The following is a 72,089-nucleotide window of genomic DNA, read 5'->3' as shown; positions in this document are numbered from 1 at the left end:
CCCCATGTAGGGCTCTCTGCTGAATATGGAGCCTGCTTGGGATTCTCTCTCCCTCTACCCTTGCCCCTTCCTCACCCTTATCCCCATTCTTGCAGGCACTCACATGCTCTTTCTCTCTATCTCCCTCTGAAGAAGAAGAAGAAGAAGAAGAAGAAGAAGAAGAAGAAGAAGAAGAAGAGGAAGGAGGAGGAGGAGGAGGAGGAGGAGGAGGAGGAGAAGAAAGAAAGAAAGAAAGAAAGAAAGAAAGAAAGAAAGAAAGAAAGAAAGAAAGAAAGAGAACAAGCAATAAAATAAAACAAATCTCTGGCAAGACTAACCAAGGAACTAAAAACAAAAAGAAAGCCTCCAAACATATTACTAGAAATTCTTAGGGGAAAAAAAAAAAACACAGAGATTCAGTAGATATTTACAAATCAAAAGGAAGTGCTACTGAAAACTTTATGCCAGTCAACTGAATATTGAGAGGACATGAAAAAAGATAAGTGGCCAAAACTGTCTAAGGAAGAAACACAATACTGAAATAGAACCATAGTCAGTAAAATCATCAAGCCCTGACAGTTCTACAGTTAAGTTTGATCAAACTTTCAAGAAGCAGATAATTCGGGCAGCGCTGGTGGCCCAGCGGTTTGGCGCCTCTTCTGCCCAGGGTGTGATCCTGGAGACCAAGGATCGAGTCCCATGTCGGGCTCCTTGCATGGAGCCTGCTTCTTCCTCTGCCTGTGTCTCTGACTCTTTCTGTCATGAATAAATAAATAAATCTTAAAAAGAAAAAAAAAGAAGAAGCAGATAATTCCTACCTTACCAAAATGTCCCAAAGAGAGTGCATGGTTGGCTCAATCGGTTAAGCATCTGCCTTTGGCTCAGGTCATGATCCCAGGGTCCTGGGATCAAGTCCTACAGAGGGCTCCCTGCTCAGCAGGGAATCTGCTTCTCCTTCCACCCCTCCCACCTGCTTAGGCATGCTCTCTCTCTCTCTCATGGTCTCTCAAATTAATTAAATCTTTTTTAAAAAAGTCTCAAAGAATAGAAAAAGGGGAAGAACTTTCAAATCATTTAATGAAGCTGTATAACCTTGATACAACAGAACAAGGAGATTTCAAGGAAGAAAAATTTGATCTCTCTCTTTTGAACAAAGACTTAAAGAGTAAATAAACTATTGGCTAAGTGAATAAAGAAAAGTATGAAAAACTTAGGTGATAAATAAGTAGTTCATTCCAGTACACAAGAATGTTCTAATAGTCAAAAATCCTTTAGCTACTTCACCAAATAAGTTATTCAAATGGCCAGTAAGCATATAAAAAGGTGCTTATATTAGTCATCAGAAAAATACAAAGTAAAATCACAATAAGATATCACTTCATATTCAGGAGAAAGACTAAAATTAAAGACTAACAATACCATGTGTTGACAAGGATGTGAAGCAACTGGAATTCTCATTTGTGTGGATGAAAGTGAAAAGTGTTAAAACTACTTTGAAAGGATGTTTGGCACTTTCTTATAAAATTAAATATATTTCATAGGCTAGCATTATGTCTCATGTCACAACTACATAATTAACATAATTTATTATAAAAATCTAAATATTAATTTTTAATATATCATAGTTTAGAGAAAAATATAAATTGTTGCAATATAATAAATAACCAACTGATGAATATTATCAGGATATGTAAAGAAAAAAATACAAGAGTAATCTAATAGAAATAGAGGAAAAGTCAATTCTATAAAAGGAAAAGCAAATGGCCAATAAATATATTTACTATTAGGAAAATGTAAATTAAAACAACAAACTTCCCAAATAATCAAATTGTCAATTGCACAAGTGGGACTAGCCCATTCCAGGTAGAAGAAACAGCATGTGAAAAAGCATCTAACACTATGAGAACACATTTATACCTCCACTTATGTTTCTGTCTAAAGAGAGCAGCAAAAATTTTACATGCAACTAAACATCAAGTCTGAACAAAGAAATACCTTTCTCTGCATTCCTAGGATAAAGCCAAGTGGAAGTCTAGTGGCTCAGCTAACAGAGGCTCTGCAATCACAGGCATTCCTAGGGTTCTGGAGGTCTGTCTCATGGGTTACAGCTACCTCTTTCTATATTAATGAATGAGTTCCAAGCCATTCATCCATTTATCCTGTTGGATGAAAGGACTCCAGGGGTTGTGCCTGAATCAGACACAACCAGCACATGGGATTACTTCTTGCCTTCATCTTGCAAAGGCTGCCCCCCTTCCTGGCCTAGTTCCAGGAACATCCGACCTCAGGAGGAACCTCATGCCATGTCCTGTGCTGACCTTCCCTGGCATTAGCAGTATATTATAGCTAAGGCTGTCTTACCTCAGAAGTCCAAAACACAGACAAAAATGACTTATGAAGAAAGTAGAAAGTATCCAGGGGAAAGTAAAATTATATCTCCCCAATGTGTTGCCAAACTAAAAAAAATCCTTTCATTATCTACCTGTTCATCATGATATCATCTCTATTTATTTAGTAATTGCAGGTTTTCTAAACTTCACTGAAAGTTTTCTAGTTAAAAAAAAAATACAGGTAATCATGGAAATGGAAATGTTTTAACCCAAGAAATAAAGATTTAGGCCCCATGTGTAATTTCTGGCGTCACTTGCATACAGTGAGATAAGGACAAAAACATCAGAGGCCTAAATAAAATTCTGTGATGGAAGGAAGGAGAGCAGGGTCAGTTCTGTATGGCCAAGGGGAAGGAAGGAACACCCAGCACCAGCCCCACAGGCAGCAACTGGCTCCTCTGCCTGCAGAGCCCAACCGTGGGCAAAGTTGATGGTATGAATGGAAAGAACAGCATATAATGTGGATTAACACAGGAACTCACCCACCCAACTAATTATCTCTTGCTTGGAAGTTAAGAGTCAGAGGGTCAGGGGCAAAACTGAGATTCATCCATCAGTAAGACTCTCTCTCTCACTCTTATTTTAGAAGTAAATAGCAACAGCAGGAGAAATATAAAAGGGATGGGTTTTGAAGGCCAAGTTGAAGAGCAGAAAGAAAATGAGGTAAGGCAGCTGTTGCAAGCAGGCTCATTAAGGTAATGTGTTTATGAAGTATAAAAGCTGCTGGAGGATTTTCTCTTCAGGCCCCTTCAAGCAGAAGGCTGGTGGGGAGTTGAGTACATTTAGGGGGCTCCTGAGGAACGCTGAGAATATGTGAGTCCAGAGAGCCCATCACTTCACCAAACCAGAATCAGCCCAGATGAATCACATGAAGTGAGGCCATGTTCCTTAGCCCCTTTTTCCATTACCGTCCATCTAAGCAGCCATTTTAGGTATTTTTTCCCTAATTGCTGCCCCATTAGAGTTTAATACCACAGATAGGATACGTTTATGTAATACATACATCTCTGTACTGTATACATACAAAGAGTTAGACTTTTTCTTTTTTCTTTCTTTCTTTCTTTTTTCTTTTTTTTTTATTTATTTTTTATTTTTATTTTTATTTTTTTGGCTACCAATTACCGATTTTCATTCTCTTAGAAACAACACCATGCTTTCAGAGAATGTGTGGCCTAGTCCCAACTCTTTTCCTCCATCATGCTTTGGATAGAATTTTCTTATAACCACAATCAATAGACTAAATTAAATTATATTTTTATAGAACAAGTACAATAAGCAAAGTAGCCAGGAATAGATTTATTATTCTGATCTAATCGTTGCGATGTTTAATGACACTCACATGCATTTAGTGGCAGGTAACCAAATTGCAGAAATACAGGTGAAATGGAGAATCAATCAGCTTTAAAGCAGTTTTGCATTTATCACAAAAATCTCACACATGGCTATCTCACCCCACCTTGAAAATCACTCTTAGAGTCTATATTCTACATAGCCCTCCCAGCCAGATTTTATCATACATTCTGACCACAATTAGTAATGTGGAATTTAAAAAAAAAAAAAGGAATGTGGAATAAAAAGAAGTTTCATTTTTATAAAATTTTCCAAATTTAAATCATAATATAAAAATTAATATGATTTGGGGGTACCATATTTTCTCAAAATCTTGATATAGCATTCCCAGTGATGGGAGCAGGGTACTCATGTGAAAATCACTCTTCTGGAAAAATTGACTTAATGAACATAAGGCAAACATCTCAGAGTAAGCCCAAAAACAACTGGTTAAAGTCAACTACACAATAAATTGGTTCCCAAAGGATCCACTTGCTTGATTCAACTGTATCTTTCCAAATTAGTCTGCATGATAATAGTTGTAATAATAGTTACCATCATTCCAGTAACAGAGAAGTTATACGCTGTTGTCCCCATTTTACAGCTGTAGAAAATGAGGCTTATGGTGATTATACCTTGTCCAAGCCCACAGGGCTAAATAGAATGATTAAGTTGCAGTTCAAATCTAGTTCTACTTAACCACAAAGTCCACATTTAACCACAGCACAGTCTCTGCCTTTGTGTAGACAAAGCCTTGGCAGATAGAACTGTTAAATATTTCTGCTAAAATATAAGCTGTGTCACTCAACTTTGTGGATTTTTGAAAAATCTGAACAGCAGCTCCATCCTTCTAAAATCAAGCAGGTTGGAAAAGCCACTGAGAAGATTTGTTTTCGAATTTGAGACCCACTCCAAAAGGGTGTGCTCAGAGTTCAGCAGACAATGAAAAATCATCCCTAGCTCTACCCCCTAACAATTGGTACGCACAACTCCAGCTCTCTATCAACCTCCCAGCTCCAGCCAGCTAAGAGGACTCTACTTTGCATGCGACTGCACAGAGGCAATTTATTTTCTCATTGGAAATGGTGAAGCTGAGAAAGCAGAGCCGTGTCACACATGGGGGAGCCACCACTATAGGGAACAGAAGCTCCTTCCAGCTTGGCTTAGCTGCCATCTTTTAGGCTGCTGTGATAGCAGCGAGAATGGTGCATACCCAATCCCTGTCTCAAGCAGGATTGAGAGTGTCTCAAATCCCTGCCTTCTTAGAGAGAATAATGGCAAGGGTTCGTGGGGGAGAAAGGGAGGGGAACCTCTCCCTTGAAACTCTGACTATTGGGCTCCTTAAAGATGGATTAGCATTTCAGAGATTTATTCAGTTTCTTGGGTAGAGAAGCTGACTCACAGATACTATAAGTTTGGGTGTGATAGCTTAGAGCTAAATCTGTGTCCTTAAGCAGAATCTAAAACCAATAATTTTAAGAAGGCATAATGGAATGCTGTGATAACCCCAAAACTCCATAAATAATGAAGTCACACCCCTCTTATCCTAGAGTCAAACATCAAACACCCTCAGCCATCCAGAGCATCTGAAAACACCAAGTATCCCTAGCAGTCACCCTGCACAGACAAAAATTAAAAGCCAGAGAGAGCTTGAGAGGAAAGATTACTGAAAGAATGACATGACTGGTGAGTTTGCAAATGAAAGGCGCTCCTTCATGGGTAAACATTGGCTCTAAAAACCAAGTGCCAATAAGAGCAAAAAGAAGAAATGGGAAAGAAAATGAGAATATACAAAACCCAAATCCTAGACACATACTAAGAGTGACAGTGCCCAATAGAAGTGTGTGAGCCACAAACAGAAGCCCCATGTATAATTTTAAATTTCCTAATAGCTATGCTAAAAATAAAAAGAAACAGGTAAAATTCATTTTAATGCCTTACTTTACTTAGTCCAACACATCCAAGATATCATTCCAATATATAATCAATATCTTTATAGATTTTACATTCCTTTTTTTATACTAAAACTTCAAAATTCAGTATGTATTTTACACTCACAGGATGGCCCAATTCGGACTAGCCACACTGCAAATGTTCAGTAATGCTATGTGGCTAGTGTCTGATATACTGGAGGAAATTCTTAGCCATATGCTCAAGGGAATCAATATGGGTAATACAAGGACATTTCATTGCAGCATTGCATGTAAGTAATACAAAATTGTAAAGACTCTAAATGTCCATCAAAAGATGCTTGATTGCCTAATTTTACTATATTAAATAATGAAATACAAAGGAGTCATTAAAATGAACAAATTGAATCTAAATATATCACCATGACATTGCTCCAAAACATAATACTGAATGACAAAGCAGTCTGCAGAATCATGCATATTTACCTTTAGGTAAAGTTTTAGAAACACCCCTACATGATGGATATTAAGGACAGCAGTTGTTACAATGAGCACTGTGTGCTGTATGTAAGTGATGAATCACTGAATGCTATTCCAGAAACCAATACTGCACTGTATGTTAACTACCTAAAATTTAAATTTAAAAAAATTATTGAAGATAAAACAATAAAAAATAATTACCTTATGCTTTTAATAAAAAAAGAGAAATATCCCCCACAAAAGCAATATATTACTTTTTGAAAAAAACCCATATAATGCAGTGAAAATATAATATCAGAAGGAATGCGCACAGACTTTGAGAAAGTGTTTAGTTCTGGGAAAAGAAAAAGGAAGGAAAGAAGGAGAGAGAGAAAGGGGTTTTAAGACAGCTACAGAGTCCTCCACTGGATGTGTAATGTTTTATATATTTAAAAAATAATCTGGCACAAACATAACAAAATGTTAAATTGCTAAATTTCAGTGATAGGTGCAGAAACACTCTTAAATTAATTTCAGTTCTTTTCTGTAAGTTTCATATATTTTGTGAAAGAAGAAAAAAAGAAGGGGGGAGGGGACACATGATCACAACCCCCACAACAAAGAGACAAAATAGTTTGAGCAAACCAGCATAGGATTCAGGGTCACATTCTAACTGCCTCCTGCAGACAGCAGGACCCATTTGACCTTCACTGATGATGCCAAGTATTTGTTGCACTCCAGCCAAGTGCAAAGGGAGCTGGGCATTCAGAGACGCTGGTGAACCTAGTGAGAAAGAAAATACTCTCCCATTTTTTATACACTCTAACAAGGCAGAAAAGCATTTTTAAAAGGAATCTATGATAAAAGATTTACACAGAATTTTCAGCACATAAAAGGGTTAACTTAACCCTCAGCCCTCTGGAACTCAGGCTAAGCAGATCCCCTATTTGGTAATGTCTGACTGATGAATTAGGTGTTCACACAGCCACACAGCCACTCCCTGGCTTTATTGTACCACTCTGTACCTCCCTCATTCATAACTTTGCACTTGGCACATCTTCTCCTGGTCCACAATAGATGCCTATAAACCTCTTTTCTTCTCCTCCTTTTCTCTCCCTCTCTCCCTCTTCTCTCTCTCTCTCTCTCCCTCTCTCCTCCACCCTCTCTCATCCTCTCCCTCTTTCTCCCCCATTTGATTCTTCTTCCTCTCCTCCCCACTGAGCATGTTTGACTCTCAGCCCAGCAAGGATTCTGTGCATTTGGTGTACAGAAGAGTTCACTATCCTTCATCTCTTCCTGGTCATCTATTACAGATGCATCAAAACACTGACCCCACGAGGCCCCCACGTTTAGCACTTCTGCATCCATGAAGTCCCCATCTATCCCTAACCTTGTTTATTATCTCTGTGCCTGGTTCTTCTCTTGGATAAAAACGGCTTCCTCAGTCCCATGGAAACAGCATCAAATGTTAAATACTATCAGAGCTTTATTGTTTAGTGGGCTCTTTTTAAGCTTAAGCAATTATCACACTATACAACTTTTCCCGACACCCTCACCAAAAAGGAAAAAGGAAAAAAAAATACATAAATATGGTCAGTGAGGGACAAGCTTTCCCTCTAGAAACCAGTCTCCCAATCTGACAAATTAGTTTACATTCTCTCCTGAATCTATTTCAAGTTTTCTGAGTATCCAAGGAAGACCAGCCAGCAAAAGGTTTTCAGGGTCTTTTGGACTTTCTAAGGTATGATTATTTATAAGCTGAATTCCTCTGCTTTCATTGGGAGATGTGGCATCAGAGAAAGAGCTCCATTTCCTTAAAGGAGCAATTCTTACTTTATAATCCTGGTTTAAAATTTTTTTTCAAGCTAAATTCCTGTGTTATTTAATAAACATTCTAAATAGTTTATCATAAATCACAGAATTCTTTGAAATTCATTTATTTTAATGAATGTTAGCATTTTAGTTGTTCATAAATATAAACAACTGGGAAAGGAGAGGTAAACATTTCATTTTTCACCATCCAAACGGGCATTTTTAAATAATTCAAATAAGTCTTAAAATCCCTATGATTCTATTAAAGCATTCAACTCTGGCACGTTGCTTATACATGTTAGCACCACAGAAATAAAAGCAGAGAAGCCCTAGACATGCTTCAGTAATTCGAAAAGCATAAAACAAGTATGATCCTTTAAGTGGCTCCTGGACAATCTAAATATATTGAAATGGAATCTCATCTTTCCCCTAGAAGCAGCCCAGGACGAGACTGCAGGAAGAAATGTCCTATTCCTCTATTTCAACCCTTCCTGACCCACCACCTGGAGGGCCTGTCTTCACCTATAGCTTGGAGAAAGACAGACGTTGTCTTCAAAGAGGAGAAGCCTACTAACGCTTTCAGGGTCTGGAGGCAAAACACAAACTGTACTCTAGGATTTTTAAAAAAAAAAAAAAAAAAGTCCCTTTTTAAAATCTTTTAAAGCAGACGCTAGCTCAATAGTGGGTGATTTTGTTTTTGTTCTCTAATTTCATACTTTGCTACCAAGACTATAAATGAATCTGTAGCCCTCTGTCAGTGAGTTTCTCCTTTCTCTCTCTCCTTGCCCTCTTCAGATCCCTCTCCTTCCCTTTCATGCCCTATTTTCATAGCGCAGTCTGTTGAATTCCTGCCTCCAGAAAGTAGCAGCATACTTTTGTCTTTGGCGCCCTCTTATGGTCACTTCATTATTATAACAGTATGTTGCAGCATTTTAGGGAAGAGTAAATCCCCAACAAGGAACTTTGCCATTTTAAGGCTGAAAAGCCATAAACAAAATCACTTTAATCTGTTTGTACAGAATGCCAATAAACCACTCATCCGACTAGTCAAGGACAAAACCTCAAATCCAAATAGGCCCAAGGGATACTCCTTCCATTCTTAGGTAATGCTCCTTCTCCCCTGGCGCGCAAAGGATGTGAGAATTCCGTATTGTTAGCTGTTAGCCAAGTCCCATAGACTAATCCTAGCTTCACACCTCCACATTTTTCACTCATTCCTGTCCCTGACATTTTCTTCAACAGGACCAAAGCCTTTTCATTCACAGTAGTGATTCTTATCCCGGTGAAAATCCTATGTGATGAGTGAGTGTGCTCATCTCTCTGAGCCAATCATGGCAACTGGAGCACACTTTACCCTTTCCCAAACTTCCCCCAGCTTCTGCTTGTCCACCCAGCAGACTTCAACACACTTCTCAAGTTGCAGTTGAAAAGCCATCTTCTCTGACCTCCCAGGATGGGGTTGGCTGCACCTTATCTCACGGTTGCTTCAAAATTCATACATAGCTCCATGATGGTTATGAACCAATTGCACATTTCTCAAAGTGAGTTCTACAGAAATTACTTACCATTCTGTGAGGTTTTCCATGATAAAAGTGTTCTGTGAACAAATACGTTTGAGCAATGGGATATATACTATGCCCCCTTCTTCTGAATAGTATGCACAGAACTATGTTTTGGGAAACACTGCTTTTTTTTGTCATACTGGCACACCAGAGTCACCTCTAAGGAGCCATGTCTGACCCACCACCCACATCTGCATCCTGAGGGCATAACTGGAAAAACAGTTGGGAGTCTTTACTTGCCTACTGTGGCCTGTCCTCAGTAGAAGGCCAGCACCCTGTGGGGCATTCCTCCCTTCCCAGAGAGCTCAGACAGCCCTGCTTAGTCAGAATCATGAATCAGCACTAAGGCTACCACATGCTTCTGAGTGGCCTGTGGCTGATTTTCTTGCCAATCACCTGAACTCCTGACACTCTGCCTCCCCACCCCAGGGCTGTCTACCCAGGCATCAGAAACTTGTTCAACCCTGGGCCTTTGACACGAAACTTCCTGATTCTTCCATTTGCCTGGGTGGGGAATCCTACAGGCCTTGACCTACGGGAACTGTGTGACTCCAGTGATTCCCTCTGCCTGGCCACTGTCCCACCATCCCTGTCCTATCTCCTTCTGCAAGTCTTGCCCACTCACCCCCTATAGAAAACACACAGGAGAACAAAATGGCATTTAGTCAACTTTATTTTCCTGTATCTCCAGAATCTTCCCATTTCCTTCTGACCCCACCAGCACATATTCAGGCCGCTTCATCTCTCCCCTGAATGACTACAAGCTGGTTGCCTGCTTCCACACTTTCCACTATTCATTCAAAGTATTCTTTTTGAAAGGCAAGTCCAATCATGTCATTTCCCCTTCACAAAACTTTGCCATGACTTCCTGCTGCTATCAGGATCAAGACCCAATCTCTCCATGGTTGAAATCCTGCTGAACTCCTCAGCTTTGTTCCACCAGCTCTTGTCCCACATGGTACAGCCACTGTTTAGGTCCCTAAAATACCACTTTTCTCCCATGCCCAGCTGACACTACTCAGTCTGGAGCTCTCTTCCCTTCTAGGCATTCCACATGCCTCATCCCACCCATTCTTTACTCTTGCCTGAACCTCACCTCTCCTAATGACCTGACTCTTATGCTCCCTGGATTAGGGTCTGACTGCTCTCACCCCACACCTTCCCATTGCCCCTTGCACTCTGTTATAAAACTCATCTCATGTTAAGCAACAGCTTAATGTATTCTAATTTGTTAATCTCCATCTCCCCCACTCAGAACAGACACCAAGAGGGCAGAGGCCAGGTCTGTCTGGCTCACTGCTCCATCCCCAGAACCTAGCACAGAACCTGCCACATGAGAGTGGTCAATGGAAATTTGTTGATTTGTGAATTCTGGATCACACAATTTCCAGGTAGCCACAGAACATGCACTTTGCCCAAAACAGTAATTTTATGGCCTATTTCAGTGTGAAGCCTCCTTAGACATCCTGCAAAGAAAGCCATTTCTTTGTGCCAGGGGTGCCTGGGTGGCTCAGTCAGTTGAGCATCCAATTCTTGGTTTCGGCTCAGGCTGTAATCTCACGGATCATATCAGGCTATGCACTCAATGGGGAGTCTGCTTCAGGATTCTCTCCATCTCTCTCGACTCACTCTCTCTCTCAAATAAATAAATAAATCTTTTTCTTAAAATGTCCCAAATTTGAGTCAAGCCTAAAATTAACTGAATTCTACATCAACAAAATGATCTTTCTCTTCCATATTATCTAATACCCCTCCAGTCAAGGTCAAAGTTGTGACAAGAACATTTCTCATATCTAACATTTCAGAGTTTAAGTGCTTTTACATATATTATTGGACAATGTAAAATACATTATTCCTGCATAATTTTATATGCACAAATGCCAGCTACTGTTTTTAAGTGGATTTCTCTATAGATCTCAAAATGATTCCTCATGTATACCAATTCAGGTCAATCAGAAAGACCCTGGAGCTTTCAACACTAGGTGACAGAATGTGGTAGACGAATAACTTCAAAAGTTCAGGAAAAATTATTCTTAATCTCAAATTATTTCTACTTGACCAAACTACTGGTCGAGCAAGAAGGTACAATAAAGACATTTTCAGATATTTAAAGATTCAAGATTTATTTTCTCAAATACTGTTCTTAAAAATTACTAGAAATTTTGCTTTGGCAAAAGGAAGGAGTAAACCAAAAAGAGGATAACACAGAATCCAGAAAACAAAGGACACAGACTGGAAAGCAAGAGTACAGACTAGAGCCAGGAAGAGAGACAGAGGGCACTGAGTACAGTCGTACAGGTTGTGTCCACCCACAAGCACTCCACCCAGAAGATCAATGAGGCTGAAATCCTGTCCATGCTTGACTCTCCAAGTCAGCCATTCAGAGGAGAGCTGAGCACCCAAATTCTATATTAGCTTGTGGCATCCTTGACAGAGGCTGTGGGAGGAGAGGGGAAGAGAAGTGGAATTGACAGAACGTTTGGAAATCTTAAGGGTTTGGAAAAAATTATTGGTAAATTTGTTGGACCATTTGGATGACTTAAAACTACAGAAATTTATTTTCTCTCAGTTCTGGAGGCTAGACGTTTGAGATCAAGGTGTCAGTAGGGTTGGTTTCTTCTAAGGCCTCTCCTTGGCTTACTGATGGCTGCCTTCTCACTGTGTCCTCACATTGTCTTCCCTCTGTATCCTAATTTCTTTTTATATAGACACCAGTCATATTGGATTAGGACCTACCTTAATGACCTCATTTTTACTTAATCATCTCTCTAAAGGCCCTATCTCCAAACACAGCCATATTCTATGGTACTGAGGATGAGGGCTTCAATGTATGAATTTGGGGAGGGGGCGATAATTCAGCCCATAACAGTCACACAGTAAACTAAACAAATGAAAAAAAGTTAAACAGCTATTAATTCAAGAAAAATTAAGTTGTAGCAGAAACGATCATAGTAGACTATCTGGTCAATAGCAAACCGTATTTATATTGTCATTACAGTGTAAACACTAAGTTCTTTTTTTAATTATTGAAGCATACTTGACATATAATGTTAACACTGACTAAACCAAAGTTTGTACTATTTTTTTTTAATTTTTTTTATTTATTTATGATAGTCACAGAGAGAGAGAGAGAGAGGCAGAGACACAGGCAGAGGGAGAAGCACGCTCCATGCACCGGGAGCCTGATGTGGGATTCGATCCCGGGTCTCCAGGATCACGCCCTGGGCCAAAGGCAGGCGCCAAACCGCTGCGCCACCCAGGGATCCCCCAAAGTTTGTACTATTAAGAGAATGAGGGTTGACAAAAGTGTAGGAGACGGGAGAAAGTAGGGACTTACAAAATCCTCATTGGACACACAGGAAAGATGACAGATAACATTCCAAACAGGTTATTCAAGAAATAGATGAACAAGATTATTGAGAGATGTGGAGGTAAACACTCAAAGAAATAGCTCAAGTGGTTGAAAGTGGCTATATTTGGTGAGAAGGAATCAGGGTGAAGAGGGCTGGAGAAAGGAACTACTATATTTTATTACAAGCATTTTTACTATTTAATGTTTTAACTATGTGAAGATATGACTGTAGTTAAAAAATAATTTGAAGTTTAGCTTTTAAACAACTCAAATTTTAACACATTTGGGAGGTCGCTGAAACATAGACTCATGCTACTGTGTCAATTGATTTGTGTGTAAATTCGGAATAATCTCTTTCACTTCTGTTTAATTGAAACTCATTCTAAGTTGCAAAAGCTGCCATTTAAAATCTACTATTTGCAACTACTTATTTGTGTGAGTTGAAATTTTCTCAATATTTGCAGCCAAAACAAAATTCAGAAATGAATTGGATTTTGAGTTTGTAGACCCACACTGAGCACCCAGCAGCTGATTTCATATGTATGTGTTCATGAAGACTCATTGTTCTCATAAGTTTATAATAAGTAAATGTTTTATGTTTTCCTGATATAATTGTTTCCTAATGAAATGGTTTTTCTCTTCCTTTTTTTTTTTTTTTTTCCAGAAAATGATAGGGAAGACACTTAGGAAGGCTGATCTTACCTGGGAGCGCCTTTTCCCTTTATCCACTTCAGATTCCCAACACAGACTAAAATTTCCAAGCCTTTAATCACTGAAACAGAGACGCCAGCAAAGTGGGGGTGCAGGTGAGGACAGTCTCTGGAATCCACTGCCTAAGTCAAGGAAGGTCTGTAATCGTCCATCTCTCCTAGTTTTGGTAAATCATACAGCTTTGAGATTCCAATATTAATGCCCATTTTTACACAAATGATACAATGAATGATCCTTTCAGCTCCTTTATAACACTCACATGCAAATATAAAGGCAAAGTACTGACCAAGGGTCAGCTGGGGAAAAAATTCTTTATAGAATTATGCTCAAACAGTTCTTAAAATCTTAGTAGCAGAACCAGAAAATAACTTTATGCTGATGTGAAGGAAAGCATCTTTGAAACAGTTTCTAATCAAAGCTCCTGCCCAGCTGCAAGTTGATTTTTGAAGTTTCTTAGAATTCAGGATGGTCACCAAGCTATTGCTAAGTGTTTCTATAGTTACTTGTTTACTGAAGAAGTAGGATAGAGGATTACACATATCTGTGATCCTTCTCTTTCCTGTAAAGATGTGCAGGAACTAAGATATTAAATGTCCATGAGTTGAACATTAGACCCAAATTTTTTAGAAACAAAAGCTCAACTAATATGATATTTTGTTTATAGGCGAGAGCTAATTTTGAGGGGCTAGAGAGGATTTTTTTAACTGTGGTGCAGTTGGCATATTAAATTAGTTTCAAGTGTACAATTATATATAATATGAAATGCTCACCATGGTAAGTGTATTACAAAATTAACTATATTCCCTATGCTGTACTTTTCATCATTGTGGCTTATTTATTTTATAACTGGAAGTTTGTAACTCTTAATCCCCTCACCCATTTCCCCCATTTCCCCTCCCCTGCCACTTTGACAACCACTAGTTTGTTCTTTATGTTCTTTCTCTGTCTCTCTGTCTCTCTCTCCCTCTCTCTCTTTGGTTGTTAATTGTTTTGTTTTTTAGATTCCACATAAAAAGTGAAGTCATATATCTTTCTCTGTCTGGCTTATTTTACTTAGCATAACACCCTCTAGGTCAGTCCACATTGTGGTAAATCACAAGATATCATTCTTTTAATGAATTAGTAATATTCCAGCTACATCTTTATCTATTCAACCGTCAATGAATAAGTCTCACTTCCATATCTTGGCTATTGTAAATAATGCTGCAATAAACATAAGGTTGCATATATCTTTCTGAATTGGTGTTTTCTTTATCTTCAGGTAAAGACTCAGAAGTGGAATTACTGGATCATACTGGTAGTTCTATTTTCAATTTTCTGAGGAACCTCTATACTGTTTTCCGCAGTGGCTGCACCAGTTTGCATTCCCATCAATGGTGCATGAGGGACCCCTTTTCTCCATATCCTCGCCAACACTTGTTTGTTTTTGTTTTGCTTTTCTTTTTAACATTTTGTTTATTTACTTATATGAGAGAGAGAGTGTGTGAGCAGGAGGAAGAGCAAAGGGGGGGGAGGAAGAGGGAAAGAATCTCAAGCAGAATCTGTTCTGAGCGCAGAGCCCAATACAAGGCTCGATCTCATGACCCTGAGATCACAACCTAAGCCAAAACCAAGAGTCAGATTCTTAATCAACCGAGCCACTTAGGCACCCCTACACTTGTTATTTCTTGTCTTTTGGATACTAGCCCTTCTGACTAGTGACTTATGATGTGAAGTGATATCTCATTATGGCTTTGATTTGCATTTCCCTGATGATTAGTGATACTAAGAATTTTAATATCTTTGCTTCATATCATACAGGAATGAATATCTGCAGACTACAATTCCCACACTCATTTCCCAGCTGAATTCCAGTCATGTTCACCCAATAGGAAGCACTAGAAGAGACTGAAGAACACAGAAGCCAGTGTTCATTTTCTCTCTCTCTCTCTCTCTCTCTCTCTCTCTCTCTCTCTCTCTCTCCCTCTCTCCCCCTCCCTCCCTCATTCACTCCTTCCCTCCCTCTGCACCTGTTCCCCCCTCCAGATCACCACTTTTAGCAGTCTACCCAGCAGTGAGTGAGCCTCAGAGTAGCTAAGCCCAGGGATCAACTTCAAAGCAGGAGCCTCAGTAGTCTCCTGGTTCCAGATCACCCTATTTCCCCTTTTTTCCTCCAGCCATGCCTGTTTGAGTAGCCACAACTTCCCCTATCTGTTTTGTTTTTCCAGCCCTTCCAACACCCTTATTATCAATTCCTAGGTAATTTTCTCTTTTGAAATGTCTGAGAATTTTTTTCCTGTGTCAAGCCTGACTATTCAAGTACTCACATATTTCCATGTACATTTAGTTGTATAAATAACATTTGGTCATGAAATTTAGTTACATCTGTAAAGCATACCTTGCACCCCTGCCATTCTTACTAATACTCCAGGAACTTTCTTCCAAAATCAAGTTAGCTGCCACTCCATCAAAAGTTGTTGAAGTGGAAACTAAGGCAGTTTTTCCCAATGTTGTCCTATGATACAAATTGCTTAGGATATTTGTTTAAAAGCAGTTTCCCAAATCCTCTGTAAACCTCATGATTTAAATCTCCTGCTGTAGAAATCTGTACTTTTTATAAGCAAGGTGATTCTAATGCTCCAATAAGCTTGGGATAGTTTTGTGAGGACCACACATTCTATGGGTGATTCCTATGCCTATTTAAAGTTAAGACCCAATGTTGATGAAACTTATTGTGGTAATCATTTCACAATATATATAAGTCAAGTCATTATGCTGTATACTTGAAACTTATACAGTGCTGTATGTCAATTCTACCTAAATAAAACTGGAAAACAAGGGAGGAGATAAAAGCTCTGAATGTTAAAAAATGAATGGTAAATCAATAAAATAACTCGTAGAGAGAAAAATTAAAATTAAATAATTGATACCCTCTGCCCCAGATAGTCATCTTGGCTTAAGTGGGCAATTCAAGCCATCATCTCCCCACTGAATACTTACACAAATAAAAACCTAATGGTCACTGTCAGCCTTATTTTTTTAAGACAAAATTAATCTACCAAATGATGTAAGTAACAATAAAATTATCTAAGAATTTAAAAACTGGGATTATGTCATTGAAATGAATGGGCTTGGGAATTGGAAAGACTTGGATTTAAATACCGATGATTATCATTTAGTAAATATATGACATACAGCAAGCTATTTAACCTCTTAGAGCTGTAAGAGATTAACTAAGAAGAGTAAAATGATAAGAGTACCATTTACGTCACAGAACTGTTCTGAGGATTAAGTGAAAATATGTTTAAATTACCTAGCATGGTCTCTGGCCCATCAAAGGTATCCAATAAATATCTGCTCCTTTCCCAACCAATTAGAAGAGTGCTGGATTTGCAGTAGATTTCTGTTGTGTCAACCTACCTGAACTAGAACTACATTCCCCAGAATCCCCTTTCCTGCATAATCCTAAATTAACTTGAATTCAAGAGACATTTGGCTGAAGATTTAGAGGATGGGAGAGAAGAAGCTATATTGTGGTAAGTGAAAGAGGGCAATGTGATAGAGTATGGAATTGCTACCTTATATAGGATGGCCTAGGAAGACCACTTTAAGGAAGTAACATTTATCCCCTCATCCTGATGCCTCAAGGATGAGCTGACAGTCAAACTGGGAACAAAATGGCCCAGACAGACAGAACTGCAAATGTAAAGACTAAAAGGCAGGTCAGACCTTGGCTGGCTTAAGAAACAGAAAAGGACCCAGTATGGTCCCAGCATCTGAAGTAAAATAGAATGGCACTAGGTGATGGTACAGATTTGGGCCGAAGCCAGGCCATTAGATCTTTAATAGGCTGTGATTTTTTTTTAAGCATGGATTTTATTCTTTTTTCAGACTATATCAAATTTATTGTTCGAATGACACTAATATAGCTGGGAGTGCTCACAGTGACATTGCACAAAACTTCCTGCCTTCTAGCTTCTATCCAAAGAGAAAGGTCTACCACTTGTTTCTTCTCCCTTTCTGGGGGAAAATCAACTACAGGCCATTTACCCAAATAAACCTCCTAATGTGTTAAAAAAAAATTTTTTTGTGTGGACATTTGAGTTTCTGAAACAGAAAAAAGAAGTGTTGAAAGTCCCATCCCACTTCCCCCACCTCCACCAGCCAAATTAGTCCCTGCTGCCAAGGCATTTCTGTTGCCTCTGAAATCTAGAAATAAGTATTGAAAGAAATGGCATCAACTGTTCATGTTGAGTGATGGCATTTAGTGGGCCCCAGAACCTGACAGGTGGAGGAGCATCATTGTCTGGACAGTGTTGAGGTGTCATGGAGAATGCGAGGGCTTATCACTGTGGTCGATCCTCACCTGGGTGCAGCGGCTATGCTGAGTCCCACCCAGGTGTTGGGCTGCAGAGGAGGGCTGCCTACACTTTGTCCAGGAGGTTTTCCAGGGCCAGGAAGGCTCTTTCAGGCCTTTGTCCTTTTGTGTTTCAGCCACCATCTGGCTAGGGTGGCTGGTGTTGCCAAAGGGATCCCCAAGCAGGATCTGCCAGTAGTCAAAAATGCACTGGGAGAAGACCTGGCTACCAGTGTTGGACCTCAGGTCAGCAGTGAAGCCAAAGGACTCATTCACAGACAGATAGGCCTTCACAACAAACATGGGGATGCTGGCCACCTGGGACTCCTCAAAAACATGAACCCACTTTCTTTTCAGGACACCAGAGAGACCACCAGCCACTTGTTTCAGACATTGAATCTCCACAAGGTAAATAGGCTCCATAAGCCGGGGCTGGGTAGTCAGCACACTGGCAAAGAGGCAGCACCTGGCTGCAGGGATGATCCATCCGGCCACCTCCAAGATAGATGGCGTCCACATGCAGGATCACATCGTGGACATCAAACTGCATACCATGCATGTTTTGAGGAAAACACAGAGCCCCCTCTTTGGTGACCCACTAGAAGCCAGCTCCAGCTACCACACTATCCTTGATCTTGTTGATATACGGCACACCCTTGGTGATGTCAGTGAGGATGTTGGGGCCAGTGCTGTCAGGCCCGAAGCACCAGATCTTGAATGCCTCAGCCACATCGCACTCATACTTCTCAGCCAGATAGCAGGCTTGAGATCCTGGTAGGCAGACACCTCACCCTTGTCAATGTCTTTGTCCAGGCTGTCAGGGAAGGGCCATGCCTTCATGTACAGAGGGTTGTGATTCTTGGGAGACATAGACAGGCAGAGCACATTCAACTCCTCACTGGTGGTCTTGTGATATGAGACTATAGAATGAGATTTCTTGATAGGAATAAACACATGGTCCTCATCGTGCTAAAAGATGAAAAGGTCAACCAGGAAATTAAGGAAGAATTAAAAAGATTCATGGAAACTAATGAGAATGAAGATACAACCGTTCAAAATCTTTGGGATGCAGCAAAAGCAGTCCTGAGGGGGAAATACATCGCAATACAAGCATCCATTCAAAAACTGGAAAGAACTCAAATTCAAAAGCTTACCTTACACATAAAGGAACTAGAGAAAAAGCAGCAAATGGACCCCACCCCCAGCAGAAGAAGACAGTTAATTAAAATTCGAGCAGAACTAAATGAAATCGAGACCAAAAGAACTGTGGAACAGATCAACAGAACCAGGAGTTGGTTCTTTGAAAGAATTAATAAGATAGATAAACCATTAGCCAACCTTATTAAAAAGAAGAGAGAGAAGACTCAAATTAATAAAATCATGAATGAGAAAGGAGAGATCACTACCAACACCAAGGAAATACAAACGATTTTAAAAACATATTATGGGGGATCCCTGGGTGGCGCAGCGGTTTGGCACCTGCCTTTGGCCCAGGGCACAATCCTGGAGACCCGGGATCGAATCCCACATCAGGCTCCCGGTGCATGGAGCCTGCTTCTCCCTCCGCCTGTGTCTCTGCCCCTCTCTCTCTCTCTCTCTCTGTGACTATCATAAATAAATAAAAATTTAAAAAAATAAAAAATAAAAAAAAAATAAAAACATATTATGAACAGCTATACGCCAATAAATTAGGAAATCTAGAAGAAATGGACGCATTCCTGGAAAGCCACAAACTACCAAAACTGGAGCAGGAAGAAATAGAAAACCTGAACAGGCCAATAACCAGGGAGGAAATTGAAGCAGTCATCAAAAACCTCCCAAGACACAAGAGTCCAGGGCCAGATGGCTTCCCAGGGGAATTCTATCAAACGTTTAAAGAAGAAATCATACCTATTCTACTAAAGCTGTTTGGAAAGATAGAAAGAGATGGAGTACTTCCAAATTCGTTCTATGAGGCCAGCATCACCTTAATTCCAAAACCAGACAAAGACCCCACCAAAAAGGAGAATTACAGACCAATATCCCTGATCAACATGGATGCAAAAATTCTCAACAAGATACTAGCCAATAGGATCCAACAACACATTAAGAAAATTATTCACCATGACCAAGTAGGATTTATCCCCGGGACACAAGGCTGGTTCAACACTCGTAAAACAATCAATGTGATCCATCATATCAGCAAGAGAAAAACCAAGAACCATATGATCCTCTCATTAGATGCAGAGAAAGCATTTGACAAAATACAGCATCCATTCCTGATCAAAACACTTCAGAGTGTTGGGATAGAGGGAACTTTCCTCAACATCTTAAAAGCCATTTACGAAAAGCCCACAGCAAATATCATTCTCAATGGGGAAGCACTGGGAGCCTTTCCCCTAAGATCAGGAACAAGACAGGGATGTCCACTCTCACCACTGATATTCAACATAGTACTGGAAGTCCTCACCTCAGCAATCAGACAACAAAAAGACATTAAAGGCATTCAAATTGGCAAAGAAGAAGTCAAACTCTCCCTCTTCGCCGATGACATGATACTCTACATAGAAAACCCAAAAGCCTCCACCCCAAGATTGCTAGAACTCATACAGCAATTTGGTAGCGTGGCAGGATACAAAATCAATGCCCAGAAATCAATGGCATTTCTATACACTAACAATGAGACTGAAGAAAGAGAAATTAAGGAGTCAATCCCATTTACAATTGCACCCAAAATCATAAGATACCTAGGAATAAACCTAACCAAAGAGGTAAAGGATCTATACCCTAAAAACTATAGAACACTTCTGAAAGAAATTGAGGAAGACACAAAGAGATGGAAAAATATTCCATGCTCATGGATTGGCAGAATTAATATTGTAAAAATGTCAATGTTACCCAGGGCAATTTACACGTTTAATCTAATCCCTATCAAAATACCATGGACTTTCTTCAGAGAGTTAGAACAAATTATTTTAAGATGTGTGTGGAATCAGAAAAGACCCCGAATAGCCAGGGGAATTTTAAAAAAGAAAACCATATCTGGAGGCATCACAATGCCAGATTTCAGGTTGTACTACAAAGCTGTGGTCATCAAGACAGTGTGGTACTGGCACAAAAACAGACACATAGATCAATGGAACAGAATAGAGAACCCAGAAGTGGACCCTGAACTGTATGGTCATCTAATATTCGATAAAGGAGGAAAGACTATCCATTGGAAGAAAGACAGTCTCTTCAATAAATGGTGTTGGGAAAATTGGACATCCACATGCAGAAGAATGAAACTGGACCACTCTCTTTCACCATACACAAAGATAAACTCAAAATGGATGAAAGATCTAAACGTGAGACAAGAGTCCATCAAAATCCTAGAGGAGAACACAGGCAACACCCTTTTTGAACTTGGCCACAGTAACTTCTTGCAAGATACATCCACAAAGGCAAAAGAAACAAAAGCAAAAATGAACTATTGGGACTTCATCAAGATAAGAAGCTTTTGCACAGCAAAGGATACAGTCAACAAAACTCAAAGACAACCTACAGAATGGGAGAAGATATTTGCAAATGACATATCAGATAAAGGGCTAGTTTCCAAAATCTATAAAGAACTTCTTAAACTCAACACCAAAGAAACAAACAATCCAATCATGAAATGGGCAAAAGACATGAAGAGAAATCTCACAGAGGAAGACATGGACATGGCCAACATGCACATGAGAAAATGCTCTGCATCACTTGCCATCAGGGAAATACAAATCAAAACCACAATGAGATACCACCTCACACCAGTGAGAATGGGGAAAATTAACAAGGCAGGAAACAACAAATGTTGGAGAGGATGCGGAGAAAAGGGAACCCTCTTTCACTGTTGGTGGGAATGTGAACTGGTGCAGCCACTCTGGAAAACTGTGTGGAGGTTCCTCAAAGAGTTAAAAATAGACCTGCCCTACGACCCAGCAATTGCACTGTTGGGGATTTACCCCAAAGATTCAGATGCAATGAAACGTCGGGACACCTGCACCCCAATGTTTCTAGCAGCAATGTCCACAATAGCCAAACTGTGGAAGGAGCCTCGGTGTCCATCGAAAGATGAATGGATAAAGAAGATGTGGTTTATGTATACAATGGAATATTACTCAGCAATTAGAAACGACAAATACCCACCATTTGCTTCAACGTGGATGGAACTGGAGGGTATTATGCTGAGTGTAGTAAGTCAATTGGAGAAGGACAAACAGTGTATGTTCTCATTCATTTGGGGAATATAAATAATAGTGAAAGGGAATATAAAGGAAGGGAGAAGAAACGTGTGGGAAATGTCAGGAAGGGAGACAGAACATAAAGACTCCTAACTCTGGGAAACGAACTAGGGGTGGTGGAAGGGGAGGAGGGCGGGGGGTGGGGGGGAATGGGTGACGGGCACTGAGGGGGACACTTGACGGGATGAGCACTGGGTGTTTTTCTGTATGTTGGTAAATTGAACACCAATAAAAATTAATTTATAAATATAAAAATAAATAAATAAAAAATAAAATAAATTTAAAAAAACACATGGTCCTCCTCCAAGGCCTCCTCCAGGTGCAGCTCCCCAACCCCCAAGATGATGTGCTCCTCTGATTCCTCAATAATGCACTGCACCATGGGGTCCAAGTTGGCCAGTGTTTTAGACCCTCCACTAGCTCGAGAAGGTCGGCTGAATTCTTGGCCTTCACAACAACCCGAACAACAAAGCTTATGCTGAACTTCATAACCTACACATTGTGGGCATGCTCAAAGGTGGTAACAGTGCCGGTCTTCACCAGGAACTAGTCCACACCCACCAGAGCCACAACATTCCTACCAGGCACATCTTCAATGGGCTCCACATAATGGCCCATCATCAGAATTATCCTCTAGATGGGCTTCAGGTACCGGTCCTCCTTCTTCCCAAGGGTGTAGTTGGACCCCACAATCTGGACCTACAGGCCAGTGGACACCATTCCTGAGAACACATAGCCGAAGGCACAGAACCAACCGTTGTCAGAGGTCAGCACCATTTTGGCAATGTACATCATAAGGGGGCATTTGGGGTCACAGTTTTAATGCCCATGGCTGCCTCTTCATCTGGGGCCCCTTAATACAGGAGCTCACAGCAGTATTTCTGAGCTATTATGGGAAAGGCCAAATGGATGGTGATCATCTGCAGCAACGCATCCTTGGCTGGTAGCCCGTGGTACATCACAGCCTTCAAAAACGGTTTGCCTTCTTTGTCTTTGTCTTCACTGTCCAGCTTGATGTCCAGCTTTTTAAAAAAAAAATTTTATTTATTTATTCATGAGAGACACAGGGAGAGAGAGGCAGAGACATATGCAGAGGGAGAACCAGGTTCCTCGCAGGGAGCCCGATGTGGGACTCGAACCTCAACCAGGGATCATGCCCTGAACCAAAGGCAGACACTCAACCACTGAGCCACCCAGGCATCCTGATGTCCAGCTTTTTAAACAGCTTTACCTTCTCCTCTTTCTTGAAATTCAAGATAGCATCAAACACCTTGAAAACAGGGTCCAAGATGAGCCTGAAGAATATTGATGGTACCTTCTTGCCATCAGAGCTGGTGGTTGACTTGCTGAATTTGCCATTGGCTGGATCAAAATACTGGTCATCTTGCAGCTTCTTCATCATGTTCTCCACTTTCTTGGCCAACTCAGTGGGCCCCAGCTGGCCCTCACCCTTAGCAGCAAATTTGGCCACATATATCTCTGCAAACTGCTTCAAGATGAAGGTCCAACCATGGAGTCCAGACCTAAAGCCAACAGTCTCAAGTACAGAGTCAATCATAATGCTGCCCAGGAGGCCACTCTCACCCTTCCTGTAGGTGGAAATGATGATACTGACATCCTCCATAATGTGCTGGAAGGTCTGGCAGAGCTTCTCAGGCTCCAGCTGCAGCTCTACCAGAGCCGAGTCCATCTTATTCATCATCAGCATAGGTTTAATATGCTCAGCAATGGCCTGCTGCAGCACCATCTCTGTCTTCACACATACACTGGACACGCAGTCCACCACCACCATGCCTTCGTGGATTTGGTCACCTCTGAGGAGAAGTCCACATGCCCAGGGGAGTTCAGAAGGTTGGTGAGAGAGCCGGAGCCATCCTTGCTCTGTTTGATAAAGTTCAAGTCGATCTCCGAGACTAATAGAAGAGGGAGATAGCCATTGACTTGATGGTGATGTGGCGCTCCTGCTCGTCCTTCCAGATGTTAGTGAAGCAGGTCTCCCCAGCACAGGATACCGGCCTTGCACACCAGCAAGTCCATCAGTGCAGATTTGCCATGGTCCTTGTAGGCAATGATGGACTTGTTTCAAATGTTGGCCTTCTTATCCATGATGGCCTAGATCTGGTCTACTGTGAAGTTCACCGTGGTGGCGAATGGTGGTGGACTCCCCCAGGCAGATCTGAGCTATGTGAGTCACACCGAGGATGGTGTTCATAATGATGGAAGATTTTAATCTTTTTTTTTTTTTTTGAGAGAGAGAGAGTTGTTCTGTTTTGGTTGTTTGTTTGTTTAGGATTTTATTCTATATGTAAAGATCCTTGATGGGTTGGGGATAGGGATGGTATAATGTGACATAATCCTTTTAATGTTTTTTGAAAGATCACTTGTTTCATATCTTTTAAACTGCCAAATATTTTTTAGGTTGAATAATAAATATCAAGTGTTAGAGAATATAAGGAAACAAGAACACTCAGAACTGGTGGGAATGTTCTGTCATTTTAGAGAGCAGTTTGATAGTTTCAGGTAAAATTAAAAATGCAGTACTATATGATCCAGCACTTACATTCATTCCTGGAATCTTTTTTTTTTATTGGAGTTCAATTTGCCAACATATAGCATATCACCCAGTGCTCATCCCATCAAGTGCCCCGCTCAGTGCCCATTACCAAATCACCCCAACCCTCCCCACCTCCCCTTCCACTACCCCTTGTTCATTTCCCAGAGTTAGGAGTCTCTCATGTGCTGTCACCCTCTCTGATATTTTCACTCTCATTCCTGGAATCTGACAAATTCTTGACTATTGCACAAGAAGACATGTCCAAGGCTGCATATAATAGCTCTCTTGATAATAATCAAATATTAAAGGCAGTGAACTATTGATCAATGAATAAATAAAATGAAGCATATCCAGCCAGTGAATTTTTATTCTATTCAATAGTCAAATGAATTTGCTTTCTATCAATATGTAAATGCTTAAAATATGCAAAGAAAAAAAGCAAAAAAAATGTTAATAAAACATACAAAGCCATACTAAACATAGACATGCTAGACTTTGTATACAAATATGGGAAATAAAGATAGGAAAATGCAGACAAGGAAGACATATAACAAATTCATCATAGTGGCAATATTAACAAAGGGAGAAAAGGAGGATAAGTGACATCAGCAAGAAATGCCAAATAAGATATCCCTCAGTTGTATCCCACATCAACGATAATTTGGGCAGCCTGGGTGGCTCAGCGGTTTAACGCTGCCTTTGGTCCAGGGCGTGATCCTGGAGACCCCGGATCAAGTCCCACATTGGGCTTCCTGCATGGAGCCTGCTTCTCCCTCTGCCTGTGTCTCTGCTTCTCTCTGTGTGTGTTTCTCATGAATGAATAAATAAAATATTTTTTTAAAAAACAATAATTTGTCAACAATTCATAGACAAAAGTACCTTTGGGAGCACTCAATTCAGAGGAGTAAAATTGTCTTTGTTTGCAGATGACAAGAGATATATACAGAGAGAAACCTCTAGAGACGACAAAAGAACTATTAAGACTCATGAATGATTTCAGTAAAGTTACAGAAAACAACAACATTGAAATATCAGATGCATCTCTACACAGTAACAACAGAATATATGAAATAGTAATAAATTTATGTAAATTTAATTTATTAATTTATTAATAAATTTAATTTATTAATTTAATTTATTTAAGTTTTTTTTATTTGGCTAGAGTCATGATCTCAGGGTCGTAAGATTGAGCCCACAATGGGTTCTGCTTTCAGCAGAGTATGCTGGTTTCTTTGGCTCTCTCCCTCTCTTTTTGCCCCTCCCCTCACTCGCACTCTCTCTCTCAAAAAAACCTTTATTTAAATAAGAATCTTATAGTTTGTTTCCCTCTCTCGCTCTGTTTTCCCTTTCCTGTAGATTCATCTATTTTGTTTCTTAAATTCCACATATAAGTGAAATCATATTGTATTTGTCTTTGACTTTTTTCACTTAGCATAATACATTCTAGCTCCATCCACATTATTGCAAATGGCAATATTTCATTCTTTCTGGTGGCTGAGTAATATTCCATTATATACATACACGCACACACACATACACACACGCTCGCATACACCCCACATCTTTATCCATTCATTAGTCAATGAACATTTGGGCTCTTTCCCTAATTTGGCTAATGTTTATAACACTGCTATAAACATTAGGATGCGTGTACCTCTTAGAGTCTGTATTTTGGTATCCTCTGGGTAAATACCTAATAGTGCAATTGCTAGGTCATAGGGTAGTTCTATTTTTAACTTTTTGAGGAACTTCCATACTGCTTTCCAGAGTGGCTGTACCAATTTGCATTCCCACCAACAGTGCAAGAGGGTTCCCCTTTCTCCACATCCTTGCCAACATGTGTTGTTTCTTGTGTTGTTAATTTTAGCCATTCTGACAGGCATGAGGTGGTATCTCATCATGGTTTTGATTTATATTTCCCTAAATGAATGATGTTGAGCACTTTTCCATGTCTGTTAGCCATCTGGATGTCTTCTTTGGAAAAGTGTTTATTCATGTCTTCTGCCCATTTCTTAACTGGATTGTTTTTTGGGAGTTGAGCTTGATAAATTCTTTGTAGATTTGGATACTAACTTTTTATCAGATATGTTGCTTACAAATATCTTCTCCCATTTCATAAGCTACGTTTTAGTTTTATTGGTTGTTTCCTTTGCCGTGCAGAATCTTTTTATCTGGATGAAGTCCCAATAGTTCATTTTTGCTTTTGTTTCACTTGCCTGTGGTGATGTGTCTAGTAAGAAGTTGCTACAGCCCATGTCAGAAAGGCTGCTGCCTGTGTTGTCCTCTAGGATTTTGATGGTTTCTTGTCTCACATTTAGGTCTTTCATCCATTTTGATTTTATTTTTGTGTATGGCATAAGCTAGTGGTGAGTTTCATTCTTCTGCATGTGGCTGTCCAGTTTTCCCAACACCACTTGTTAAAGACTGTCTTTTTTCCATTAGATATTCTTTCCTGCTTTGTCAGAGATTAGTTGACCATAGAGTTGTGGGTCTATTTCTGGGTTTTTTAAGATTTTATTCATTTATTCATGAGAGACACACACAGAGAGAGAGGCAGAGGGGGAAGCAGGCTCCACGCAGGGAGCCCGATATAGGACTCGACCCTGGGACTCCAGGATCACACCCTGAGCCAAAGGCAGATGCTTAACCGCTGAGCCACCCAGGCATCCCATTGGTTTTCTATTCTGTTCCATTGATCTATGCGTCTTTGTGCCAGTACCATACTATCTTGGTGACTACAGCATTGTACTAGAGCTTGAAGGCCAGAATTGTGATGCCTCCAGATCTACTTTTCTTTTTCAAGATTACTTTGGCTATTTGGTGTCTTTTGTGATTCCATACAAATTTTAGGATTGTTTGTTCTAGCTCTGTGAAAAATGCTGGTGATACTTTGATAGGGATCACATTATATGTGTAGATTCCTTAGGTGATATAGACATTTTAACAATGTTTGGTCTTCCAATCCATGAGCATGGAAAATTTTTCCATTTCTTTGTGTCCTCTTCAATTTCCTTCCTAAGTGTTCTATAGTTTTCAGAGTGTACATCTTTTACCTCTTTGGTTAGATCTTCTGGGTGGATAACCCCTTAATTATGATATAATGCCCTTCTTCATCAACCCAGAGGATCCTTAAGCTAGGCTGTCCATTCCCAGGTCTCTGCCCTCCTCCCCGACCAGAGCACCACCAAGCCTGCCAGCAACCCTGGTGATGGCACTGACCTCTGAAACTTGAGGTTCTGCACTCTGCTGTTTATAAAAACAAAAACTTGCAGTATTTAAACTACCTTATTTTTCAAGTCAATGGTTTTGGGGAAGAGTTTTCCTTGTGTGATCCCTGCACATGTTTTCACTCTTTTTTCACTTTTTTTTCCTCTCTCCCCCTCACTCCCCTCTCTATGATCAGGGCATCCTTCCCTCCACAGGGCCCATGGCTCTTTTCTCTCCCAAATCAACTCTCCACAGCTCCTACCTTCTGTGTAGTAGTCATTTTTTCTGCTTATAGATATGCAGCTTTGTTCTCTCAGTCCTTAGACCAATTTCTTGTTTAGAATGATTTGATATTTATGTATCAGTGTTCAAGGGAGGAGGCAAGCTTAAGGTTACCTTACTCCTCCATCTTAACCCTATCACCTAAAAATTTTTTAAGAAAAGGAAGGAAAGCCAGGATGGCATTAGGAAGAAGACATGAAGAAGTTTAACTTAATTAATATTATTTTACTTCTTTTAAAAAATAAGATTTGAAGTAAAAAATGCCCAAGTTTTTGTTAACATTAACTTTTATTCATTAGAGTGGTGCCAAGTTGTTATTACCATACTATACTGTAGTTTCAGGCTTATTTTATATTAAACCTAAGACTCTGGTTTCACAAAAGAGCAAGAGTAGAAGCAGAGGGCACAAAGAAGGCTATTAACATTAGTCCACGCAAAGTGAGGGTGCCTTGGATTAGGGTGGGCACATTAAAGACAGAGAGAAGCCAAAGCACTCCAGATGTATTTTAGATGATTTTCTAATAGTTTGGATAGGGATGAGGGACAGATAAGACTTGAAATGACTCCTATGTTTAGAGCTGAAACAGCTGAGAGGATGACATTTATGAGGATTCAGAAAGCCTAAGGAGGAAGGGGTGGTAGGGAAGGATGTTAAAAACCCAGAGTTTAACTAAACTGTACCTAGTAAGTCTGAGGAGCCAATTAGACTAAGTGGAAGTGTCAAGCATGCATATCTGAGCCTGGCGTTCAAGGGAGAGGTCAGGGCTGGAGATCAAACTGGGAAGTTATCAATTTATAGTGGTATCTAAGCTATAAGACCGGATGAGGTTAAGAGAGAAAATATGGAAAAGGAGAAAGGCAGGAATGAACCCAAGGCATTCCTACACTCTCCTAGTAGGTCTAGAGAAGTTAGTGAAGGAAAGGTGGAAAATCTAGAAGTAAAACCAGGAAAGTGTGGTATCATTGAAATAAATATAGGAATAAGTTAAATGAAAATAAAGGTAAATTGATTTGGCAACATAGTCATTGGTGACTTTGACAAGAACAGTATATAACAGAAGAGTAGAGGCAAAAACCAGTAGAATGATGAATGAATGAACTTTTCCATTTATTTGAAAAGTTTCGTAATATAACTTAATTTTCATTTTAATATTAACTCTTAGATGGGAAATAAGAAAATGGAGACAGCAGGAATAGACAACTCAAGAAGTTTTGCTCAGAAAACGAGTACAGATGGGGTTGTGACTACAGAGGAAATTGGTGTCAAGGAAGATGTGGTGTTTGGTTTGCTCTTCTTCATTTCAAGATGGAAGATACTTGAGCATGTGCTTGTAGGCCTTCAGGAATGATCCAGTAGTATAGGACAGACTGAAGATATAGGAAGGAAAAAAAGATGGCTGCAGGAACAGAGGTCTAACGAAGATGAGAAGAGGAAAGGATTCTAGCACACGTTGAAGGATGCTTCTTCCACTGTAACAAAAGACAGAATGTCAGTACAGGGGCAGAGAAACTTGAATATTTGGCTCTGGAGAAATAATAGTGCTCCTGAATGATGCAGTAAGGTCACTGACCAACCAAGGAGGAAAGGATATGAGGCAGGAGGTTTGAGAAGAAGGAAACCTAAGAATTTATCACCACAGACCTCTCCTTTAAAAAAAAAAATTATTTATTTTTAGAGAGAGAAAAAGAGAAAGCACAAGCAGGGGAAAAGACCGAGTGGAAAAGGAGAGAGAGAATCTCAGGCAGACTCCCCCACTGAGCATAGAGCCCTCTACCTCACAATCCCAAAATCATGACCTGAACTGAAATCAAGAGTCTAACACTTAACTGAATGAGCCACCTAGGCACCCCATCCACACACCTCTTCTTTTAGAATAAAAAAGGCTAGAGAAAACTCTCCAAACAAAAAGGAAATGAAAAAAGAAGGAAACTTTGAACATGAAGAAAGAAGAAAGAACTACCAGCTAAATTATGGTACATAGACTACTTCTACACTGAAGTGGTCTAAATTATAATTGATACGGAAGCAAGAGTTATAGAATCTTGTGGTTCTGATATAGATTCCACTAATGGAGAGGAAATATTTAAGACAACTACATTATAAATAGGAGAGAATAAAGAGACATAAAAAGAGGTAAGATTTCTATAGTCCCCTCAAACTAGTAAAATAACATCAATAGACTGCAATAAGTTATGTGTATACATAATGTAATATCTAGAGCAGCCACTAAAAAAAATCTATACAAGATACAGTCAAAAACACATACATAAATCAAAATGGAATTCTCTAAAATGTTCAAGCATCCCATAGGAAGGCAGGAAAAAGAAAACAGAATAAAGAGGAAACAAAAATAAAATGGCAGGCTTATTAACATATCAACATGTCAATATTTACATATCAATAATTACATTAAATGTAAATTATTTTAATGTACTAATGAAAAGACTAAGATTGGCAGAGTGGATTTTGAAACCTGACCCAACTATATGTTATCTACAAGAAATTCACTGCAAATGTAATGATATTGGCAGATTGAAAGTAAAATAATAGAAAACTATATATCATGCAACAGTAACCAAGGAAAGCAGGGGTAGACTTTAGGGCAAATAAAATTACCAAAGTTGGGGAAGGACATTATATAACGATAAAAAGGTCAATTCACCCAGAAGACAGCAATTCTAAATGTGTATACACAAAACAGGAGAGCTGCAAGATGTGCAAAACAAAACCTGAAAAGAGAAAGAGACAAATTTTCGATCATAGTTGGAGACTTCAACTCTCCCCTCTCTCAGCAATTTATAAAACTAGACAGAAAATATGATATAAAAGAACTCCACCGAACACCTGGGTGGCACAGTGGTTGAGCATCTGCCTTCAGCCCAGGGCGTGATCCTGGAGAACTGGGATCGAGTCCCACAACGGGCTCCCTGCATGGAGCCTGCTTCTCTCTCTGCCTGTGTCTCTGCCTCTCTCTCTCTCTCTCCCTCTCTCTCTCTCTCTCTCTGTCTTTCATGAATAAATAAGTAAAATATTAAAAAAAAATAACTCAACAATACATTCATCCAACAAGATCTAATCAATATTTATGGAACACTCCACCCAATAATGGCAGAATGCATGTTTTTCAAGGGCTCATGGAACAAATTCCAAGACAGATCATGTTTGAGCTATAAAATAAACCTCAAAAATTTAAGAGAATTAATATATTAAGAGTGTACTCAACAACCATAATGGAATAAAACTAAAGTTCAATAACAGAAAGATAAAGAAAAAATCCTAAAATACTCAGAAACTAAACAACACACTTCCAAATAATCCTTAGGTCAAAGATTAAATCTAAAAAAAAAAACCAAAGATGAAATCTCAAGGAAATAAAAAAAATAATTGAACTGAATGAAAATAAAAACACAAACTATCAAAAGGTGTGGAGCACAGCTAGAACAGTGTTTAGAGGAAATTTTATAGCACTAAAAGTAACAGTATAAAATCAATAATCTAGGCTCCCAACTCAAGAACCAAAACACGTAAACTAAAATAATCCCAAGGCAAGTGGAAGGAATGACATAATACAGAGCAGAAATCAATGACATTGAAACCAGTAAAACATTAAGGAAAAATCAATGAAACAAGCAGCTGTTTCTTTGAATAGATTGATAAAACTGATAAATTTCTAACAAAACTAAGGAGGAAAAAAAGACAACACACAAGTTACCAATATCAGGAATTAAATAGGGGAGATCACTGCAGACCATGCAAACATCAAAAAAAGTAAAGGAACACACAAAGAACTCCTCATACATACATAATAGGTAAAATGGCCCACTTTTTCAAGAAACACAAACTGTGACAATTCACCCAATACAAAATAAGTAATTGGAATACCCTTGTAATTGTTGAGAAAATTGAATTCATAATTTAAAAACTACAAAAAAAAAAAAAAGGAATATCCAGGCCCAGAGGGTTTCACTGGAGAATCCTACCAAATATTTAAGGAAGAATTAATACCAGTTGTACACAATATCTTCTAGAAAATAGGAAGATACACTTTCTAATTCATTTTATGAAGCCAGTATTACCCTACTGCCAAATCCAGACAAAACAATACAAAAAAATAAAACTGCCAACCTATATCCCTTATGAGAACAGATGCAAAAACCTTTAATGTAATATTAGCAAACAGAATTCAACAGTTTGTTAAAAGAATGATACACCATGATTAAGCAGGATTTTTTTCCAGGGATGCAAAGCTGTTTCAATATTCAAAAATCAATGTAATCCACACATTAGCAGGTTAAGAAGGTAAATAACATGATCAATCAGTGTAGAAAAGGCATTCGGCAAAATCTAATACCCAGTCATGATTTTTTTTTAATCTCAGAAAACTAAGAATAGAGGAAAACATCCTCAAATTGGTAAAGATCATATTTTAAAAAAAAAACTATAGCTAACATCATATTTACTGGGAAAAAATTGAATGTGCATTCTCCCTCAGATCAGGAATGAGATGAGGATGTCTGCTCTTGGCACTCTAACTCAAAATAATGCTATAGGTTCGAACCAGTGCAGTAAGGCAAGAAAAGGCATACCTATGAAAAAGGAAGAATTAAAACTAACCCTATTTGCAGATCACATGATTATCTACGTAGAAAAACCCAAGGAATTAAAAAAAAGAAAAAACCCTCCAAGAACTAATAGATTAATTCAACAAGATGAGCGGATACTAGATAAACAGAAAAATCTCAATTATGGTTCCACATACACCAATGAACACATGGATACCAAATTTAAAAACACAATACCATTTAAAATCTCTCAAAAAAATTAATACTGAGGTATAAACCTAATAAAACATAAAGGACTTGAATGCTCAAAAATAATGCTAATAAAAGAAATCAAAGAAGTCTAAATAAATGGAGAGGCATACAATTATTTATGGATTGGAACACTCAGCATGATAAAGATGTCAACTCTCTCCAAGTTGACATATAGTTTAATGTAATTCCTACCAAAATCCTGGCAATATTTTTTGCAGATATAAGCCAGATTATAAAATTTATATAGAAAAGCAAAAGAACTAGAATAATTAGAACTAATTTTTAAAATATATTTCTTTCATTTATTTATTTTAGAGAGAGAGTGAGTGAGAGAAAGAGCACAAATGCACAAGTGAGGGAAGGGGTAGAGGAAGAGGGAGAAGCAGACTCCCCACTAAGCAGGAAGCCCGATGAAGGATTCCATCCCAGGACCCTGGGACCATGACCTGAGGCAGATAGATGCCTAACTGGCTGAGCCACCCAGATGCTCCTAAAACTATTTTTGAAAAAAAGGAGAGATTGGGAAGAATCAGTCTACCCAATTTCAAGACTAATATATATATCTACAATAATCAAGACCATGTGCTTTTATACAGAAAAAGATCAGCTTTGTCCTAGATAGGGTGGATGAAAGAAGAGAGATCACACACATGATATGCTACTTGACCTTGGCCAAAAGTTTGAGATGCTCTAAATGCAGAAACCTTGGAGATATTTATTTTTTTTAATATTTTATTTACACAGAGAGAGAGAGGCAGAGACATAGGCAGAGAGAGAGAAGCAGGCTCCATGCAGAGAGCCCAATGTGGGACTCGATCCCAGGACTTCAGGACTACACCCTGGGTAGAAGGCAGATGCTCAACTGCTGAGCCATCCATGGATCCCCCTTGAAGATATTTCAACAGTGTGATATACATTCAGTGAGTTTACGTAACATGGTATACCTGAATAAAAAACAAAACATCAAGTTTCTCATTTGTCTTTGAAACTAGAGAACAAATATCTGTATTTTTCATTTGCTCTTAAATTGTTCATTAAGTTTGCTTTAGGGGAAAAAAAAAGTAGAAGTGTGAATTCCATAGAAAAGAAAAAGCTAGCTGTTCTACAAATATCCAGATGGATGAGTATGCTGATTTCAATAGAGAAGACAAATATAAATGTACCTTGTGGGGAATTAGAAATTTGATTAGATTTACTAGATGTAAATTAAATTTCTACCTCTAATAAGAGTAAGGCACATATTAAGGGAGAAACTGCAAAGAAACTACACTGGTTATATTTTATAGGGTTTTTTCCCTTACAGTACTGACAAAGATTTGCAGCTGAAGAAAATGCAAAAGCGCATTTATGTTACCTCACTACAAGTCTGAAGATGAAAAGAGCTGATAGAGGACCAGTCTGTCTGGACTTAGTGGCACTAAGAAACTAGAAGGAACCCAAGCATTCTTGTGGAGGTTGATAAATCAGAACCATACCCATGTCAGATAATCAATCCTAGATATTCCCTGAAGGAAGAATCAGAACCATCTGCTCCAAATCTAAGGAACATGGCACCCAACAGCTTGTTTATGATCCAAACCCCTCACGGTTCCTCAGGAGGCTTTTTTCAGACTCACCTACCCCTGAAACTTTCAAAGCACCTATGGCCTGTGTCCCAGCAGGTCACCTGCCTGCACACTAAAATCCTGGAGGACCAGTGAAGACAGCTTCTGGAGGAGAAACCAAGACCCAGGCAAAGATTTTCCCTCAGACTCTTCTGTAGCCATGAGCCTTAGTCTGTGGTTGGAGCCCTCCCTCCAGAGCATCAGTTTTCATTTATGGAAAAATGGAATCAAAGACTAGATCTCAGGCTTTCAGCACCTTCTCCTGACACTGGCCATGACTCAGACAAATCAGACCAAAGTTTACCTAATGCCTCAGCGGACACCTGGGGCAGTAGCCAAGAGATGGCGCAATAGCCCCAGCCTCACAAGAACTGAGTAGCTCCAGATCTAACTACAATGACACAGAGTATGATCCCAGCCCCAGGATATCCTGGGAATCAGGCAGCTGGAAAGGCCTCTGTGCCCCTCACCTCTGTTATCCCCAGGACCTCCCCAGAACTCTCAGGTCCAGGGAATTCCCTCAGTTTGAACCTCAGAGGTACCCAGCAAGTGCACAGATGCTGCCTCCCAACCCTCCCCCACATGTTCAGAGGAACTGTCATTACCACCATTCTTGAGATCCCTGTTACCAGGTGCCATGTGGCCATGACTACCCTCGAGCAGCTTACCAGCAGCCGGTCCAGCTGGCTGTACTCAGGCAGGAGGACCCACACCCTGTGCAGAAGGCCAGCCTCAACTACCCCAGCCCCTGAGACCAAGATGAGAGGCCCACACAAAGAGACCCCTCCTCCCCAGGGCTCCCAAGGGATCAACTGTATAACAGCCATGTAATCAAGCTAGAGTTCCTGAGGAGTCCTTGGCGTGTCCTACAGAGCTGAGATCACCAGATCCCCAGGTTCCATCTCCAGCTGCTGTCCCTAGACCCTCTAGTAACCTTCCAGCCAGAGGAACTCTGAAAACAAGCAATTCGCCAGAAGAATTACAGAAAGTCTTTACCACTTATTTTATGGATACAGACATGGAGGTGATGAAATTTGTGAACTTTTTATTGGTAAATGGCTTCCAAACTGCTTTTGACATATTTGAGGACAGAATCCAAGGCATTGATATCATTTAGTGGGTGGAACGCCTCCTTAATGATAACAATTATAGCAACCAGCCCCAAATATAAACACCATGTAGAAGATGCTGAGTTACAGCTGGACAAGGATGAGCATGGCTTACATACTAAATATATTCATCGAATGATGCAGATGGAGTTCGTAAAACAAAGAAGCATGAGTTTCAGATTCATCCCCGAACACTAAGAAGGAGCATATGCCCACCTGGCTTCAGAATACTCAGGTCTACAGCTGGCTCAAGAATAAGAAAAACATCCTGCTGCAGCTGCTCAGAGAGGAAGAATACATACCCCCTCCCTGGGGGCCTCTGTCCACCTTCCCCAGACCCCTAGGGCCTTGCCATGGGAGCTGGGAGGGAGCTGTCCTGGCAAGCACTCTTCCAGCAGAAGCTGTCCCGTTTCCAGGCCCCCTCAGAGGGTTCCTCCCCACCCCCCCAGAAGACCTGCACTGCAGAGGACTCTTCCTGCCTGAAACCTCCACAGACAGAGGCCTTTCATTTTTTTTTTAAGATTTTATTTATTTATTCATAGAGACAGAGAGAGAAAAAGAAAGAAAGAGAGAGAGGCAGAGACAGAAGCAGGCACCATACAGAGAGCCTGACGTGGGACTCAATCCGGGGTCTCCAGGATCACGCCCTGGGCTGCAGGTAGCACTAAACTGCTGCACCACTGGGGCTGCCCCACAGAGGCCTTTCAAACAGAGGCCATGGCTGCTCTGTATTCCCTACTTCTGACACCCCCAGCATGTTGCTCCTGAGTCTGATGTGTGCATTCTGGGCCTCCCCCTGCTTAGCAAGTAGATAATAAAAATGATGCTACAGTAAATGTAAATAACCACAAACACCCTCCCGTTGCTTAAAGCTACTTACAGGAGTTAGCCAGGTGCTCCTGTGTCCTCAGACCAACCTGATTCATGTACAAATAATAAAGTGTTTACTTTTGTAAAAAAGGGGAGGGAGGAAGAAAGAGAAAGAGAAAGAAAAAAGAAAACTGATAGAATTGAGAAATTTGTCTTTCAAAAATAGCTATCATCTTTCTAAAAACAAGCTGGGATTGAAGAAACCTGGTGACAGACCGTCTGGCCTCCCTACTCCCGTGTTACACAAAGGTCTGGGGAAGGCCAAGAAATGGATCACCTGATTTGCAGGTTGCTAAGGCCTTGCTAAACAAGGCAGGCAGGCATCAAAGGCTGCTCTTTAAGCCTTAAGCACATTTGAAACAGTGGTTCTCAAATTTCAAGATCCCTCCGGAAATGCCTAGTGGGTTTGGTAAATAAAGCTCAGATTGCTGGGCCCCACCCCAGGTGTATCTGATTCCTAGGTCTGGGGTAGGGCCTGAGAGTCTGCATTTTTAACAAGTTCCCAGATGCTGCTAGCCCAGGGACCACACTTGCAGAGCCACTGAGTAGAGGAATTTACGCACCTGTTTGGTACTTAAGGAAATTATAACAAGAAAAAGTTTCTCTGGAGATGTGCTGGTATGCTTCCCTTTATCAGATACAGTGTGTTTCCCTTCCAGGAAGCTCAGAACTATATTTTTAAGATCAATTATATTGAAATATCAACTGAAGTTTGAGGTACATCTATATTCCTGCCCTTCAGTGGCTTCTCTTTTTATTGAAAAATCTGGTTCTTTTAAGAAGACAGGGTAGAATGAATGAACGAACAAATGAATGCACAAACAAACTCTCATTGAACTTTATTTCTGGGCTAGAAAATAGGATTTGGAAGCCAGCAGTACTCACTAACTATAAGCCTTAAAACTTGGTATTACCTTCATAAAACTCCAACTGCCAAGCAACTGTCCCACACGCTTCCACTATTCCCCTCCAATAAGCTAGAGAAAGGGTCAATGAAAAAAGTTCAGGATGTCCACGTGGGCTTTGATTTGGAGCCAGTTCACCCTGCCAATCACACACCTGGCCTGACTTCCAAGAATGAGGCAGATGATGCATTAATGCATGGATGACATAGCTCTGGCCCAGTACTTAGCTCGTGAGCCACAAAGCCAGGTTCCCAATGACGGCCTCTTACTGCACTGGCTGCTGCAAGGTTCTATTCAAAACCAGCTTTTGAATTCTCCATTGAGACATTTTCTCTGGGCCTACTCTCTACAGAAGACAGCCACAGCAACAGCAGCCTCAAGTGAGAGTCAGGCCCCTCAGTCATTCCCCAAAAACCAGTCACAGCTTTGGCAAGGATCCTACCACCTGCCAGGCTCTTCATCAGCCTCTGTTCCAGATGCATGGTCCCTTCAGCAACACCACTGTTCCTCTTATTCACACAAAACACGTGCACACAAATGCATACGCACACATACACACTCTTTCTAGGGCTGCTTTACAAACTGCTGGGTAGAAGGTTTTAGAACATCATTTATAACAGGAATCGATAACCACATGCACAAGCTAATTTAGAAAATACAAAGACTGAATTCTGACATGTTTTCTCTAATCATAATCAGGCTATTTTGGCTAATTGTTAACTGGCTATCAGCCGAATTCAACTAATGGATTTCAAAGTGTTTCTTGTCAACTGATTTCAACCAGGGTTTTTCTTTACCTGGAGTTGGCTGGGTGTAGACTCAGGCAATACCACCCAACAGGGAGTTTGTGGTGATTGGGTGTGTGTTGTCTAAAGGCAGGACAATCTTGGAAGCTGAGCCCCTTAGCCTGGAAGCCTGGAAGCCTGGAAGCAGGCTCCTGATAACAATAGCGACTCCCATGTGCCAGATATTTTATCTTGCATTAAACCCTCACCAACAACCTTATAGGATCTTTTTCACCATCCCCAATTACAGATCCTGAAGCCCAGAGGGAGTAAATGACTCAAGCCAATAAATGACAGAACCAGATTCAACACTTTGAACTCCAGAAACTACGCTTCCTTCTGTTACACACTGCTGGTTTCCTTCTAGGCTCATCACGAACCTCATTTTCTGCAGGTTCTATGACCCCTGAATCATGGTGCCACCAACTACATCAAGTCCCAAAGCTATTTTGAAATATAAAAAAAAAAAAAACAAGTAATGAAAACATTGAATGTATACTGGTTTCTGAACTAATTCTTACTGAAATTAAAAGGTGTATTTGCGTCCACATAATGGCTGTGTTTTGTTTTTTCCTTCTTGTCTAGGCTCCTCATCTCCTAGTGGCTACAACTTACAAAGGTGTATAAATGCACAAGCACAAAAACATGAAGACACACTGACAGATTGCTAAATTTGCCTAACTTCTACCCTCAGTTTCATCCTTGAAGTTGAATAGGGCCAGTCCCACTAATCCACCAGGTATTAACAGCCATGGGGATTTATTCAGGGACAGATCCCTAATTCAAGCTGGCCTAATCCACTTTCCCAGGACTTTTTCCAAAGCAACCAAGAAGAGGACACTCTATGTCCATGGGATATAAACCTAGAGAGGAGCCTGCCTGAAGACTACACAAGAAGGACAGTGCAGAGACCTGGGGAGACAGTCCTGATGACTTGTCCAAGGCCCCGAAGCCAGCTTGCCTCACACTACCCCTGGACTTTACAGTTATCTAACACAATGCCATTTGGTCTTAAACCAAACAGTTTTCTGGGATCCCTGGATGGCTCAGCAGTTTAGCGTCTGCCTTTGGCCCAGGGCGCGATCCTGGAGTCCTGGGATTGGGTCCCACGTCGGGCTCCCGGCATGGGCCTGCTTCTCCCTCCTCCTGTGTCTCTGCCTCTTTCTCTCTCTCTATGTCTATCATAAATAAATAAATAAATCTTTAAAAAAAAAAAAAAAACAGTTTTCTGTCACTCACCATTGAATGAGTTCTGACAGGATGTTTGTTTAGAAGCCCCAAGTCTTAGCAGACTGCACCTACCAGGATCTGGTCCCTACTTCCCTCTGTACCTGCTTTAGTTGGGTTCTTTCAGTTCAAAGAACTGAGATAGGTTTGAGTCAGAGGAGGAGCACTATAAGGCTATCTGTGGAGTGCTGAGGAGGAGGAAAGGACCTGAACTCCAAGAACAAAGACTGGTCAAATCAGTCTCCACCCACAGAAAAAGAGGAATCACAAGAGTGAATGATTTCTACTTTGTCACTCTGCCCTAAGAGGATTCAGCTATCATCAGGTATCTTCTATAGCTGGGGTTTGTCTGTTGCAGTCATCCCACTGCTTATTCTTTCAACCTGTCATTTCTCTGGCTTGAATCCCTGTTGCCCATAACTTTGTCCATGATCCCTCTTGACTATCAGTTTTCCTCAAGGCTCCTCTTCACACAGCCCTTAAACTTCAACTTGGGCCCCTCAAAGCCTCTTTCTCTTGGCATATCCTGGTCCACAATCCTAAAAAAGAGAGAAAATCGGATTGACCCAGCTCCTCTTTATGTACAGAGCAACCTCATCAGTTGCTGTCCAGCCTAAAGAGTGGCTGCCCTTTTGGGTCAGTAAGCAGTTCTGATCCAGTCAACTTTGGACAGGAGTGGAATATGTTGCTTTTACGTAGAAGGAACTGTGAGCAAGGCAAGTACCATGACTGACTGCCCTAGTATATCCTTTCCTCCCCCAGCTCTGCCAATGCGTGCTTTTCTTTCTACCTAGGATAACTTTTCTTCCCTCTTCCTCTTTTTGGTGAAAAAGTTATCTCAAAGGTTACATCTTCCAAGAAGAGGCTGCGTTAGGTTCTCATTGTACAATGCTACCTCCACCATAGTAGCAATCATGTGCTAATGTTATTGTACAGATAACAGAATAATGATTTAACATTGTAATTGACATCATTTTCTCTAGGATTACCTGATATCTCAAGGCTCCCCCTCTCTTTGGTGAGCTAGACTTCAGGAACACAGGAAAACATAAATAATGTGCTCTTGGCTTTTGTGCTTCAAAAATCCATTTAGAGGTCATAAATCTGGATTTCATATACTGAGAAAGAAAAAAGCAGCCCCTGACACTTGGGAGCTGGCTAAATACTATCAGCCTTGGTTTTGCTAGGAGCTGGCTCAGCACCCACAGATAGGTCTGGGTATTCTCCTGTTAATCATAAAAAGTTTCATAGAATGTCAATATCAGACAAGGCTACTATGAAACCATAATGGATCAAGAAAAAAAAAAAAACAAGAACCAGTTCATAATCATGTCTGAACACAGTCAAAACGCAGACCTTTCCAAGCTACAAAAATACCCAACACCCCCCACCTGCAGTTAATATGAATGACTGCTGCTTCTTTACCAATTATAGCTTTAGCGTCTGTCTAATCTTTCCTCCTGCTAGATAAAATGTATTAAGATACCCCATCATAGAATTACCCTACTTCCTGACAGCATCCAATCCAGACCAAACCCCATTTTCTTAAACCCTTTTAAAATCTCTTAACACAAGCCCAAATTCTATAATAAGTCCTTTCTAACACCCTCTTACAGACAACACCTTGATTCTTTATGGTATATGTTCTCCCTCACTGCACCAAATAATATGCCAAGTTTGTTCCACTGTAAGTATGTTCCTGCTGGTCTTGGCTGGAGGGCATTGACATTTTCTAAGCTCTGAAGAAGTCAAGTCATAGTTTATGCCATAAATTAAAAGATTTGAAAGAATGTGTGTGGTCAAAGACATTCAAAGATAGTTTTTTCCCAATCCCCACTCATAGTAGACTACATAATATTCTATAATCTGGGGAGCTGAGTCAAAGAGGAGAAAAGATCAAAGGGAAACACACTGGCATTATGCTACTGAAAAATAAGTACACTCTATGGGAATACTGGGATATCACAAACCAGTAGTGCAATAACTAAGTAGGGAGAAGAAACGTGGACCCTGGTGTATCCCTAAGAGGGATACCCATGCCATTTACTCTCCCATCTCTCCCCACCTACCTCCATCAATCCCCACACATACCATGCCAAGTCTTTTGGCGGCAGTGTCCATAACAGAATCACCAGATCAATCTGAAGATCCAAGAGTAAGAAGGATCTGTGCTCAGTTCCCAGATAAAGTCCAGTAATTGGCAAAAACCATGGAATTTCCCAAAGTCCAGTATCAGGGCTCTCTGAACCCAGCCATTTAGGGATTCTTATGTAGATTTCAATATACGGTGATTGGTAAATTATTGACCATTAGTGATTGAAATCAATCTTCAGCCCAGAGGTCTGAGTAGAGCAGTGGACCTGAAAGTTCCAAGCTTCTAATCAAGGTTTGGTCTTTCTGGTGACCAGTCCCCATCCTAAAACCCTAAGGGCCTATGAATAACAAAAGATGCTCCTATCATTTTGTCTCTCAGGAAATTCTAAGGAGCCAAGAACCAGGAAAAAGATAAAATATATACTTTTTATTATACCATACCAGCACAGTGTATGGAACAGCCAACTGTCTGGGGATAATCAAGACTATTGTGGGAGCAGCTGAGACCCAGATCTGAAAAGGCCTTGTGGTTAGAATAAAGAACTACAGCTGCCATCTATGTGGACCAGCCCTTATGGACCAGAGAGAAGTGAGATATAATGCTCAGTAGTTGTAGGGTGGAAGATGATATTAAGTTCTCCCCAGCCTGGGCATTCTGATGCCCCCCAGAACTCAATTCAACTCCATGGAAGGAGACAGTCCAGGAAATCCTGAAGTGACCCCAATCATTTACATCGACTAAAATAAAGTGTCATTTGTTGTTAGGCTAAAAGTTCAAAATAGAAAAATTTCAACAGTTCCATTCTGGAAAAAATTAAAACAGTTTCACTTCTGGGCACCTGAGTTTGTTTAATGAGATCAACTCACTACTTTATTATCACTGCTCTAGGCTGCAGGTATTTTGAGCTTCTGGACTTAAAGTCATGTGCACAAAACTTGTCTGTCTTCCTCTCTAAACTCTAAGTCCTTGGAACATTAGAACCCCATATTATTTGTATTGAACCGCCAATGCCTATCACAGAACAGGTTTTGCATTTGCCCTGGATCAGCCGTTGAACAGTTATATATCCTTAGGAAAATTGTCTAATTGCTTTGAGATCCCACTTACCTTAAAATTAGGGAATCTACTGGCAAAAATAAAGTACATGTTTTCACCAATTATAGCAATGACTAGTATTACATTGATAATAAGTATGAATTGTAGAATATTTTAAGAAAATGTGTTTTTCTATTTTATAGCTATATACTAATCAGAACTGGGTTAACTAGATTCAACTACTCCTTTAATCCAAAGGATTCAGAGTAGTCCTTAGGGAACCTAATTTAATGACTAGATAAGGCAAATTTGTAATTAGTGTATCAACTGCTTATATGGAATTAAGTCTTTCCAAAGTGCTTGAAGGTACTTGAAACAGTTTATCTTAAGTAGACCAACTGTTCCCAAACCTGGCTCATCATCAGAATCATATATGGAACTTTTTAATCACAGATATCCCTGGGCCCACCATGGAGATTTCAATTCTATGGGTCCTGGTGGGCTCTGGAACCTAAATGCTTAAAAAGTTTCCCAGGAAATTCCAGTGATCAGCCAGGTATAATAATTACTGCTTTAAAAAGAAAATTAACTAGACAATGGAAACTTCAACCATATTTGAATTATTATAGATTCCAAATTAATTTCTCTTTTTTATTTATATTAGAACATGTTTCTTTTTTTCTTTTTTCAACTGCTATACTACTAGTGAATGCTATGTCTGGGAGTTGTTTTAAAATTAGCTGGAGAGTTGAGAAATAGGCTGGGGGAGTAGGGTAAAATGAAACAATTTGGGTCGCGCAGCCCTGGTGGCTTAGCGGTTTAGTGCCACCTTCAGCCCCAGGCATGATCCTGGAGGGATCGAGACCCATGTAAGGCTCCCTGCATGGAGCCTGCTTCTCTCTCTCTCTCTCTCTCTAATAAGTAAAAATAAAAATAATCTTTTAAAAAAAAAAAAGAAAAAAGAAACATATGGGTCATGAGTTTATAATTGTTGAACCTGGGACATAATACAGGTATTCTATTTTGTTTTTATTCTCTCTCCTTCCGTATATATTTGGAATGTTCCATGACAAGAAGTTTTTACAAATAAAACCGAGGTATGTAAAGGAGTAAAGCCTCCTGCTTCTCCCCTCTCATAATCTCATTCTCTAATAATAACTGTTATAAATTGCTGTGTATCCTTCTAGATATTTTTCTGTGTACCCTATATAAATCCCATTTTTTTTATTCCACTTTATGCCAGATCCTGTAATGAAACTGGTTTGGGAGATGTGCCTGGAAATTTTTCACAGGGAAATCACTTCAATGCCTTCACCAACCTTCCTCCTGTTTCTCTCACTCCCACCATCTCCCTGCTTCTCCCATAGCAAACAAGGTGGCCCCTTAAATTCCAATCTACCTGCCTGGGAGTGATTACTGCATTTTTTTTTTTCACAGCCCACAGAACCATGTTTCTTTCTAGGTCTCTCCTCAGGACCTATAAGATAGATGGAGAGATGGTAGATGGATGGATGGATGAACAGATACTTAGGTAGACAGAGGGAAGAGGGTGGAATAAAAGAAAGAATGCTTCCAAATACTTGGGTCATCATCTGAATTTCTTCTTTATAATCCAGATATATTTGGCTCCATGTCCTCACAGGCAGAGAAACACAATTCTATGTGCACATCCTAGCATGAGTACACACACAAACACACATATAAATCTCCTTTGACCCTATCGTGTACACACTTTGAAAAGTTTGTTAGAAGAACCAGCCTGGTAATAATTCACTGCACCTCATGTATAATAAGCAGAAATGCACCAGCCTTTATGATGAATTGCCAGGGTAACACAGGGACATCTTGTTTGCATTTCAATGCACCAAGTGTCAGATTCTTATTTCATTACTCGCCGGCACATTAGTGGATGGTTTTTAATTTCTTTTTTTTCCCCCTTTAGCAAAGCTCCGTGGAGACCCCTCGCTTTTGCCACTTGCATCAGGAGCAAGGTTGCATTATTTTTAAATGCTATAGTTGTCTCGGTCTCACTCGAAATGTTGCTGAATTAACAAAATAAATGATAGCATACTACCAGCAGTCCTATCTGGCCTTTTTTTAACACAAAATTTCTCTTGCTTTTATTGAACTCATTCTTTAAAAGGGGGTTGGAAGATTTGTGGCATCTTCGTTTTTTAAAATGGAAGGTATTGTTTTTAGATATGTTTTTTTTTTTTCTTTTACCCAGGTTCACACTGTTCCTTACGTGAAACAATCTGAGAAGCTACAAGAGCTATTCTCAGGGAAAATGTGGTTCTGAATTACCTTGTAATGTGCTAGGAGCTGCTGGCTGCTCAGACCCACCATGAAGTCCCCTGATCTGCCCCACATTTGAAGGCAGCAGTCTAAAGGTGGATGCCTTATACACTGAGAATAGTTTTTTTTTTTTCAAAATTCTCCCAAAATGTGCAGTGAATATTCTTCCTAATATTTTCCCAAATACATAACGAGAGTTAATGAATGTTCTTTGGAGCAGTGATTCTCAAACTTTAGTGGGTATCAGAAGCACCCGGAGCGCTTGTTAAACTACACATAGTTGAGTCTCACCCCCAGAGTTTCTGATTCAGTAGGTATGAGAAAAGAGCTAAGAATTTGTATTTCTAACAAGATCCCAGTCGATGCAGGAGCTACTGATCAGGAAATATGCTTTGAGAACCACTTTAAGGTTATAAGCCCAGCTCTGTCATTTATCTTCTGAGTGGTCTTGGGAAAGTCACTTCACCTCTCTGAGATTTAAGAGTCCTCATCAATAAAATGGAGATCGTAATGGGACTTTCCTCTGGAGCAATTTTTAAAGAAAATGAACCAATAAATATAGAGCACCAAGAACAATACCAGGCACACAGTAAGTCCTCAACAAATATTAATGCTTTTCCATTCCTCTTCTCCTCATGGAAGGGAGATGAGGGGTCCTATAGTCCAATTCTCCACATAGTACAGGAGTCCCTCTTCCAACCTGCCTGTTGTAATGACTCAGGTCCTCTCTGGTCATCTCCAGATATGAGGACCTCCCTACTTCAGGGAATTCCTCTACTTTGTGGCCAGCTCTCAGTGATAGAAAGCTATGCTGAAAGTTGAAACCTATCTCTCTGAAATTACATGTTACTGCCCTCCTGAGTCACAGAGAATAAATCTTGCCCATAACCTTGACGTTTTTAATGCAGGACATCCTACAAGCTTATCAATTCAAGAAGTGGGCTTCAAACAGGAGCAGATCTTAAACTCCTTGGTACACTTTTTTGTGTCTGTTAGTGACTTCAATGATGGATTCATTCATTTATTCATTCTCTCACTTGGCAGAATATGGGAGGAGAGCTCTGCTAAAGAAAAGCCTGGCAAAATGGACAGAAGGTGGGCTGTGCAACTCAGGTAAGCCAGACTAAGAGGTCTAAGCTTTGTTCTTGGGTAGTTGGAGGCCTTTTACTAGTTCCAAACCAGAGAGTGAAATGGTCCAATTTGTATTTTATAATATCACACTGACAAGAGTTTGAAGAATACATTGCTTGTGGTGAGACTTGGAGCCAAGGAAACTAATTAGAAAGTTATAGAGAAGAATGAACAGGAGGAAAGATGTAAAAATGATGGAAAGAACAGGACTTCATCATCAGTTGCATGTGAGGGATAAAGGAAAGGAGGTGTCTGGGGTGATGTCCAACCCTGGCAGCTGAACAAAGGGTTGACATTTACTGATAAAGGTAATAATTAGAGAGTATCAGGTTTTCTAGGATATAATCAGTCCAATTTGGGCATGTTAAGTTTGACACACTTCTAGAACCTTCCATAGGCAGCTGAATACATAGGTCTGAAATCTCAGGAGTACAATATGAACTATAGATACAGACGTGGGAGTCAAAGATTTATACATTATAGCTATTACAGGAGTAATTACAGAACCCTAAATATATGATAATAATTCCATTATTATAGGAATGAAAAAAATACACTTAGGGTGAGAGAGGAAACAAGAAGACCAGGACACAACTCTGAGGAACACCAACATCAGAAGGGCAGAGGAACCAAAAGGAATCTACCAAGGACAGCTGATGAGATGGAAGAAGACACAGGAGAGAATAAAAGCTAAAGAAGAAAACCCAGAAGAGGGGTGTGGTCAACAGTTCCTGGTACCACAGTGAGGACTTCAAGTACATACTAAAGGAAGCCTACTGGATGTGGCAATCCAGAGAGAAAGTGTTTGGGTATAAATGTGGTGAAAACTGGTAGTTGAGCCATGTGAAGAAAGGAGGGAATAAAAAACTGGAGATAAAGCATACTAACTTCAAAGAGCTTGGAAGGAATAGAGAGACAGGAATAGATAGAATAGGTCAAGGAAGAATGATTTTTAAAATATTTTATTTATTTACAGAGAGACAGCACCCAGATGTCCATCAACAGATGAATGGATAAAGAAGATGTGATATGCAATGGAATATTACTCAGCCATCAAAAAGAATGAAATCTTCCCATTTGCAATGATGTGGATGGATCTAGAGAGTATTATGCTAAGCAAAATAAGTCAGTCAGAGAAAGACAAATATCATATGATTTTACTCATGTAGAATTTATTTTTTTTAAGATTTTATTCATTTATTCATGAGAGACAGAGAGAGAGAGAGAGAGAGAGAGAGAGGCAGAGACAAAGGCAGAGGGAGAAGCAGGCTCCATGCAGGGAGCCCGACATGGGACTTGATCCCAGATCTCCAGGATCATGCCCTGAGCTGAAGGCGGCACTAAACCGCTGAGCCACCCAGGCTGCCCTCACTCCTGTAGAATTTAAGAAACAAAACAGATGAACATAAGGGAAGGGAGAGAAAATAAAATAAGATGAAATCAGAGAGGGAGACAAACTATAAGAGACTATAAGAAACAAACTGAGGGTTGCTAGAGGGGAGAGGGTGGGGATGGGGTAACTGGGTGATGGGCATTAAGGAGGGTACATGAAGAAACGAGCACTGGGTATTATATGCAACTGATGAATCATTAAACTCTACCTCTCAAACTAGAAATATACTATATGATAATTAACTGATTTTAAACCAAAAAATGTTTTTATTTATTTATTTAGAGATAGTGTGCATGAGCAGGGGGAAGGGCAGAGGGAGTAGAAGAGAGAATCTCAAGCATACTCCCCACTGAGCAAGGAGCCTGACACAGGGCTGGATCTCACCAACCTGAGATCATGACCTGAGCCGAAATCAAGAGTCAGACACTTAACCAATTGAGCCACACGGGCCCCAGGAAGAATATTTTTAATATCAGAGAAAAATGAGCTCAGTTTACTGTGAAGTGGATACCAGCAGCCATGGCCAATACTTCTCATGAGTTCATATATATTTATGGCTGAATCTTTGTGACTGACAGACATCAGTCACAGCAAAGTCAAGAATGATAAGATGATTTGGAGCAATGGAAGACTGAGCTTTGACTTGATGCTGACTTGTAGGAAAACAAAAATACTGCTAATTTTCAGGGTACTGCCTCTAAACTCAGGGCTTCCAGAGTTCACGTCTCTAGAAAATGTAGCCATGCCTCCTTAAGAATACTAATGTTCAAGCCTGGAGAAGGAAGTAGGAAGACAACTCACACATTAGGTGATAGGCATTTGCCCCATCGCTTTGCCACAGGCCATGCCATGAAGGTAGAAGCCAGTTCTAAAGAGCCACTTCTCAGCCGAGTATTCACACACGACCCTCTTCACATTTATTCTCTTGCTCTATCTCCCACTCTCATCTACCAGCAATCTTTCTCCCTGGCTCCAGTAAGTGTCTCTCACCCTCCTTATTTTTGTGGACCCATTCAGACCCCATTTTTCACCTCCTCACTCCTACCTTTACTGTACCTCCAGTTTTTAAAACATTCTTAAGTTCAACAACCAAATCAACTCCAGGTAAAGGACAAACTCCCTGGCCTGTTACCTCCACACAACCAGAGCACACCCCCAGCCAGACCAGGCACAGCCCCCATCAGGAAAGGGGGTGAGAGAGCTTAAGGGTATATATTATCCTAACTATACCTCTACCCCTATGTGCCCTAAAGTTCAGCACAATGTCTTATACCTATGGGTCCTTGATAATTATTTATTAAATTGAAGTTACTTGGGCACTTGAGTGGCTCAGTGGTTGAACATCTGCCTTTGGCTTGGGTCATGTTCCTGGGGTCCTGAGATTGAGTCCTGCATCAGGCTCCCTGCAGGGAGCCTGCTTCTCCTTCTGCCTATGTCTCTGCCTCTCTCTGTGTGTCTCTTGTGAATAAATAAATAAAATCTTAAAATAAATAAATAAGTAAATTGAAATTACTTGGTGGTCCTCTCCTTTACTGAATTTTCTTCCAACTCACCAGACAGAAGTGATTCACACTGTCCTAGGATGCTCAGGGCACCCATTTCCTATAACTAGACCTCTGCTGGATCAGACTTCCCTCCCAACAAGATGGCATGCATAGCTCACCACTCTCCAACAGATGAATTTTCATGTAGGTACCCACAGCCACTCAACTAGTATATGACAGAGCCAGGATTTGGTCCTAGCTCATCTGGCCCCAAAGCCTGTTCTCTTCAATTCTTACAGATTGTGCTGCCTTCATTCATCTACGTGATATGGTACCCAGAGGAGAATGTCCTGCCCCCAAAGATCTCCCATACTCAGCAGGCATTATGCCCTGTCCCTAAAGAAGCTCTCAGGACTACAGTCATCAAAAGACTCCACTGATCTGCCTAGGCCTGGGACTAAGGTAAGATGAGTTTGACTTGGCATGTGCATGACCCTGTAAATAAGTGCTTCCTTAAATTTTGCACCATAGAAGGTTCAGCCACTTTAGCCAATCTAGAACCCTAGATTCTCTTAAGGATCTCCTTTGGATATCTTTTAAAAATATTATTTGAAGATATATAAAATTATCTCATTTCTGGAGTGACATCACCCACATGACTAAGACTCCTCATTTTTGTCCTCTCTACCTCAACAACAATAGTTTGGCACTCATCAACAAACAAAAGTGTCCTTGTGGGAGCTGTCCGATCTAGCATCCATTTGCCAAGGAACCTGAGAGGGGCACATCCATACATCATATAATAGGCATAGAGACCTCTTTCTTAACTGTGTACCCTACAGTGACCCATAACCAGCTCCAGTCCCTCTCAGCTGTGGTCTGAGAGGAAAACAGTCATAGACAATTATCCAGGGATCAAAGAGCCTTTATGGAAGTCCAAGTTTCCAATGAAGATGCTCCAACATACCACTGGAGGAAAAAAAAAATACTAGTTTAAATGCATTAGAAAGGGTAAGAGGAACAGTTTGCTTTACCTATATCATCCTTTCCCCAAGACAGCACAGTTCAGGGCCAACAGCCATCTCAGCCTATAATTTCTCCTGTGGGGAGAAATGAGAGCACATGAATAAACACCTGGCTTCGCTAGCTGTGCAGGATGCTGCCAAGTAGGCCCATTCCTCTCTCACTTCATCCAGAACCTTGAGTCATGAGCTTCATGAGTAAGGAGCACAAAGACAAGAGGTAAGCAGCAGATAGGAATCCTGGAGAGCTCTAAAAGGATGTGATCCTATTAACAGTGTCAAAGACTCTATCAAACCCACCCTCAACACCTGGCCCACACATCACCACAACTGGCACCTGGGCATCCTCAGTGTTTTGTGTGCCTCACCCACACATAGTCCTAACCAGTAGCCAGCTCTCAGGCCATGCTACCAATGGCAGTGAGAACAAGCTTCGGCAGAAGCCTAGTGAATAGGCACAGAAGGTTATCCCAACCTACAAGCCAGGGAGAGTCCATAAACTTAACATTTCATGCCACCTTCAGGAAAACAAAAGGGAAGCTGTTAGCACTTCATCTTATCTGTTGCAGAGAGAAGGCATACAAGGTTAAGAATTCTGCCACAAGAGGGAGCAAGAAGTGTGGAATAGGTGTATCCATAGAAGGTCTAAGAAAGCCTCAGAATCCCTAGCAGGACTAATGAAATGTATTTCTCTCCTGAAGTCAGTAAAGACAAGAGGAAGTGACGGCTACCTCAATGCAAAGACAGCAACTCAAGAATTCAAGGAACACAAAAGTCAATTAAACATGACACCACCAAAGAGTCACAATAATCTTCTAGTAATCAACCCCAAAGACATGGACATCTGCAATTTGTTCAATAAAGAATTCAAAATAGCTGTTTTAAGGAAGCTCAATAAGCTACTAGAAAACACAGGAAGACAATTCAATGAAACCAGGAAAAAAATTCTCAATGAGGAAAAAATAGTCCCTTAAATGGAGTTGGAGAAACTGGATAATTATATGCAACAGAATAAAACTAAACCCCTATCTTATGCCTCTCACAAAAAATAACTCAAGATGGATTTAAAATCTGAAACCACAAAACTCCTAGAAGAAAACATAAGGGAAAATCTTCTTCATATTGGTCTTGGCAACAATTTTTTTTGATATTACACAAAAAGCACAAGCAACAAAAGCAAAAATAAATAAGTGGGACTATATCAAACTGAAAACTTCTGCACAGAAAAAAACAACAACCAACAAAATGAAAAGACAACCTAAAGTATATCTGCAAATCATGTATCTGATAAGGAGTTAATATCAAAAATATATAAGGACTAATATAACTCAATAGCAATAATAATAATCCAATTAAAAATGAGCAGAGCATTGAAGAGACATTTTCCCAAGAAGACATACAAATGGCCATCAGGTACTTAAAAAGATGCTCAACATCATTAATCATCAGTTAATAGAAACCAAAACCATAATGAATATCAACTCACATCTGCTACAACGGCTGCCATCAAAAAGACAAGAGATACACAATAGATAATGTTGGCAAAGATGTGGAGAAAAAGGGAGTTTTTGTGCACTGGTAGTGGGAATGTAAATTGGTATAGCCACTATAGAAATAGTGGGATATGATCCAGAAATATCACTTCTGGATATATATTCAAAGGAAATGAAATCAATATCACAAAGAGATACCTGCACCCCTGTGTTCATTATACTACCACAATAGCCAAGATATGGAAACAACCTAAGTTGTTTCTTGTACATTCATGTACAGATAACTGGATCTTGAAAGAGAGAAAGAGAAAGAGGAAGAGAAGGAGGAAGAGGAAGAGACAGAGACAGAGACAGGGACAGAGACAGAGATAGAGATAGAGATAGAGATAGAGATAGAGATAGAGATAGTTCTAGATAACTAGATTTAGATAGAGAAAGACAGACAGACAGAAATAGTAGAGATATAAAATTCAGCCATGAAGGAAAGAAGGAAATCCTGCCATTTGCTACAACATGGATGGACCTTGAGAGCATTATGCTAAGTGAAATAAATCAGAGACAGAATGACAAATAATATATGTTCTCACTTATATGTGGAATCCAAAAAAGCCAAACCCACAGAAACAGAGATTAGAATGATGATTGCCAGGGGCTGGGGAGTGGGGAAAATGAAGAGATGGTGATCAAAGGGTATAAACTTCCAGTTATAAGACGAGTAAGTTGGTGGCTATAGTTAGCAATACTGTATTATACACTGAAAGTTGCTATAAGAATAATCTTAAATATTCTCACCACAAAAAGAAATGGTTAATCACGTAAGGTGATGGAGGTGTTAACTAATCCTAATTTGGTAATCATTTCACAATATAGAAGTTAATCAAATCACCATGTTGTATACCTTAAACTTACACAATGTTGTATATCAAATATACCTCAATAAAAAGAAAAAATTATCTCATTCCTATAAATTTATTTCTACTTTTCATCAGTCTTGTGTATGTACATAGAAATCCCAAGGTAAAAGTAGCAAAAATACTCAGCATGTTGCTTGAGCCAAGGTGCTATCAAAGGAAGGAAGTCAAACCTGTACAAAGCCATTTGCTGTGGTTGATCCTATAATAAGAAATTAAAGTAAGAGAATATGAAGTGTCCAAAATGGGATAGCTTTTTTTCACTTTCCTTTATCATACCATTTAATTTGCCAGGATTTTTTTTTTTTAATAATAAGCATGAGTTGGAGAAGCTGAGTGGCTCAGTGGTTGAACCTGCCTTTGGTTCAGGTTGTGAAACTGGGTGGCTGTGGTTGAACCTGTCTTTGGCTCAGGTTGTGATCCCAGGGTTCTGGGATCGAGTTCTGCGTCAGGCTGGGAGCCTGCTTCTCCCTCTGCCTATGTCTCTGCCTCTCACTCTGTGTCTCTCATGAGTAAATTTTTTTTAAAAAACTCTATAGATGTCTTAAATTAATATATGCATCCGTAAACTCTTGAATTTCTTCACAAAATTGATCCTTTCTTGATCATCTTCATTGTTATGGGCTGAACTGTACCCACCCCCCATCAGATTCTTAATGTTGAAGTCCTTAACACACAGTATCTTCAAATGGGACCATATTTGGAGATAGGATTTTTAAAGAGATAACTAAGTTAGGTAACATTATTAGGGTGGGCCCTAATCCAATATGACTGGTATCTTCATAAGAAAAGGAAATGTGAACACCAACACAAAGGAAAGACGATGTAAAGACATGGGAGTATATGGCCATCCACAAAGCAAGGAGAGACCTGGAACAGATTCTTCCCTCAGAAGGAACCAACCCTGCCAATACCTTGATCTTGGATATCCAGCCTCTAAAACTATAAGAAAATAAATTTCTGTTGTTTAAACCATCCAGTCTTTGGAACTTTGTTATAGCAGCCCTAGCAAACTAATATACCATATATGCAGTTGGTACCACCAACCTCTAGTAGCTAAAAGCCAGGAATCGGAATCTGACAGTCCTGAAATGCCTTCTTGCTCACCCCCAGATCAAACCTATAACCAAGTCCTGTGTGTCAACCTACAAAATATACTTCAATCTGTCTACTGCTCTCCATTGCCACCACCTGGCCCAAGCCAGGAACCATATCAGCAACCTGATGACTAAGCATGATTCTTGTCCGTCACCTCTAGCATAGTAGGAATGGACTTTTGAGTGGAAACTTAAAATTGCCTAATGCTAGCTAAACAGGATTGGGGTGGTTAGGGAACAGAAGGTAAAGAGGCAGGGGTCACAACTTTTGACAGGTCCTGTGCCAATAGCTGAGTGGACCTCTGGCTTTTGACAATTCTGACCTTTTTAGACTTACTCTGACCCTCATCACCTGCCTCGTTCTTTGGGCTTGACCTCACAGTGCAGACTTCAGATCCAGGACCCTCAAGTCCTGTGTACCCATTGGTTCTTCCTTGCCCATCTGCCTATCTGTCTGCCCCCTACTCTCCTGGTTCGCTCAGACCTTCAGCACTTGAAGGTGTCCAGCAGCCCTGCTACCAGCCCTTCAGTTCTGCCTCTACCACCAGCTCCTTCCAAGAGCTTCTGGGCCTGAGCCTTACCCCTCAGGATGCTCCTCAGGCTCAGCCCTTCCATCTATGCAGGGAATGCCCTTAAGCTGATGGTTCTCCAACCCCTATAAAAGAAAGACCAATGTGCTCCCCTGCAACCCAGTACACAACCACCTGGACCCTGTTTACCTCACCAGCCCTGTCTTCTATACTCCCACTCCTCTCTTCAATACTCTAGCAATCTACTTGTCTCCCAAATAGGCCACTCGGTTTCATACTTCCATGTTTCGTTCATGCTGTCCCCTCCCCACTGCCTCCAATGCTTTCCCTCCACTTTTACTCCTGGCTTCTTCCAATTTGTTCCTTGAGCTTCAGATCAGATGACTACCTTCCTCCATATTGCATCCCTCACAGCAGCTCTAGCTACCTCCCCCTCCTGCTCCTGTATGTCCTTCTCTCTCTGACTTTACCCATTATATATTGAGTATTTGTTTATTTTTTTCATCTTCGTCACTAAACTATGAGCTCTTTGAGGGCACAGACCACCTCTTACTGACCGCTGTACCCCCCCACCCCGCCTAACATAATTAATTGCTCACATACAGTAGGTGTCAAATAAGTTTTGGTTGAGCCAAACTGGACTGATTCACAGGCCCACTGTACTCTGTATCCCAGGCACCAGCCTCCAGCAGGGTGACATGTTTCACCCTCTCCACAGCAGGGTGTCTGGCTGCTGCCTTTCCTGAACTGAATCACATGATAGCTGCTCTAAATGAAGTACACAGGTAGTGTAGCCTAGATGGCTTTTTAAAGTTTCTCAAGGAAAAGAAAATTGTGAAATGCCCCACTGGGGCCAGGAAGCAATCTCTCCTAGTCCAGACTTGTGCCCAAAGCCAGCTGCTTGGGCGGGGAGATAACGGGGCCCCATGCTGAGCTGCCACCAGCTGACTCAGAAAAGTAACAAATTGACAACATTCAGGAAGAAGATTCCTCATTTCCAATAGTATCATCTATACCCTGTGGCATAAAGCACCTCCTGCCTTATTAACGTCTTTTACATTTTTTAGCGCTGAATCCAAGGTGAAAGGGAGGAGGGGGAGAAGGTACGTCTGTACCAGAGTCCTTTAGGAACCAGGAAAATGCCGTGGCAGAGATGAATTGTAGACCCAGAAATAGCATTTTTTGGATGAAATGTATAATGTTCACTCTTTTTCAAAAAAAAATGTTTAATACAGCCCAAATGACATCATATCAGGTCAGACAGAGCAGAAGGAAAGGAAAAAAAATACTGAGCATGAGAAGGATTTAATACAGACAGGAGCTTTCTAGAATGGATTCCACACACCACACACACTAAAGACCAGAAAGAAAAATCTTCATCAAAAAAGGTGTCTCCCCTTACCACAGTTAAAACCAGCTGGATTTACTTAGGGTTTTTAGCTATCTGCTATATTTCAAATACTAACATCAAAACTTGAAGGAAAAGATCATTTAGCGAGTCTAGTCAAGCTTCCCCGCCCCCTCACAGCTACGCTTGTGAAGTAGGGGGCTTCCTTATCATATTCACTAAACCCAGTATAATTCATTCACCCAGGACCCCTCTGAGTCCCTACTTTAGCTTCTCCATTGCCTAAGACTCCGGTTCCCACGCCTCCCCCTCCCCGAAATCATAAGCAGTCCTATGTGTCACTGAATTATAGAACTCTAGTGGTTGACATGTCCCCATTAGTATTCTCTTGATTGCAAGTAACTGTAGCCTACTCAAACTCATTTAAGCAAAGAAAAACAAGGGGGAGAATTTCTTTATTATAAGGTCACTAAGCTGTCTTACAGAACCCAAGAGGGAAAATGTAGCCTTTCTCAGGAAACAACTGGAAGGTGAAACTGGAAGTCATCATGATTTCTTTTCCATCTCTCATCCCTGATTTTCTCTGCAGATCTGCTTCACTGTCCTGCTTCTGCAGACTACCATTTCCTGATCCTTAGCCCACAGGGCAGATTTTGTAACCCACAGCACATAGGGCACCATGTAATAGCTCCACAAGGAAACTAAATAACTGGCTGTCTGTACCTCCCCCGCTCAAGTTCAATTCCGAATTCCTGGAGAAGGGAATCTGATTGGCCTACCTTGAGTTAGGTGTCATCTCTGTCCCAGTCAACTGTGGCTAAGGGGATACATCCTGCAGTGCATACAGTTGCCTTGGGCTCACCCAGAGCATCTGGAAGCAGTTCCCAGGGTAGAGGAGTTTGTGCACTAAGGTACAGAAGCAGCACTGTATAGTGGACCACTGTGTCTCACTTAACCCTAACACAGTGTGAATCCTGTCCAATCTGCCCAGAAATCTGAACCAAGTGAGCAAAGAGAAGGTGTTTGGAATAGGGATTCAAGAAATAGATAGAAATAGATAAATAAAGTATAGGCATCAAAAGATGTCAAGGAATGAAAAAGCAAGACAAGTATTTTGGCATGGTTTTAAAATAATCATTTATCAAGAAAGAAACCACAACCATGGCTGAAATTTTAGACAGCTAACAAAGAAGGGAGATGCAGTACTCTGGTGAAGAAACAAGTCACACACAGTCATGCAAAACACTAGAAGGGCAGAGATGATATGACTGAAGTTTTCATCCACTGAGTTATACAAAAGTGCTTATAATTTTGTTTTCTTTTTTCTACCTTGGTGAAAAATTCTTAATTTTCATAATACTATAGAACTAATAAATTCTGATATATATAGAACTACTGCTAATGATTGTTGCACATTTCTATTTTAATTAAGCTGAACCATGTGTAATTGCCATTTTCATAAGCCAAAGCTGACAAATACCAGCAATTTCAAAGTAACATTTTTCAAAATAACATATACGTCCTTTTAAATAGAACTATAGACTTATCAGTCCTTGGGACTACTCACTGCACCCCTGATTCTGGCTTCCTGGAGACAACCATTTTCAGCTCTTACAACCATTTCTTCTGATTGCTTTTTTTTTTTAGATTTTATTTATTTATTCATGAGAAACACACAGAGAGAGGCAGAGACATAGGCAGAGGGAGAAGCAGATTCTCTGTGGACTCGATTCCAGGACTCCAGAATCATACCCTGAGCCAAAGGCAGATGCTCAACTGCTGAACCACCCATGTGCCCCTGATTGCTTATTTCTAAATAATATTAACAGGTTCTTATTTCTTGATATTTCTATTTTATACTTTATATGTCAACTTCCTCCTGTGGATGATATGAACCATCTCAATGCCATCGAACATATCAGATAACATACCAGTTCCAGTAGTTTTCTTGGAAACATTCCTACCAGAGACTTCCAACCTCCTGCTCAAATTTCACCTGGTGCTCTCTAGACCTACAAACTAGCTGATTGCAGGAACTTTTCTTCATCATCTTGGGAACTCCTTTGCCTCTCTCCTGTGTTGCCTCTACCTGCATTGACCTGATATTCTCCTCTTTCTTGGTTTGCAATCTCACTCTGTGGAACACACACCCAATAATACTTTGAACATCATGCAAAGGAGATTTCATTCATAAGAATTTGTATGTCTGCAAATGTCCTTCTACCTTCAATCTTGATTGATGGTTTGCAGAAAATGGAATTCTAGATCGAAATGTATCTGTCCTAAAAAAAAAAGAAAAAAAGAAATGTATCTGTCCTATAATTCTAAAAGCACTATCTTCCTTCTTCCAGAGTTTGTATTGATAAGTTCCATGCCACTCTGATTCCTAATATGTTATATAAACCTGCTTATTCTCCTAAGATGACTTTTTTTTAATATTTTATTTATTTATTCATGAGAGACACAGAGAGAGAGGCAGAGACACAGAGGGAGAAGCAGGCTCCATGCAGGAGCCCGATGTGGGACTCGATCCAGGGACCGTGGGATCACGCCCTAAGTGAAAGGCAGATGCTCAACCACTGAGCCACTCAGACGTCCCTCCTAAGATGATTTTAAATCTTTCTCTGTACCCCTGGTGCTCTGAAATTACTTGAGGTTGTAGTTTATAGTCAAATTCTGTTCCTTCATTTTGCTGGGCCTTTAAATCCAGAAGTCCCTGTCCTGAAAACTATCTTGTATTATTTTGGTAAGCTTCTCTTATATTATTTCTTTTTTTTTTTAATTTAATTTTATTTTATTTTATTTTAATTAATTTTTGTTGGTGTTCAATTTGCCAACATACAGAAAAACACCCAGTGCTCATCCCATCAAGTGTCCACCTCAGTGCCCGTCACCCATTCCCCTCCAACACCCGCCCTCCTCCCCTTCCACCACCCCTAGTTCGTTTCCCCGAGTTAGGAGACTTTATGTTCTGTCTCCCTTCCTGATATTTCCCAACATTCTCTTATATTATTTCTTTCATAGTTTCCTTTCCTCCAGTTTCTCTCTTCTCTCTTTGGGGCTCGATTTAATCAAATATTGATATCTTGAACTGGTTCTCCAGTTCCACTTTCTTTCCTATTTTCTCTTTTATTTTTTTCTTCTATTCCTGAGAGACTATCTTCCACATTATCTTCCGCAGTGTTGTCTTCAAACTCACTTATTGAATATATCATTTTTATCATATTTTTTCTTTTTAAAGATTTTATTTATTTATTTGAGAGACAGAGATAGCGAGAGAGAACGCGAGCAGGGAGGAGAGGGAGAAGCAGGCTCCTCGCAGAGCAAGGAGCCCTACACAAGGCTCAATCCCAGGACCCCGGGATCATGACTCAAGCCAAAGGCAGATGCTTAACTGACTGAGCCACCCAGGTATCCCCATTTTTATCATATTTTAAATCCCAGGGGCACATCCATGTCATATCCCCTCTTCTCTCTCTAAGGATACCTCACATAACATTACATCTTATCTCTCTAAGGATGTTTAATTATAGGGAATGTTTGAAGTTTTTTAAGCTTTCTTCTTTCTCATTTGTGTTTCTTCAGAGTTACTTTTTCCTGTTTGCTCGTGTGGGTCACTATCTTGACTATGAGAGATTTTTTTACAAATATCTGATGATCTTCGGTTGTCTGTCTAAAAGTGAAGTCCTTAAAAAGCTGACTGGAAGGTTTAGGTGCATCTTGTTGGCTTCTGGGCTTTACAGCAGGGGATCAAGAGGTGACCCAGGCACTTTGTGTGTGGGATTCCAAATACCAATGTCTGGAGATCTGTTCTCCCTTGTATTCTTTGTCCTTGGGGGTTTGTACTTTTTTCATTCCTTCTGGCATTTCAGTGAGATTTGAGAAAGGAAAAGAAATAAGCATACAGACCCACTACCTTGAGTTGAAAGTGCTCTATTAAATTTCCAACCATTAATGTTTCTTTTGAGGAAATAGGAGTTCACATGTCTCCTGTGTGTCTCTAATACCATCTTTCTGCCTGCTGGTGAATCAGTCCTCAGAAGTTGAGGATGTCCCCTTTATCTTTTCCTCCTGTGTCACTGCACCCATCTCACTGGGTTCACAAACCATTTGTGGGTTCTCACTGGTTTCTCTAATTTCTTGAATGCAGGAAACAGTCAGCATTTTAGGGAAGTAACTCACCATCTCTTCCTGCTTCCTGCTTTAGCGGAAGCAGCAGGGATCTGCTTGCCAGAACACACCTATTTATTGCCTATATAATTAACATGGTTCTCACAGCCCCATCTAGCTACCAATCCAGAGTGACTCTGGGCCGGTCACACCCTGTGGGGCCCTTCTTTGCTGCCACCCAGAATCTGGCATGGAGCATGGGCTTCCTGTGGGCAGTAGTGTGATTTGGGGGTAGGGGATGAGAAGCATCTGCTTTAAGACAACTCTGGGTTTTGCCCCAGGTTGATCAAATATTCAACCTCTCTGAGACTTAATTTTTTCATGTGTGAAATGGAGATAATATAAATATAGTGAAATAATATTTCAAAGCCTTAGTTGATATGTGGCTGTATAGTATACAGGGACTACTCTCCTACCCATGTTCTGTAACTAAAGAGAAGGACATCCACTGACGCAGCAACCTTTGGGAACAAATGTGCTCCATTCTTTATCTTTTAAGTCAGTGGACATTTCCTGGGTTTAAGACAAGAGCACATGCAAACAGAGATGCAATAGATAGAAGAAGCAGAGATTTGGCCTTGTACTTTACAGCAAATGAAAGCACTCCAAGATGTAGGAGAAGGAAAAGAGTTTGGAAAGAAAGAAGACACTCTTTAGGAACCTAACTCCCTGCCTCTCATTCCCTGGGACAGGCCCAGGCTGGGTGGAGAGGCTCTGAGAGTGGAGAGGGCTGTACCCTGCTCATCCTAGAACTCTGAAAGTTGGCCAGCAGCCTTACAGAGGTGACAGTGACAAGTTGTGGGTGTGGCTGTAGAAGTCCCAAGAGTTTCCATGGGCATGAAGGGAAAGCAGAAGCTTGTTGAGAATGAGCGCCTGTGAGCCAGCCTGGAAATAACCATAGCACAGGCAAGGGGGCCCCATAGCTGAGGCTGGGGAGGGCAGATCAGAGGTGACAAGGCCAGGAGTAGGGCCAAATCAACAGAAGAAGTTATCCCTACTCCCAGACGAAGCACAAACCAAGATGGGAAGAAATATAAAGAGAAGCAACTGCAAGAGATATCTCATCAGTGAGGCAACCACAGGCCAATGCCCACCAGTGCAATGCCACCAGGTCCTAAAGGCTCCTTTGAACAAAACACAGGAGTAATGGGGGCAGGGAGAACTACAGACCTTGAAATGTTTACATTTTAAACCAGAAGTGACAAGAAAAATGAATATATTGGGTTGAAAAGACTTAAAACTATGCTAGATTACTTTTTTTTATTATTATTTTTTATTTTTAGCAGCCGGAATAGGGATTTGGAAACTGAGTTCAATGTTAGAGAAATGTTTAAAGTGTCATTTCATCTCATCTGAGAAGAAGCTATTATGACTAGAAGAGTCATAGTGGTTGTATTTGCTTTATGTATTTCGAATTGTGATTAAGCGGGTTCTGCCCAAGAAGTCCCTAACACCAGGCTTGGCACATAAAAAGAAACCAAAACTGTTAGTAACATTCATTAGCCTTTGCCTACCCCTTCCAGGGTTAAGACTAGAGCACCTAGAAAAATAATGCAGGGAGCAAACACTCTGAGCCTGGGAGCAGTACTTAACCCTGCTTATGTGGGTCCCCCAGGCCAGAGAAGCTTCCTAGATACTGATCCCCTGTCCCTATATTTCTTTTCTGCAGTGCAGATCAAGCTGGGCTTGTCGCTCTGACCCCTATGAACTACTGCTTTCCCTCTGCCAACCACATTCTGAATTCTCAATCTGCCCAGAAGACCACCATTTAGGATCACTGAACCTCCCCTCTTTTTTCCCATTTCAATATGAAGCCTATGGTACACCCACAGTCACTCTAAGAATGTTAGATAAATAATGCAGTTTACTCAGATGCTGTATGTTCAATTCAGCTTTCTTTAAAGAGAGATGATATGGAAAGACCCTAACTGCAGAATGACAAATTTTTCAAAACATCTGTGGCCCGAATGAACCCGTCTTGTTGAGAAGTTCCTTCTACCATCGGGAGGGCCCTAATTTCATACCCACGTAACAGGTTGCTTCCCTCATTTTACAGGTCTTCAGCTGGGTCTGCAATCTGACGTATCAATTTCTTTCTTCTAGGAAAAGATGAGCTACTAGGCAGCAGAAGATGAGATTTTCAGGAAAAATTTAAAGGAATTTTATAGCATGCTTTTGTCATCCATACCACCCGATGACAGCTGGCCTCCATAAATACTTATTAAAATTAATATTGTTTGAGCAAGTCAAAAGAGAAGAAAACACTTCTGCAAGTCTATGCATAACATAACTCTCCCCTGCACAGAGCCTGGGACCATACACGATAGCATCACACGACGGGTTATAATGCTGTTGTGATGGAAAGAACATTGTGCCAAGCATGAATAAACTCTGTCCAAATAGCCTTTTGGAATAAACACTCCCAGTTTTAGAATCATTCCACCTCTGTGATTTACCAGAAGCATCCACACACATAATATTACCATCTGGTTATTATGACAATGATTTGGTAAAATCTCACGTCAAACCAGCCCTTGCCCGAGACACAATACAAGCCTGTGGTCAGCACCTACTATTACAGATACAATACGTCAAAGGCTTTGGTCCCAGATCCAGAACTACAAAGAAGCCAGGTCTGCATGGACTGCTATCTTCAATATGTTAAAGGGCTTTCTGGTGCACTTGTGCAACTATAATGGTGATGCTCTCATATACAGTACATTATAATTCACAAAGGCGCTTTTCCCAATTTTATTCCAATTAATCCTTACAACATTATAAAAATAGATATCATTATCCCTGTTTTATAGGCGAGGAAACCAGGGCTCATTGAAAATAAGTGATTTGCCCAAGGTTACAAAGTTAGTAAGTGGTAGAACCAGAATTTGCACCCAGGTCTCTGATGCTGTATCTGCATTTGTTCTAGCAGAGCCCTGTGGATTGTTCCAGGGCATAGTGATACTATTCCCAGTAATTTTCTTTTGCCCGTGACCTTCCCCAAATTTCAGGCAGCAGTTAGGGCAGTCTGGGCTTACTGCATTGGAAAGAACGGGCATAAAAAGCAAAGAACAAAAAAGTGAGTTTTCAGCTTTCCAGTTGAAAATAGAATTTTGGAACTTCTGGCAGAAAAAAAATAGCTTACGATCTCAAAATCTTGGCTTCTGAGTACAAAAAGGCAGTGTTCTGTAAACAGTAGAATTAAGAAGACATGCCTGAGGAAGAGTAATTCAGTTCCCTACCCAAAATCCCGCCGGCCAGAAGGAGGTAGAGATGGAGGGAGAGTCCCAGATTAACGCAGAAGCGTGGGCCCAGCCCCCCAGGTGGGTGTTCTGGACGCTAGGCCTTGCAGTGGATAGACTCTGAGGCACACCCCCACCCCCCCACCCCACCCCCCCCCCCCCCACCCCCTCTCCCCCCATGATCTCTACCTCCTGGTACTCATGCCTTTGCAGAATCCCCTCCCCTTGAGTGTGGGCACGACCTGTGACTTGCTTCCAACTAACAGAACATGGCAAAGGTGACAGAATGAATGTGATTATGCGTATGTGACTGCACAGCATACAATTTTAGTGCTGATCTTGTAAGGAGACTCTCCCTTACTAACGGAAAAGCCAACTGCCACGCTGTGAGCTTCCCTATGCAGAGGACCATATGACAAGGAACTGAGTGCTGCCAACGATGCTGTGAGCTTGGAACAGATGTTCCCCCCGACTGAGCCTCAGGTAAGTGAAAACCCAGCCCTGGCAGTGCCTCAAACTGCAGCTTTTGTAAGGACTCAGCTAAGCCTTAGCCAGACTCCTGACCCGCAGAAAGCAGGAGATAATGCCTGTGTCTTGTTTTAAGCCTCTAGGTTTGTGGTAATATTTGTTGTGCAGCAACAGAAAACTAACAGAGATTAGTTCAGGGATCTGTGGGAGGGGAAAGGATGCATGTCACTCTCAGCTAAGGCCCAACAGGGTAAGTCAGGTCCTTGAGAGTTTCACAGTCCCAATGTGGGCCAGACCCAGCGGAATGAAATGGTGGAGGGCATGTCTGAGCAAAGGGCCTGGCAGGGATGCCCCTGAGTCTTCCTCAGCCCCGCAGGAGCTCCAGAGTTCATCTAAGAAGCTCCAGGAGGAACAGCAGACAAGGAGGAGCTTTGTGATCAGAACAAAGAAGGCATAGGCCAATGACAGAGAGATCTCTGCAAGTGCCAGTAGTTCAGGATGCCAAAAACCACACCAGAGGGGTAGAGTTACATACCCCAGCCACCAGCATGAACTCCTGCTGTGACCAGAGACCAGGTGCTCTCCATCAAGCTGAGACATCTCAACAGCCTGGACTTGATAGGACAGGGTAGGAGTTGGGGCAAGAATGCTGAATGAACAACTCTGTTCAAACTGGAAATGGCTGCATTTACCTGGAAATGACTAGGAATGCATGTTCTACCAACAGTGGAGGAGGAGGACAGGTAAGCAACCTGACACTGCAGCCTGAGGAGTGCTGGGATAGCAGAAAAGCCTACCAGGGGATGTATGGGAAAAGTCAGTAAAGGCTTCCTGGAGGAAGTGACACCTGAGTTGAGATTTAAAGGATAAATTAAAGTGAGATTCTAAGAATATAAGATTCCAAACGTTGATGGTTCTATGAATTTAAGTCTTCAAAGTTCTAAGATTCTTTTTTGCTAAAGTCTGAAGATCAAAGGCTCCCTGCTGGCACTGTTATCTCCTGGGCCCTGCTTGGGATTGGGGAAACACAAACTAATATATCTGAAATGTATCTGAATCAGACAACTTCCATTCCTCCTAATTTCCCACATCTCCGTCATCTCTGCCTGTAGGGCTTTCCTCCTTTTTTAATTTACTCTTTTTATTTTAATAAAAGTTTCACATGCACACAATTTCAAGAGTCAAATCATTTTTGTAAGACTTGTATGAGAATAACAGTTGCACACACTGCCCCACCCCATCCCCTTTCCCACCACCCAGGGGAACTCACTTTCTTTTTTTTTTTTAATAATAAATTTTTTATTGGTGTTCAATTTGCCAACATACAGAATAACACCCAGTGCTCATCCCGTCAAGTGCCCCCTTCAGGGAACTCACTTTCAACTTTTAGAAGACTGTTTTAGAATTTTTTTCCTCTCCATCTATAAGTAATATACTGATGTTGCTACTTCTTGATTTTTTAGAAGCTCTATCCACTACTTCCAAATATGGAAACTGAGATTTTTCTGCCACTCTCTTCATCTCACCACACACACCTACTTCCTATCCCCATTTACCCAATAGTGTTGATATATAATTTTATTTTTTTATATATAGTTTTAAATTCAATACATTCGGCGTTTATTATGATCATGTAACACCAATCATAACTGAGTCATCAGGCTTATAAAATGTGGTTACTTTACTTTCTAATATATTTTGTCTTTCCTGGAGTTTATGATTGTCTTGGTCTTTCATTTGTAAGTTTTCTATACCCTTATCATTAACTTCACTGTGAACTCTTCTTCATATACATAAATATCTTCTCAATATGTTCAAGTTCATTAGGCATTTTATCATTTTTATCTTCTTAAATAATTCTCTCCCAGTCTCCTGACCTACTCCAGCAATCTGAACTGTTGGCATGACTTGTCTAGGGATTTTCCTTCACCATCAACCTGGGGATTCCTTTATTTCTCTCCTGTATTGGATTCTGTTTCCTATATCCCAGTTTGTAATGCCATATACCATTTCACTATCTTTTGTATACACACACACACACACACACACACACTTCTCGGCTTCGGGGTGCTTTTGCTTCTAACAACCAACACCTGTAGCCTTTCGAAAGAGGACTACACTTGGGCTACTGGAGGTGCTTTGCCTAAAGCCAAAGAACCAAGTGCCTTGGAATTTTCATCCCTCACCCAACATCCCCCAAAGCAGCTCTTATCTATTGGTGGGCACGTACAGGAACAAGCAAGCCCCCTCTTTTGCTCAGGTTGGGACAACTCTAAAGTAATTTATACTCCAGCATTCCCAGCAGGGTCAGACTGAATTCTGCCTGGAATCATACCTTGCTTGACTTCCTCTATTTCCTTGTCCTGTTTCTTCCATTCCCTTCTAAATCTCCTTAATAAATCATTTGCACAAGAATCCACACCTCTGAGCCTTGAAGGCAGCCCAACCTGAAATGCATGTCCTCCTTTTGCTTGGTTTAATCCCTTAGTTTGTTGAAGCGCATCATCCAGTAGCTTCCTGAGGAAGAACATATGGTGAATAAACATTTTTTGATCTTCTCTGTTTGAAAATGTCTTCTTCTACTGGCACACTTAACTGATGGTTTGACTGCTGTGTTAGTTTTATGTGTCAACAAGGCTACACTGTGGTACTCAGTTACTTAATCAAATGTTAATCTAGATGTTGCTGTGAAAATATTTTCTAGATGTGGTTAACATCTACAATCTTTTGACTTTAGATTAAAGAAATTGCCCTCAATAATGTGGGTGAGCCCCATTCAATCACCAGAAAGGCCTTAAGAGTAAAAACAGGTTTCCCGAAGAAGAAATTCTGCCACAAGACTGCAACATTAATTACTGCCTGCATCTCCAGTCTGCCCTACAGATTTCAGACTTACAGCTCCCCCACAGTCACCTGAGCCAATTTCTTGGGGAAAAAATCCATTTATATATTTTCACAAATATGTGCAACTATACACTTCTATACCTAATAGGGCCCATTGAGTCTATTTCTCTAGAGAACTCTGATACCATTGGGCAGCAGAGTCATCTCATTCTAATTTTTATGGTGTTACTTTAGCATCCTATGCTACCTCCCAGGGCCGATGTTGAGAAGTCCAATATTATTCAGTTCCTAATTCTCACTATAGAACCTGATTTTTTTCTCTGAATCTTTCTTCATCCTTACTGTTCTGAAATGTCACGATGTGTCTTAGAGTACATTGATTTTCTCTCATTGTGTTCAACACTCAGCAGGGCTTCTCAATTTGGATACTTAAATTTTTTTTATTTATTTTTTTTATTTATGATAGTCACAGAGAGAGAGAGAGAGGCAGAGACACAGGCAGAGGGAGAAGCAGGTTTCATGCACCGGGAGCCCGACGTGGGACTCGATCCCGGGTCTTCAGGATTGCGCCCTGGGCCAAAGGCAGGTGCTAAACCGCTGCGCCACCCAGGGATCCCCGGATACTTAAATTTTTAATTCTTCAAAATTCTCTTGAGTTGTTTCTTTAATGATGCATTCTTCTTTGTTGTCTCTGTTTTCTTTTTCAGAAACTTTTAGCATTTGGATGTTGGACCTCCTATACCGCTCCTCTAACTTTCTCCAATCATCCATCCTGTTTTCTATCACCAGCCTTTCTCCTCTACTTTTGAGAGATTTCACCATATTTTTCTTCTAACTCTTCTATTGAGTTTATAATTTCATCTCTCCTATTTTAAATTTCTAATAGTTGTTTAATAGTAATTTTTAATTTCATGAATGAAATAAGCTTTTAGCTCTCTGAAGATATGAGAGGTAGTTGTTTTTCACAATATTTGTTTTAGTCTCTCTCACATGTAAGATTTCTTTATAGTACGGATATCCTAGACTATATGCTTAAGAGTGCGACTCTAAAAAGGTAAGTGGAAGTCCCCAAGTATGTGGCAGAGTTCATGAACTATCATCTTCATAGTAGGGTGATCTGGCTGGGCTGTTTGTCAGAGGACCCTGGTTTAGTATCTTTAAGTCTTTCCACTTATCTACTAAATTTACATTCTGAAATTTTGTATATCCCTAACACATGCTATTTTATAGATACCATATCTGAGATAGCTGATTGAATGCAGAGGCTAAAATTAATGACCTGTGATGTTCTCTTCCTTCTATGTACCTGTAGAATGTATTATCCAATCAATGGCAAATCCCAAAAAGGTGATAAGGATGTAAGAATACATCTCATCTCTGTAGAGTCATATCGCATGACAAAATGAGCCTTCTGCATGGCATCTGTGATGAGAAACCAATATTTATTTGAACTCTAGTTCATGCATGTTCCCCCTATAGCAACACAATGGTGTAGTGGGGAGAAAATCAGGTCTTGCCTGCACAGAAAAGGGGTGATTAATATTTTAGCCACTTTCCAGACATGTAAAGCAAGGCAAATTACTTAGTCTCTCCAAGCATTAATTTTTCTTTTGGAAATCCAGGTTGAGAGTCAATCCAATTGTCCCCCAGAACCCCAGACTTCCTCTGCCATTAACCCAATCCATACCATGACTGTTTGCTTAGTTGTCTCTCACCCTATGCTGATCATATGCTCATGGATAACAGGGCCTGTGTCATTATCACTTGGGCTACTAGGCAGCCCAAGACTGTGGACTATTGGATCAGTGTTCTTTCTCTTCCCTTTTATTTCCCCCTATGAACTAAGGACCAGAATCTCTTTGTAAGGCTTGATTTTTCTGTTTACTTATATGTAAAGAATGTCTACAGAGCACAGGAAGAAGATTAAGAAGAAAAATGGAGAGGAGGTGATAGACTGAAAGGAAGAGGCAACCAACAGGAAGAAACTTAAGAAGAAAAGACAAAATTTAGCACAGGCCAAGCCATGATTTAAAAAAAAAAAGTGAAGGAGGATTGGGGGAAAAGAAGGACAGGGGATTCAGGTAAATCTGGAATTCTGGAAAAGAAAAGAAAAATAGAATGTAATAGAACTATATGATTACAAGGCTATAATATCTTAGGTTGACTGAAAGCAAGATTCTCCTTTATGCTGTCATATTGGTTTTGCCCAAAACTCTCCTTTTCAGTTAGATGGTCTAGTCCCACATTCTACCCATGCAGTTTCCTCAATTGCTGCCATTTCCTTCCATGAATTTACTTTCCTATCTCTACCACAGTTGATTGAATTTGTGGTAGGTATCCATGATCTAGGCCAATGATTGCCCTTTTTCAGAATGTTTTTCATTAGTGTATACTTAAAGAAACAAAACTCAGGTGCTCTCAGAAGCTGTTTCTCACCATGTGGAGAAGGCCTATCTGCAGAGAGAAGCACAAAAGGAACACTGGCCATGTCCAAGACCACAGATTGAATAGTTGCTGAAACCTCACTGTTCCCCTTCCCCTTTCACAGTATAATAGTTTAATCTTAATTGATGTACATGAGCCAATAAATCCCTCCTTTTGCCAAAGTCTGCTCAAGATAAGTCCCCATCACTTATAACCAAAATGGTCCTAGTTAATAAGACATATGTGAAGAAAGACTATAATAAAAGCCTGTACTGTACTTAAAAAATATACTTAAAATTTTTTATACATGTGCAAATATCTTCAATCTTGCTAAGTCATTAAAGCAGGCCTAGAAAAAAGATGCTACTTATCTGTGTTTGTTACCAGTGACTCTCAGGAAATTAAACATAGCAAAAATCCTTCCTCTGAAAGTCCATGTTTCCAACTTCAGACTGTCTTTCCTTCCTGTTAATCCCTACTTCAGTCTCCTGTACCACCAGTTCAAACCATACAGTCTCTTGTACCACCAATTCAAACCTTAGAGAGATATCCTTTCTTTCCTCCTCTTTGACACTATGTCTAAAGAGATAATCACTTCCAGATTCTACAAGTTTTGAAGACTATTCCTTCTCATAGACTGATACTCATAATGTCTTCCAAATATTTGGAAGTTAAAAAGGGATATGTTTCCAGTTTCAGGCAAGATAGAATAAACATGTTCCAGCCTCTCTCTCTTACTAAATGCAATAAAAAAAATCCTGGACAGAATGCATGGAGCAGCTATTGTTTGAGAACTCTGGAAAGTAAATACTGGCAGGTAGACTGGGGAAGGAAAGAAGAATTCAAAGAACCACCAAAAAGAACGGTGAGTTTTCTGGTTTTACACTTCAGTATCATTTAGCCTAGATTCAAAGGCAGTCTGAAGCCTGGAACTGTGCACCAGATGAGGACAGAAAGAACTCCAAAGAGAAACCATCTATATTTCTGTTCTGAGGTATGAATGAGAAAGCAAGCCCCTATGGATCTGATAGAGTGGGAGAAACCCCTGGGTCAGTGGGCTTTGTTTTTTCCACTCTCTCACCCCCTAGATCCTAAGCAATTTTATGGCAATACTAATGGGAGCAGCAGCCAAGTAGGCACCTAGAACTCTGAGAGGGAGCCCTTCTCTCTGGCCAGAAAAACTGAGGTCTTCATAGTATGGGGAGAATCCCCACTGCTTTTTTTTCTTTACCTATTCACTTATTTCATGGCTCTGGGTAGACACATCCTCAGGAAGTACATGGCAGAGTAGCCCAGCTTTCTAGCCAGAGAACCAGACAGGGAGGACCTTGGGAGCCAACAAGTGTCTAAGGAGACCCAACACCTGGCCACAGGGACAAGTCCTGATAGGTCTAACTTCAGCAAGCCATTGGTCTCATTCCCCTTGACAGTAAATGGCTTAGGAATGATGTGGAATGCAATTCTGGCCAATGAGAAATGAAAGGAAGGCTGCCCACAGTGAGGGCAGAAGGCAGGTTTTGGTTAAGGTTTCTCTTCAAAGAAGAGAGAAAAAGTCCTGATCCTAGGTGTCATGTCCGTGGACTAGAGCCACAGCAGCTATGTTGGAACCACTATTAAAGCTGACACTCAAAAAAAAAAAAAAAAAAAGCTGACACTCTGAGATTGGCAGAATGAAAAATGGAAAGAACCTTCAGTCATGGAATTAACTAGTCCGGAACTGTCCTGCCCTTGGGCTTCTTATAAGGAATAATAATTTTTTCTGTTTTTTGAGTAAACTGAGGCAAGATTTTTCTGGAACTTGCAGTCAAGTTACCTAAGAGTAACATAAGATACATACATGGTGAAAAAGATTGCTAGCTACACCAGGGCATAAAGTCAGATCTTCACCCAAACCTGCTCTCATCCTATATGGTTTTAGGTTCATTCTCTGAACCCAGAATGCAGAGCAGTACTTAATCTTCCTCAAGGTTCAGAGGATATACTAACTTCATGGAAAGCAAGAAGTCTGTATCTGGAACAGAGTGGGAAACCCCTCACTCTCCCCAGCAATTCTCAGATATTTGCAACTTCCCTATATTGGATTTTTGTGCAGGCCCTACCATAGGTGATAACCTAACCATAGTAATAGCAGCAGTACAGAAATACTAAGTCAGGTCTCCAAGGAAAGATAGAAGTACATTATGTGTTAGAAAAGAATTTACTACATAGATTACACATGTAATGAAGTTTTAACCACATTTTTTTGTTTTGTCAAGTAGTAGATGTTTGACAAAAGTTTAAATAAATAATTTTATAGGAAAAAATATCCCATGCGTTTAAAACACCCAGCTATTTACATCCATCTATGTTTTTTCCAGACTCATCAAAGCACAGACACCATGTATATGAAGTTTGTAAGAGTGGCTATTCTATCCTGCATTCTGTTTTGCTTGCACCTAGCATTATGATGTATACACAGTTTTAAATATGATTCTGTTTACATATGTCTCAGTTTTGGTGACCATGGAGAATCTGATACACTATGGTTCTCTTAAGCATTCCCACATACTAGGCATCTTGGTCACTTTCCATCTTTCCATATTATGAACTTGACGTCCTAAATATCTTTGTATAAACAACTTTCCTTTTCATTCAGATTACTACCTTAGGGTGTATTCCCAAAAGTGGGATTACCGACTTAAAAGGTATGAATGCTTTCATAGTTTCTAATACAAATTGCCAACTTGCACTTCAGAAAAATAGGAACAAATTACAGATTGACCAGTAATGTGTGTGGATTTTCAATGCAGAATCTAATGTAACAAGTTTTATCAATCTTATTTTTATTGTTAATTTAATATTGGCATTCCGTAGCTGTTCAAATCTGCATTTCTTCAGTTATTATTCACGCTAAACATTTTTCATGTTCTTTTCTATTGGTAGACAAACAAAAAGACATTTTGATAGAGCAAATCTATCCACTAGGATGATATGAAGACATTATAAATTGTAAAGGCAATACAATTTGTATTGAAAGATGTTACTTGTCATTCTTTACATGTAAAAAGTATCTTCATATTTTTCTGATAAATTTTCAAGTAGAGTCTAGGTCTTAACCATAAATTTACATAATTCTGTATCTCTTTTGGACCATAAGCTTTATTCATAATAATTAAAATAATTTTCTAAGTTATTTCATTTAGATTTTCCTTTGATACCAAAAGTTAAAACTCTTTTGTAATTGATTTGATTTGCCTTGTTTCTGATGATATCTTCTATTGCTTTAAATATCGCAAATATATTTCTTCTCCATTGTAGAAATAAATACAGCTATTTCATCCTCTTTTGATTTTTTTATGGCTTGTTTCATGGTCATTTGTAAGGTGCAAACCTGAGGTACATTTCATTACTGTCTGGACTTCTGACATACATGGCTGAATTTTTCCCTTACAACATTAACTGAGGATAAGAACACCCAACCATTTAGTTCTGTGTGTGGTGGGTTGGTACAGAGCAACTCAGAGTTCAGGATGCTACAGTACCATATGCTTCACCCTTCTTTAGGATGCCTTACAAACCAGAAAAAGTAAAATGGTGTTCATAAGCGTCTTGGGATGAAAAAAATGCATGCACGCACACATGTTTTAATGCATGTCTTTCTGCATATTTCTTACAACTGCATGTGGCTCTAT

General features: G+C 40.3%; 2 pseudogenes; one reads left to right on the top strand and one right to left on the bottom strand.

Moving 5' to 3' along the window:
• Window positions 1–17,907: 17,907 nt before the first annotated feature.
• On the bottom strand, window positions 17,908–24,647 carry LOC121478679 (annotated as a pseudogene).
• A 2,761-nt stretch (window positions 24,648–27,408) lies between these two features.
• On the top strand, window positions 27,409–66,067 carry LOC121478678 (annotated as a pseudogene).
• The last annotated feature ends 6,022 nt before the right edge of the window (window positions 66,068–72,089 follow it).

Source organism: Vulpes lagopus, chromosome 19 (genome assembly GCF_018345385.1).
Source record: "Vulpes lagopus strain Blue_001 chromosome 19, ASM1834538v1, whole genome shotgun sequence".
Classification (NCBI taxonomy): Eukaryota; Metazoa; Chordata; class Mammalia; order Carnivora; family Canidae; genus Vulpes; species Vulpes lagopus.
This window is presented reverse-complemented; position numbering and strand designations above follow the sequence as displayed.